The 57,533-nt window shown below is 41.8% G+C and overlaps 2 long non-coding RNA genes across 4 annotated transcripts; both read left to right on the top strand.

The window, feature by feature from the left end:
• Positions 1 to 2,697: 2,697 nt before the first annotated feature.
• LOC124256755 lies at positions 2,698 to 46,466 on the top strand. Of its 3 annotated transcripts, none has more exons than XR_006893080.1 (7): positions 2,698 to 2,833; positions 40,358 to 40,450; positions 42,792 to 42,888; positions 43,510 to 43,587; positions 44,031 to 44,207; positions 45,335 to 45,471; positions 46,305 to 46,466. It is a non-coding gene; the product is annotated as an uncharacterized LOC124256755 (long non-coding RNA). The 3 variants fall into 3 exon arrangements; XR_006893079.1 differs by lacking the exon at positions 2,698 to 2,833 and adding an exon at positions 18,823 to 18,962; XR_006893081.1 differs by lacking the exon at positions 2,698 to 2,833 and adding an exon at positions 40,008 to 40,030.
• A 1,003-nt stretch (positions 46,467 to 47,469) lies between these two features.
• LOC124256756 lies at positions 47,470 to 56,555 on the top strand. Its single transcript, XR_006893082.1, has 3 exons — positions 47,470 to 47,642; positions 50,362 to 50,492; positions 56,333 to 56,555. It is a non-coding gene; the product is annotated as an uncharacterized LOC124256756 (long non-coding RNA).
• The last annotated feature ends 978 nt before the right edge of the window (positions 56,556 to 57,533 follow it).

Here is a 57,533-nt window from a genome sequence, read left to right as displayed (position 1 = left end):
CAAGCTCTCTGAACTGACCATCTATCGACCCGCTGCGCTATGAAGTATTTTGAATGCGTTATGTTGGTATCCAATCAATCATGTTATGGACAAGCGAGATTCTGCACAATTTACATACAGAGCTAGGTTTGGTACGAAAGACGAAACAGCTTCATAAATAAATGACATGTACGATATACTAAGGTTTACATAAAGAAACTGTGAAAATATAAATATAGGCACACAGCGTATTTATACATAAATACATTTGTGAACATAGCAAGTATTGGAGACAATCAAACGCTCATGCACGTGCCAGGCGACGTGACGTCATTGACGGTGGCGTATGGCCTTGCAATGTGTTACTGCACGTGCAGCCCGTACAGCTGCACACAACATGTGAAACTCTGAAATTGCTGTCACTGTCGAAAGCTTGATCTTTGGTCATTTAAACGTTCACAAATCCACATGAGAAGTCACATGCACATCATGCCAAGATTAACATCTGCTCAACGTCATGAAGCCATTGGAATGGTTCGAGCAGGAATGAGCCAACAACAGGTGGCAGCACATTTCCAATGCCATCGTAACACGATATCTGCATGGGTCAGGCGTTATCGAAACAGTAATGACGTCGCCGACCACCCACGTTCTGGGCGTTCCCGACGTAACGACGCCAAGACAGGACAGGTGGATTCGGGTGACTCATCTCAGATACAGGTTCCAGACAGCAGTGACCACGCCCCAGACCATTTCCCAGGCCTCCAATGCTCATTTGGTAGCCTCTATGCGTCGTCGTTGCACTGCTGTGCTTCACGCACATGGTGGTCATACCCGTTATTGATTTTGTGACTTCGTCGTGTGACCCCCTACTCGATTTTGAACTTCTGACGTCATCGTTACGGATATTGTTCATGTTCTTTTGACAATTTCTTGTGGTCCGATACTTCAGCTTATAAAGTGTCTACATCATTTCGTCTTTGCTGTGTTGTATTCCAATTCTGAAGGCATTTTCTGTGTGCACAGTTTCTTTATGTGGCTAGTATATAGGAAAGTGGTTGAAAAGTGTAATACTATCTTCAAGAACCAGTTCTGGTTCCAACTTGCGCGACCGCCAAATATGACTTCTCTAGACCGGACCAAGTGTACGTTGTTTGTCACCGGTCTCACGAAGTGAAGTGACCTACTTACGGACCCTAAACAGGGCAGCTGGAATACCTGCACCCGGAACCAGACAAACGTCTCTTAGCATGTCCCTGCCATCCGACGTCGCACTACCCAGACGGTAACACCATGGCTCGGATATGGCCGACAGAGGCTTGATGTCAGACCAAGCACAGTTGGTCCATTCTTCACTCTGTTACAGATCACATGCACCTTGGTATACCGCCTTACTAACACGTAGTTAATGTAGGTCAAATTCAAGTTCAGTTTATTGTCAAATAACCACGTTTGGTGGTACAAGAGAAAATCAAACATAATTCATTTAAATACATATAAACAAGCATGACAAATGACAGGTAGAACAGTTTAAAATGAAACATAGCAATGCCTTAAATTAGGACCTATTAAGTGATTTGATGTCTATAGAATGAGCAAATTGAGATTTAACCATTTCCGCCTATGAGTTTATCTAATACTTGCAGATATTTGGATAGATTTCTTATTTCTTTTGAATTTCTACTATTAAATATTTTCTTCAATGATGATAAATTGGGGAAGTACATATGTCTAGTTGGTAAATATTTGAATCTAATATCTGTAAGGGCTTCACATTTAAATAAGTAATGAAATGCTGGTGAATTGCAAAGTTTACATGTTCTGTTTTTTCTAGCGATACCATGCCAACAACCAGTTTCTACCGGGAGACTGTGATAACAGGTTCTTTATTTCAAAATAGGAGAGTAAATATACGCTGGGAAGAGAAGATAGTTTTCAAATATGGGAGTGTCTTTAATATGTTTATAGTAAAATCCCTTAGAGCTATTTTCAATATCAGCTTTCCAACTTTGTTGGAATTGGTCTTTTAATACAGTCTCCATTTGTGAAACTAGCCATTGGCATGGCACGCTTACAGGGTTATAAAATACAAAAGATAAGCCACATTTATCTAATAAAGATTTAACATGATGCATCCAGGGGTCAAAATCATTCTCAAAGATGCTCTGTACATATGCATAATTATTGATCAGTTTTGATAATTTCTGCTTCATTCCAGGATTATTAAGTTTATGCCAGTAACGAATAATATGCTTAGCCGCTGTGATATTGAGAGGAAATCTTCCGAGTTCTCCATATACCATAAAAGTAGGGGTAGAATTTCGCAAACCGCTGGCCAATTTTAGAAATTTCAAATGGAGATTTTCAATTATATTTAAATTTTCATATGCCCAAGTTTCACAGCCATACAGAAGAATTAGGGCTAGCATAACATCAAATGCCTTAAGTAAACAATCCAACGGGATATTATGATTATGATGCGCTTGCTGCAGGTCATGCTATCTCTCATCCGTACAAGCAGGACGTCCTGCTGCGTCGACCAGCCTGCTCTCACCCCGGACATCATTTGACAACAGTTTTGTTTGTGAAGTACACGATATATTCCATCAACAACATTCTGCTGGTTTAATGCATGTTCTTCCCATTAAGGGATATAAATCAAGGACGTGAGTATTATATAAACCTGCGGTATATTAAAAGGTTGAGTGAACCTCTGCAGCTATTCTGCTTTGTAGAGCCGAGCTAGGTCGTTATCAGTCGACGGGTACCGGTTCAGCGTACTGTCGTTTGTGGATCTCACATTTCTTGCTAGAAATTGAACGTGTGTGGATAGAAGCCGGACTGTAAAAGATAAGTGAGTACATGATGTTTATGTTATATTGCCATGGCGACAGAAGGGTTGTTGGGACAGCCTATTTTTGGAGGTTTAGTCACATATTGACTGGACTGTATAGTCTCTCACAGTCCCTGAACCGCATTATTTCCCCCGCTGCCTCGCCCTTTCTGCAACGCTGAAGTCCTAATGAAGCAAGTTTAGATTTGCTGAGGTTCCTTTGAATCTCCCTTCTCACTTTAGAGGCATTGTTTCTCTCTGACAAAATTACGTATATAGACTAAGCGTTAGTCTAGGGCAGCCTAATGATTGTAGCTTCAAATCCTCGTGCTGGATGTCCCGGATCGGTTCAGTTCGTAAACACCACTGGTGTACCCCGCTGTGATTGTGATGGAACAGTGAAAAATAAGCGGATTTAAACAATACCCAGTAATGGACAGTGACACCCGCCGATGTGATTTAAACATGCTTTTATTCGTTTGGTGAACACGCTGATATAGTGTATGTAAATATCGCAACATATATTACTGTACAACGTGTTACGTCATGGCAACAGCGTGAGTGAGTGAGTGAGTTTAGTTTTTCGTCGCACTCAGCAATATTCCAGCTATATGGCGGCGGTCTGTAAATAATCGAGTCTGGACCAGACAATCCAGTGATCAACAGCATGAGCATCGAACTACGCAATTGGGATACGATGACATGTGTCAACCAAGTCAGCGAGCCTGACACCCGATCCCGTTAGTCGCCTCTTACGACAAGGGTTACTGAAGATCAATTCTAACCCGGATCTTCACGGGTAGTCATTCGTGTAGACAATTTCGTGTGATGTTCAGTTCTTTTCCTATCAAAATCTATCGAATCTAGTCCTTAATGAGACGAATGTAGGACGTCAAAGTTTGGTTTCCTTGCGACATATTTGTTGCCAAAATGTACACAGAATCTAATGTAAAACCTGTATAATAAAAAGACTTGTTATTGCGGACAAAATGATGAAACAATGAAAGCAACCTTCATATTGTTGACCACAGAGCAGTATGGGTTCTCAGAGACGTATCTTTCAAATATATGGGCGTTTATATCACTACAGTAGAGTATGACTTGATAGAAACGATGTTGATAAAACCAATGGAAGTGTTTGTTTTCATCTTGATTCATTGGGAAGTTTGTGATATAGTTTGATACTGTGAGGTAAACATAAGGGTTTGTCCGGCAGTGTAAAGTTAAAAGTCGTTGTAAAAGAATGTGTAAAACGAAATTATAATAAATGAACGAAATATATTACTTTTCTCTTGTTGTCTGAGCCCTCAACTGCATAATCTGGATTATCGCCTTGTGAAAACACTGGATTATTTTCAATCCCCTGTTAATTGGTTTACGTCGGTTGTATCCCATAACCCCTACATGCCACTACCCCTACAGCCAGTACCCCTCCAATTAGTTAAAACACTACACGGCATTTACCTGTCTGGCATAATGAACTGACCCAAAGAGAGATTAGTGCATAGAGTATACAGATGAGATCAAGGGAGGGATTAAACTGTTCTTTAGTGTTTTGTGTCAAGGAAATTAGGGATTAGCTAAAAGTTGTTTTAGTTTTCACCTCTAGTGAGTAGAACAATTTTACAAATTGGATAATGTGTAGGTTGTTAAATGTTGAAATTAAGTTGTTTTAGTGCCATGATAAAAGATACACAGTATTATTGAGAAGTGGAGGGAAATGAGAATGTGAGACGAGAAAGTAAATTGAGAAAGTTCGGTATAGTATATAGCTGTTGACAACAAACTAACATGGCATCAACATGGCTGGTCTGCGTAATGTTGAGTTTGTTATGTCACGGAGAGGTAGCCCCCAAGTCCTATTTGACGGTTATCTTCACACTAAGAATGTCGAGAGACAGTCTTGTGTACACTGGAAGTGTGTTCAGTCAACAAGCAGAGGAAGAGTCACAACTGTTGGCAGTGTTGTAAGGAATACGACAGAACATAATCAACCACCAGAGGATAGTCAGAAGGTCCGGTTTGTCAGCAACCTGAGGAAGAGAGCCAGGGAGGAGTCAACACAGATGCGCACCATCTACAACGACGAGCTCACCAACCTGACCAGAAAGCGAGTCTTCAGGGAGATTGACAATCGCCTGTGTAGACTCAAGGAGCAGCTTGAGCTTGGACAGAAATCACCTCTTCAGTTCTTGGACGCCGTCGGCTATCTGCTTAAGCTGGGATAGATTGAAACACTGAATGTTCATAGACTGAAACACTTGACACAAATGACTATGTTAACATTGAATGTTAACAATTAATTGTTAATGTCCATCAAAGAATCATGATGACGAATTATTGTTAATTCTTATTAAAATCTTGATGATGACAAATGATGATCACTTTTCATTAAAATCATTCTCTCAACCTTTTAGTTGTGTGTTGTTATGTCGCTTAAGTGGATTAGTCCATTGTGTGGAATAGATAACAGGCAGTGGATTAACAGTGCAACAGACCGTAAACTATGTTGTTATAAGATGTTGGGGTAGTGGCATGTAGGGGTAATGGGGAGTTACCTTTACGACGACCTTTTTTCTTAAGTGAACCGTGACTTTTCACCCAAGGGTCGACTGTGTATGCTCTATTTGCGTGCACTTTAATTGGCTGTAAGCGGATTAGAATTAACGCACATTTAACGCACATTTATGTATTTGTCAAATGATTCATATTCGTGTATTTATTGTATTTGTGGGTGTTATATGCACTAAACAAAATGTGCTAAACTTGACCGGTTCTCCTTATTTGCTGGCATACTTGCATTTCTAATACAGTCCATAGCCTTCATCCCTATTGTTCTAAGGATTAGTGCGGTCCACTTATTTTAATACCTATAACAAAACCTGCAGGCAAAAAGAGAGTACCCCGGGTCGACGTCCTGTGCAGACACCGGTAAATAAGATAGCAGTAATGGATTTATAAACAATTAAAATGAATAAACAATACAAATTTTGTGGCTCACAGCTTTACTGATTGAAATGAACACGTCAACCTGAAACTCCAAGCAGTGTGTGATGTACGTGCTTCAATCACGTGCGTTTGTTGTCTGGTAACAGTCGGGATATAAGCAACACATTGGTCTGCTTGTGTTAACATTCCTTAATGGACTTGATCAAGTTTGAAGTTGGAACGAACTTGGTAAGTAGTTACAGTATATTTTGGCAGATGAGATGTCAGCATATTTTTGATGAGAGTGCATATTGAATAAGATGTCATGAGACCATCCCAAGAATATTGCTACATAGAATATACCCTTTGTGAAATTTGGAGGTCTTTAGACATTTTTAAAGCGAGACAACAAACGACTGCAAAAGGCCCGCTTGGTTGGCAGTGTGTAGTTGACCCCATAATGTATTCATTGTTTTCAGCTAATACCACACACACAATACTCATCCACTGACAACTGTAAATAGCAAAGAATGGTAAACATGGAATACATATGAAAAGTGTATCCACAGCTTCAAGAATGCAGTGATAGCACATCCTTGTTTCCATCGGAGGAGGTAGCCTAGTGGTTAGAGCGTTCGCTCGTCACGCCGAAGATCCTGGTTCGATAACCCACATAGGTACAGTGTGTGAAGCCCATTTCGGGTGTCCCCTGCCGTGATATTGCTGGAATATTTCTAACAGGGTTCCCACAAGACCTGAAAACCTGGAAAAGTCACACTACATTTTCCAGTCTTGGAAAAATGGAATTTGAAAAATGGATGAAATCATGGACAAATAATAGAGTAGGTTTTTTTATTTAACAAAAACTGTACTTAACAGTACTCCACGGACTATAACAGCCATCAACACACTGGCTACGTGTCAATGAAGATAGTTAAAGAGTGGAAGAAAAATTGCTACGCTTGATGTCTCATTTTTATTATGTCATCTTATCATAAAGAGGTGTGAATGGACAGATGAAGGTGGGAGGCCGTATTTAAGGTATTGTTTTATTTCAGACACAGTACTATATGTTTAAAGGTATCAAAATACCCTAGGACATATATTGTTGTGTCTGGAACAAGCAATATTTGTCTGGAAAAATCATGGATTTTCTGTTCACAGAAATGTTGGAACCCTGGCTAAAAGCGGCGTAAAACTAAACTCACTCACTCACTCCATCGGAGGAAAGCAAAGCTATCACACGGACAATCCCGTGTCAGAAACCCGTTCACTTCAGTCTAAATATATCTTTGTATGAGATCCCGCCTAGTTTTAAGTCAGTTCATGTAAACTATGTGTGTAACCTAGAAGAGTTCATGCATGTCGTAGAACTTTACATTCATTCAAGTTTGTGACCTCGACAAGAAAGGTAAAAATGCAAACTGCTTTATGATTCTGTTTTCTGGGTTAGACTAATTATTGTTCATTCAGATAGTACAGTGAATCTTGTTCAGCGAGCAAGTCAGGTGACTTCTGTTCAGTGAGCAAGTCCAGTGAATTTTGTTCAGTCCCAGTCCTGCTTCACCTCGGATTTTCTTCACACATTACGCTGAAACGTAATGATTAAACTGGACTACCGACTGCATGAGTTGGCGTTAAACCCCACTCACCCGCTCGGTGACTCACTCACTCACTCATGATTACTCACTCTGTTGCATTAAACACGCACATGTTATCCCATTTGAGATTCTTGTAATGGCGGTATGCACGTCGGTGACAGCGATGACTCCGGTCGGTAACTAAGTTGTGTTTGTTTGCTTGTTGTTTAACGCCGCACTCAGAAATATTCCAGCTGCATAACGGCGGGCTGTAAATATTCGAGTCTGGACCAGACAACCCAGGGATCAACATCATGAACTTCGATCTATGCAATTGGATACAGTGACAGTGTCAACCAAGTCAGCGACCCTGACCACCCGATGGTTTGCTGAAGACCAATTCACGACTGGTCGTAGCGAAGCCGGAGAGGAGCTTGCTACTGATCATAAAGGGTAGAACCGGTCGTGGACGTGGGTTCAGGTTACGGCAACATTGACTCATACACGTAAGGAAAACAACTTAGACATTACTGTCTATCATGGAACATAATAACTATGCGCAAACAAAGAACGAAGTTATAAGAGGACAATAAACTGCTGTCCACAGCACTGTGCATACGTGTGCTCTGAGGAAAGGCATCTCACACGTAAAGTGGCATGGAGTCAATTGTCGGTATATCACCACCATTAGCAGTGATACAAACTAAATAACAGCCTCAACGACCATCCAGGATTGCCGATGAAAGTTTTGATGTCATTCCATATCCGGTCTCACCTGGACCAATGTCCCCGTTAGTGTGGAAGTCGTGTTATAATATAGAATTTGTAGCTATTTTACTCATTGGAATATGCTTTGACCTTTTGTCGAAGTTTTAGCTCGTCACTGAAGCTTAGTTTCGCCCCAGATAATCGCAAGGCTTTTTTCACCTCCCGTATAAATAGAATTTGTTATGGCAATAATACTCAAATGAACACACCCATGAGATGTAAACACCTTTCATGGTAACCGGATGTAGGGCATATTTAGCACAAGCTGCAAGAGCAAGAACTGGGGGATAGGGTCTGTGTGATCTAAGGAAGCAGGAACCATAGACCCCAGAGTTGTAGGATCCATCCTTGCATGGGGATGACGTAAAGGGGTTCACAGAAGCCATGGTGTGAGAGGCAGGAGAGGCGTGCGTAAACCGAGTCCTTATAGTCAGGGATCCAGTCTCATAAAAGGTCTTATTTATGCAAAGTCGTTAAAAATGTATTTTAGAATTATTGTTTCCTGGACATTTATCCATAGACCACATAATGCTGTTGTCATAGATACATATTAGCATTTTGACCTTCAAGCAACACTAACTACAAGGCTAGCTACTACATACTATGAAAGCCTAATTCCAAATTTATGATGATAACTGTAAAACAAAAACAACACTGAAATTGAAATTGGTTGCTTGCAATCTAAGAGGAATACACACAAAAAATAAAAATGAACAATGCTTGAAAATGTAATCACCATGACTGCGCCACCAGTCTGATTGTCACATCTGTCAAACCGTGACTGTTGTGATTGTATGAACCACCAGTGACGACCGCGTGAGGACCTGGTTTAGCCACCCCTCTCACGGGTAACATATGCCGGTCTCCTCTTACTGGTATTCAAGAGTCGAATTCTCATCATTGGGATCCTGTTATTCCTCATGGAATGTCTGCAGATATTGAACAGCTCGAACTTGGCGTCCAGCATAGCCCCAAAGACGTTCATGTGGTTCATATCGGGCCTCCAGACTGAACAGAAGTCAGAACTGGGAAACAAATAGAACAGGAAAGTATTATGAACAAACCATTACACTGTCTAGAGCTGAATTAGAAACACGTAGAGAGAGAGAGAAAAAAAGAAATGTAAAACAAATGGTCAGGTTAACCATAAGGTGTTGGTTTCATTAATTAGTTAAAAACCCTTCTGCATAAATTCCATTTAAGGGTTGCACTTTTTGTCATTTGGTGTTGTAAATTTGTATACAAATTAATGAAACATTGTAATTTACGTCACTCACAAAAAGAATGAGTTGTTACACAGATGACTGTTGATAACGGTGGGACTAGCGTGTGTGATTATTGCCTGACGATACAGTATCACAGTGACAGGTGATAATCAAGTCATGCTCTAGAATAAAAGAAGTTGTCATCCATACATACTTGTTCTATCCGGCTGTAAGATTGTTTCATATCGTCATTGAATTCTTTCCTGACACTTTTTGTATACTTTCAGTAATTTGTATTAACGTATTAAACCTAGGACACTTTGGTATACAACTGTTAATTGTGTCAGATTTGATTTTTGGTATCAACCTTAATTCTTATGCGTACAGATTTCTAAGTTAACTTTGGACACTTGGAAATCGATAGAAGCTATAAGGTCTGCCTTAGGCAAGGTTTCGGAATTGATTAACATAGGATGTGCCAACCTCAACCAGATGCACTGCCCATTGAATATTGTAGCTTTACTAAAACCAAGAGACACGATTACAAAGGCTATTAAACCAAATTTAGCTGAAACTATTCCTTAATATTCTCGAGTTTCAGGCAACTTTTTTCTTTAATAGGATATTAAACACGTTATTACCAACGATGATGTGTTGTCTGTTATCAACAGACGTAGCATCGCTGTCTTTTATATACTAGGCGTTATTAATAAGGGTAAATGATATATAGCACATGTAAAGAAAGGTTTCTCAGAAATAATAGAAGAGCTTCATCATAATGTTCAATGTGTTGACAAACGTGACGCAATGTGACATACAGACAAAACGTTCAAACAGAACTAGCAAACATCAGTTGTAGAGACCAACCCCAAAATAAAAGTGACAAACATGAAGCACTCGGTCATATCTTGTGTACCCTCCTCGAGCGTCCAAGACACAGGTGCACCTTGTTCTCAAGTTCATAAAGAAAGCTTGCGGAATCGCATTCCATTCCTCTACTAAAGCTCTGCGGAGTCATGGGAGATTCACTGGTGCTGGGTGACGCGTCTACACACATCGACCGAGTTCATTCCAGGTATGCTCAATTGGGTTGAGGTCTGGCGAGCATGCTGGCCACTCCATACGCTCTACACCCTGCTGCCTAAGGAATTCCTTGATAATCCTGGCCCATTGAGGCCTAACGTTGTCTTGCAGTAAAGAGGGTCGACAATAAAAGATATACATAGCCTGCAGGAATGGTACTGCTACAGGAGCGAGAATCTCGTCATGATAACGCTGTCCGGTAAGATTACCATCGATCACCTGCAGTCGAGTACGTCCAGTAGGAGTTATCCCTGCCCAAACCATGATCGACCCCCGCCAAATCGGTTATGCGTGGCCACAGTTGCATCTGTGATTCACCCTCCATTGCGACGATAAATCACCTGCTGACCACCATAGAAGGACAAATTAAATCTGCTTTCATCTGCGAAGAGCTCACGAGACCATTGACGTTGATTCCAGCGGCCATGATGTCTACTCCATCTCACACGCGCCTGCCTGTGACGTGGTGTTAGTGGTGGACGAAATGCAGGTCGCCTAGAGTTGAGTCCGACTGCCCTTAAACGTCGACGAAAGGTGCTCTTGGATATCCTTACATTGTTAACATTGAAGTGTGTAGTTTGAAGATCTGCTGCGTTCAGGAATATGTTACTTAACGCAATGTTAATCATGTGCCTATCATCTCGGACTGTTGTGACTCTGGGACGACCTGGTCGACGTGCATATTCCACGGACCCATTGGTTTGAAATCTCTGCCACAGTCTACCAATAGTACTCTGACTCACATTAAAGCGGACAGCAACCTGCCGCTGAGTTTAACCAGATTCCAAAAGGCCTGTAGCCTGACCCTTTTCAGCAAGTGTCAAAAAGCGTCTCATTTTAAGCTGCGATTTCAAACAGGTACCTGAACAGTGAACTACAGTGAAAAAACATCAATGCATTGTCCTCCACTTTCCCTGGATAGAGTGAGTTGCACGTGCAAATCATTGACATTAAGTGGCAGGTGGATTTCCATATTGGCAATTTGAATAAAAAATGGGCCATTTGTAACAGAATGTATCGGACGTTAAAGAATGTAATAATGACATTTTAACGACCTGCTGTGTTTTTCCATACTGTTAAGAAAGTTTGTAAAACATTCAATTGTATATATTTCAAACAAAAACGAAGATATTACAACTTTTAAGAAATAATGTTACCAATAGCTTGACCCTTCAATAATGACGCCGAGTATATATTGAAGTACGCATGAATACAACATGTGCACTATATTAGCAGAACCGTATCACCTTTAACATCCTATAACCTATGCTGTAACACATTGTAATTATGAGGAAATACGAGGGAATAAGAGACCTTTTCCCATCTTTTATTATCCATATGTTTGAGTTTTCACACATAACAGCTTATGCCAAACAACATACATGTATACAACAAACCATGGATTATTATTCAGGACATATCAGTTTCGGACGACCTAATACATTGGTATTCAGTTCATGGGATAGGAGATTGTAAATGGATATCACACTGACGTAGCTGCATTTCAAACACTGACGAGAAGGGTTTGCTTTGAAATCAGTGGGTAATCTGGATCTGATGGAACTACAGTTTGTTGGATTGTCAGAATTATTGAGGTACGCGCGATTTCTAACAAAATGTTTCCTTTTTCACAGTCTTGTCAAGTAGGTTCACTGTAGTGTCTGTGAAATAACAAAGGACGAGACACACACATAACACGAACATACCGGTATGTACGATGGGCGATGGGTATAGACAGAATGTGACCACACACACACACGAACGCACGCATGCACGCACGGACACACACATATATATGGGACTTGATATACGTACAGCTTGTAATTAATATATAGGTTTCAGTGATGATGCAACTTTGAAAATATGTTGTTGTTGTAGGCACCGTCTGTAAATTTACACCTTCCGCAGGGAAAGCTTTCGAATATATATTTGTTTTTGCATATACATTTGTTGTTAAACACAAGTTAGTTTATTTCATTTAGTAGACGTTCCATGGTGTGTTCATATTATCTTGTTTCAGCACAGGTAATATGATCATATGCAATATATTCAGACATGCTCGAAATACAAACTGATGAATTACTTATTGAAACATTTAGATTTACCAGCGTTTCTTTGCCGAAGTCGAATGTTCCTGAAGAATACACTAGAATACCAGGACCATAGGAATCGGTGAGTTTGGTTTACCGTCGTTTTAAACAGTATGCCGGATATACCAGGGCGTGTTATACAGTAATCAAATCTGATCTCATTTGATCTTCGCACAAATAAATAGGAACTTTTTCCAGTGGTACAGAAACGTAACGGTTGTTTTAAACCGTATGCCGGATATATCAGGGCGTGCTAATACAGTAATCTAATTTGATCTCATTTGATCTTCGCACAAATAAATAGGAACTATTTTCCAGTGGTACAGAAACGTAACGGTCGTTTTAAACAGTATGCCGGATATATCAGGGCGTGTTAATACAGTAATCTAACTTGATCTCATTTGATCTTCGCACTAATCAATAGGAAATATTTCCAATGGTACAAAAATGTAATGGTCGTTTTAAACAGTATGCCGGATATATCAGAGCGTGCTAATACAGTTATCTAATTTGATCTCATTTGATCTTCGCACAAATAAATAGGAACTATTTTCCAGTGGTACAAAAACGTAACGGTTGTTTTAAACAGTATGTCGGATATACCAGGGCGTGTTAATACGGTAATCTAATTTGATCTCATTTGATCTTTGCACTAATCAATAGGAGCTAATGCCAATGGTACAAAAACGTAGCGGTTGTTTTAAACAGTATGTCGGACATATCAGGCCGCGTTAGCTTATCGTGGGAGCACAGCCCAAATTGATGCAGGTCTCAGACACTTGCTACTTCGATGGAATCCATGAGTTTGGTGACAAACCCACCAACGGGCATTTCCTTTAAAATGACGTCACTATATTTAACATGTTGTATAACATCGCTTAATTATGTAAAGAGTTTTGTCGCTGTTATTCTGCTCTGGGTAATCCCAGTGGGAAATGTACAGTTTCCGAGGCACACACACCTATTGACTTTAAAGTCTGGATCAAGTTTACGCTTCTGAAAATGTTTGCGTGTTTGTATAAATAGTGCTTGCAATAGTGATGTTTTATCATGGATCGATCTCAGGGGAGCCTTATGTTGCTCGTTCACATTAACAAGTAACACATTTATATACCACCCACCCACCCACCCAGCCACCCAACCAACTAACAACAGCTGTGTGGGTGGATAAATGCTACACAGCAACAACGCACTCTGTTGATCCACATCTGTTATCACACAACCCCATCGCGTAAAAATGTTTATTCATGCAAATGTTGCATAATATGGGTTGCATGATATGAAATTATGTAAGCCTGAGGTATTTGTTAACTGAACTGGTTTAGACAATATGTATACCATGTATAAGCCCTTCTAATTATACACTTCTGAACTATATAGCGCTATTAAATTCATTGGCCATTATACGAAAGAATTCATATTCCAAATATGGTTCATATGGGGTGACAACCAGTTGAATGATGGGATCATGCTGTAACCCGGGTCCATATGGGGTGACAACCAGTTGAATGATGGGATCATGCTGTAACCCGGGTCCATATGGGGTGACAACCAGTTGAATGATGGAAGCATGCTCTAACCCGGGTCCATATGGGGTGACAACCAGTTGAATGATGAGATCATGCTGTAACCCGGGACCATATGGGGTGACAACCAGTTGAATGATGGGAGCATGCTGTAACCCGGGTCCATATGGGGTGACAACCAGTTGAATGATGAGATCATGCTGTAACCCGGGTCCATATGGGGTGACAACCAGTTGAATGATGGGAGCATGCTCTAACCCGGGTCCATATTGGGTGACAACCAGTTGAATGATGGGATCATGCTGTAACCCGGGTCCATATGGGGTGACAAACAGTTAAATGAAGGGATCATGCTGTAACCCGGGTTCATATGGGGTGACAACCAGTTGAATGATGGGATCATGCTCTAACCCGGGTCCATATGGGGTGACAACCAGTTGAATGATGGGATCATGCTGTAACCCAGGAATCCATATATGGGGTGACAACCAGTTGAATGATGGGATCATGCTCTAACCCGGGTCCATATGGGGTGACAACCAGTTGAATGATGGGAAGCTGCTCTAACCCGGGTCCATATGAGGTGACAACCAGTTGGTGATGGGATCAAACCAGTTGAATGATGGATGAGCATGCTCTAACCCGGTCCATATGGGGTGACAACCAGTTGAATGATGGGAGCATGCTCTAACCCGGGTCCATATGGGGTGACAACCAGTTGAATGATGGGAGCATGCTCTAACCCGGGTCCATGACAACCAGTTGAATGATGGGAGATGCTGTAACAACCAGTTGAATGATGGGATCATGCTCTAACCCTGGGTCCATATGGGGTGACAACCAGTCCATATATGGGGTGACAACCAGTTGAATGATGGGATCATGCTCTAACCCGGGTCCATATGGGGTGACAACCAGTTGAATGATGGAAGCATGCTCTAACCCGGGTCCATATGGGGTGACAACCAGTTGAATGATGGGAGCATGCTCTAACCCGGGTCCATATGGGGTGACAACCAGTTGAATGATGGGATTGATGCTCTCTAACCCGGGTCCATATGGGGTGACAACCAGTTGAATGATGGAAGCATGCTCTAACCCGGGTCCATATGGGGTGACAACCAGTTGAATGATGGGAACATGCTCTAACCCGGGTCCATATGGGTGACAACCAGTTGAATGATGGGAGAGCATGCTCTAACCCGGGTCCATATGGGGTGACAACCAGTTGAATGATGGGGGCAGTTGAATGCTCTAACCCGGGTCCATATGGGGTGACAACCAGTTGAATGATGGGAGCATGCTTGTAACCCGGGTCCATATGGGGTGACAAACCAGTTGAATGATGGGAAGCATCATGCTCTAAACCCGGGTCCATATGGGGTGACAACCAGTTGAATGATGGAAGCATGCTCTAACCCGGGTCCATATGGGGTGACAACCAGTTGAATGATGGGAGCATGCTGTAACCCGGGTCCATATGGGGTGACAACCAGTTGAATGATGGGAGCATGCTCTAACCCGGTCCATATGGGGTGACAACCAGTTGAACCCGGGTCCATATGGGGTGACAACCATGATGGGAAGCATGCTGTAACCCGGGTCCATATGGGGTGACAACCAGTTGAATGATGGGAGCATGCTCTAACCCGGTCCATATGGGGTGACAACCAGTTGAATGATGGAAGCATGCTCTAACCCGGTCCATATGGGTGACAACCAGTTGAATGATGGGAGCATGCTGTAACCCGGGTCCATATGGGGTGACAACCAGTTGAATGATGGGAGCATGCTCTAACCCGGGTCCATATGGGGTGACAACCAGTTGAATGATGGGAAGCATGCTCTAACCCGGGTCCATATGGGGTGACAACCAGTTGAATGATGGGAGCATGCTCTAACCCGGGTCCATATGGGGTGACAACCAGTTGAATGATGGGAGCATGCTCTAACCCGGGTCCATATGGGGTGACAACCAGTTGAATGATGGGAGCATGCTCTAACCCGCATGCTCTAACCCGGGTCCATATGGGGTGACAACCAGTTGAATGATGGGATGCAACCCGCTATGGGGTGACAACCAGTTGAATGATGTCCATATGGGGTGACAACCAGTTGAATGATGGAAGCATGCTGTAACCCGGGTCCATATGGGGTGACAACCAGTTGAATGATGGAAGCATGCTCTAACCCGGGTCCATATGGGGTGACAACCAGTTGAATGATGGGAGCATGCTCTAACCCGGGTCCATATGGGGTGACAACCAGTTGAATGATGGAAGCATGCTCTAACCCGGGTCCATATGGGGTGACAACCAGTTGAATGATGGAAGCATGCTCTAACCCGGGTCCATATGGGGTGACAACCAGTTGAATGATGGAAACCCGCATGCTCCAGCCGAATGATGGAAGCATGCTGTAACCCGGGTCCATATGGGTGAAACCAGTTGAATGATGGAAGCATGCTCTAACCCGGTCCATATGGGGTGACAAATCAGTTGAATGAATATTAGGAAGCATGCTCCATATGGGGTGACAACCAGTTGAATGATGGGCATGCTGTAACCCGGTCATGCTGACAACCAGTTGAACCATGCTGTAACCATCCATGGGGTGACAACCAGTTGAATGATGGAAGCATGCTCTAACCCGGGTCCATATGGGGTGACAACCAGTTGAATGATGGAAGCATGCTCTAACCCGGGTCCATATGGGGTGACAACCAGTTGAATGATGGGAGCATGCTGTAACCCGGGTCCATATGGGGTGACAACCAGTTGAATGATGGGAGCATGCTGTAACCCGGGTCAACCAGTTGATGGGGAAGCATGCCTCTAACCTGACAACCCAGTTGAATGATGGGAGCATGCTGTAACCCAACCCGGTCCATATGGGGTGACAACCAGTTGAATGATGGGCAGCTGTAGCATGCTCTAACCCGGGTCCATATGGGGTGACAACCAGTTGAATGATGGGACAACCAGTTGATGCTGTAACCCGGGTCCATATGGGGTGACAACCAGTGATGGGAAGCAATATGGGGTGACAACCAGTTGAATGATGGAAGCATGCTCTAACCCGGGTCCATATGGGGTGACAACCAGTTGAATGATGGGAGCATGCTGTAACCCGGGTCCATATGGGGTGACAACCAGTTGAATGATGGGAGCATGCTCTAACCCGGGTCCATATGGGGTGACAACCAGTTGAATGATGGGAGCATGCTGTAACCCGGGTCCATATGGGGTGACAACCAGTTGAATGATGGGATCATGCTGTAACCCGGGTCCATATGGGGTGACAACCAGTTGAATGATGAAAGCACGCTCTAACCCGGGTCCATATTGGGTGACGACCAGTTGAATGATGGGAATATGCTCTAACCCGTGTCCTTATTGTGTGACAACCAGTTGAATGATGGGAACATGCTCTAACCCGTGTCCTTATTGGGTGACAACCAGTTGAATGATGGAAGCATGCTCTAACCCGGGTCCACATCTTCGGTACATAATCCTTTAGGTACTTCAGCTGTAAGTATTGTACAGCGATTTGTATTAATGTGTAATTTGTAAACATGTGTGTAGTGGGTATAACGCTGCCCTGAAAGTGAGGAAAATTCGGATGTCTTAACCTAAATATTCACTCAAGGCAAGGCATAGCCACAGCCTTACTCATGTCTCATCACACTTAGCAGAAATGTGAACTTTTAATATTAGAACTTCTATATTTTCAACCTGTGTGTTCGAGATTCATGACAGATTAGCACACGATGTCGACAACCCGTTTTCAGCCTGCAAGGGGGTCTGAGACTCTCTGCTGAAATAGAAAACGTACGTCAGAGGATATGCGTGGACATGGTGGGGGTAAAGAACATGATGTAAACAACCCTGTCCTCGTGTCTTCGCGAAGCTGAAAATTGTCTGGATTAAAGAATAAGCTATCCAGAAAACACTGAAAAAATAGAGAAGTTGTACATGAAACATTTGCAGAAATCCAGGGATGAGTTCGAGGATAAAATACGACACATCCTAGATAAACTTCAACACGTAAGGCGGAAACAGATATCAGACGAGGCACAGCTGAGGGACAAAATCAAGGTACCAGTAGAAAATCTATGCTACAGCTACTGACACTAACTGCTATAATGTGTTTGTTATAAAGGATCTACCATCTTAAGATAATGAAGAATAAACCACAGGCATCACCACAAATAAAGTTTCAGTAGCAGTAGTACTACACAGAAGCGCCAGTAAAAGACCTGGCATAGTGATCGAGCGGGTCAGCGATGCTGAGAAAAATTAAGAATAATGAAAAACAGGGCAAAGGATACGAAATTATCTATATTGCAATATCCCGTTGATCCGAAGAACCTTAGTGAACCTTCTAAAATAACTGAAAAAAACGAGACAAAACGTTAAAGGCAATAGTATATTCAAAAGGAAAGGTCAGAATGTCGAATCTTCGACTGAGCCCTTGGGAGTGTGTTGGATGGCCCACAAAAAGTAACGGAAACTTTAGTTTTAGAGAACATCGTATTAAGACAAGTGGAAATGATATCTTATCCCTCTTTAAAACATTTTTACGTGACAATGTACATGTTCAGGGTTATAAATGGTTCGGTCATAGTAGAAAACAAGGTGACAAGAAAGGTCAATGGGGTTCAGAAGGCGCGTGGTTCCTGATCAAGAACAATTTAACCAATATTTTCAAAATCTCAGTTTTGGGTGATACAGCTGAAAATATTTTATGGCTAAACTTAGAAGCCCGTTACGTCTCCCCCCGTTCATGGTCGTGCAATGTACCACGTGCAGGATCATCACGTGCAAGAGGACCGAGATCGGGTTTTCCGTGACTCCCTATGCCACGTGTACGCATACCGAAATGACAGTATCTTGTGTATGTGGCGATTTCAGCGCTTGACGTGGAACTCAAATGGATCACATCGATCGAGTGGCCAAAATACATCCCAGGTCAGTCAATTATTGCAATGACAATATCTATAGAACGATGTTACTCGACTTACTTTGTGATGTCATCTTCTGCATGTTGGACAGTTTCGTGACAGTAATGACGTATTGGAGATCGGTCGTTGACTGTGTTATAGTACCGCACGAGCAGATTTGTAACTTTACAATTTCAAACTATGTCAAGTATCATCTCATCGTTTTGTGTTACTGTGCCGGAGCAATATAAACGTCATTATATTGTGTGATACTAACTCCGTCCTTGAGAGGTTGGTTGGTTGTTTAACGCCGCATGCAGCAATATTCCAGCTATATGGCGGCGGTCTGTAAATAATCGAGTCTGGACCAGACAATCCACTGATCAATATCATAAGCATCGTTCTACACAACTGGAATACGATGACATGTGTGTCAACCAAGTCAGCGAGCCTGACCACCCGATCCCGTCATTTGCCTCTTGCGACAAGCATGGGTTACTGAGGATCAATTCTAACCCGAATCTTCACGGGTTGCCTTGAAAGGTAGAAGGATGACATTGAACGTTTATACGGTTATTTCCCACACCCTGAAAATAACTTTGACTATGAAAAACTGGAGAATATGGTGCAAGAATTATCAAATTATGTAAACAGAAGACAAACTGTGATGCCTAGAACGTCCTTAACTCGCTTGTAGAAGAACAGAAAGCAACAGAGCGTGCTCTAAAAAGACGATGGGTATTCTTGATAACCTTTCAACAGAGTTTCTGAAAAAATGCACTGGGCATATGTTCCTAGTGATGACTCATTGCTTTGATGACCCGTGAAGATCGGGTTAGAATTGATCTTCAGTAACCCATGCTTGTCGTAAGACAAACGGCGACTAACGAGATCGGGTGGTCATACTCGTTGACTTGGTTGACACATGAAATCGTACACCAATTGCGTAGATCGATGTTCATGCTGTTCATCAAAGGATTGCCTGGTGCCGGTGAGGGTGGTCTTTCCCGGAGGAGCATTTCCTCCTAACCTTTGGACTTCATGATTTATGTGCAGACAGTATGAAGCAGCAAAATGAAGACTTAGTACACTGTGACAGTAAATGGTTTGCCGTTTAATGCCAATTCACATTCACGACCAGGCGGCAAATATAAAGTGTATGAACTGTGGGTAGATTTGAATATGACTATCGGTATTATCCTATATGATGCTGATATTGTATAATTGTCTTTCTCCCAGGTTAAACTGTACAATGATTAACGCTGTTAATGATTGGTGTCAAAAGTGGCGACTTCCGGTTACTCCCACACAAACCAAGATTGTCCATTTAGGCCCTCAAACGAAACATTGCTCCTCAACCAATGTTTCCATTGGCGAAACCCATCCTAAGTATGGCAACAACTACATATATACTTATGGAAACGAATAAGAGAACACAGGGAAGTTAGGGGTGAAACGGTATACCGTGGTATTAGTAGAACCGCGGTATTTTGCCTTCGGTTCGGTATATCGTAATGCAGTAAAAAAAATCAGTATTTTCAGTTTTCGTACCGTCATTTATTATCCTTTTAAAACCTTTTCTAAAATATCTAGAAATTGAATCATTTTGTCAAAACCTATGCATATCTTGGCCAGACGGCCGCTTATTTGTCGGAAGTGAATTCTCATATACCGAACCGAAACGGACCGAACCGAAGGCCTTGTACCGCAATACGTACCGTACCATGATAAGAGCGTACCGTTTCACCCCTAATGAAGTACACGTGTTCCTACATATATTTCCAGAATTTCACCAATAGTGCAATGTGTTCCCTTTTTCGTTTCCATGAGTATATATTGGTGTATGGCTTAGTGAACAATAAGACGTTAATTTCACAACTAACGATCAATCTAAATCGGCAAGTCCCGATTTTGTTGTTTTATGTACTAAAGACTTTAACACAGGTGGTCTTAAATGTGCAAGTTATACTTAATTGTATGAATCCTTGGACCAGCCTATCATAATGGATGGTGCTGCCATGTGGATGGGTGGGTGAGTGGGTGGCTGTATGAACCCATAAAGTTAAACTCAACAAAAACAAGAAGACTGGCCTTAGATGTAACACATCTAATGTTCCACACGGTGAGACATATATAGGCTGGAAATCATGTGTTACAAAGCAACATGTATAAGTATTTCGGTTAAGTTTCCACCTTAACAATACAGAAATTGCAAGACTGCCCCGTATTATTTCTGCCGGATCAAGTGAAAATGGACGCTTTTGAGAAACGGAAGATATCAGGCAAGCTGCCAGAAATGTGATGGATGTCCAGTCGGTGACACGTTGTGAGTTGTCTCAAACTGGATGAAACTGTCTTGTTTTCAGAGCTTTGAAATGGTGTTAATAATCTGAATGGAAATGAGTTAAGGACATATAGATTGCTTAAAAAGGATGTAGCGCCAGAGCCTGTGAAAGAGGGGTATGCTGGGGGTTCACGAGTGAGAGGTATACATTAGGTGAGGGAGGCGTGTGCTGGGGGTGAGTGAGAGGTGTGCTGGGGGGTGAGGGAGGGGTGTGCTGGGGGTGAGTGCTGTGCTGGGGGGGTGAGGGAAGGTGTGCTGGGGGCGAGGGAAGGGTGTGCTGTGGGTGAGGGAGGGGTGTGCTGTGGGTGAGGGAGGGGTGTGCTGGGTGGTGAGGGAGGGAGGGGTGTGCTGGTGGTGAGGGAGGGGTGTACTGGTGGTGAGGGAGGCGGGGTGCTGGTGGTGAGGGGTGAGGGGTGTGCTGGATGTGAGGGAGGGGTGTGCTGGTGGTGAGGGAGGGGTGTGAGGGGGAGAGGTGTGCTGGATGTGAGGGAGGGATGTGTGAGGGAGAGGTGTGCTGGGAGTGAGGGAGGGGTGTGCTGGATGTGAGGGAGGGATGTGCTGATGGTGAGGGAGGGGTGTGTGAAGGAAGGGGGATGTGCTGGATGTGAGGGAGGGGTGTGCTGGTGGTGAGGGAGGGGTGCACTGGTGGTGAGGGAGGCGTGTGCCGGGGCTGAGAGGGGGTGTGAGGTGAGGTGTGAGGGAGAGGTGTGCTGGTGTGAGGGAGAGGTGTGCTGGGAGTGAGGGAGAGGTGTGCTGGGGTGAGGGAGGGGCGTCCTGTGGGTGAGGGAGAGGTGTGCTGGGGATGAGGGAGGCGTGTGGAGGGAGGGGTGTGCTGGTGGTGAGGGAGAGGTGTGCTGGGAGTGAGGGAGGGGTGTGCTGGGGCTGAGGGAGGGGTGTGTGCTGGGGCTGAGGGAGGGGTGTGCTGGGGCTGAGGGAGGGTGTGCTGGTGGTGAGGGAGGCATGTGCTGGGGCTGAGGGAGAGGTGTGAGGTGAGGTGAGAGGTGTGCTGGGGTGAGGGAGGGGCGTGCTGTGGGTGAGGAGGGAGGCGTGTGCTGGTGGTGGAGGCTGGGGGGTGAGGAGGGGCGTGCTGCTGGTGGGGAGGAGTGTGCTGGTGGTGTGCTGGGGGTGAGGGAGGCGCGTGCTGGGATTGAAGGAGGCAATTGCTTGGGGTGAAGGAGGCGTATGCTGGGGTGTGCTGGGGGTGAAGGGGGGGAGTAAGTTTGTAAATACTCAATTTCCACATAGCGATGGTCCACTGAAACAACTTGGCAGACATTCCTAAACAATTGCTAAGTAACAGCGCGTGCATATGACCAAAGATCTTATCGACATGTCCTGACTATTCTTGGGTTTCAGACGACATTTTTCATTAAAAGGATATTTCACATGATTTGCAGTCTGTTATCAAATCTACACGCGCGTCGCTATGTCCTGTGCGCATGAATACAAAGTGTGCAATGTCACTTTTGGTATGCACAAATGAGAAAATACAAACATTTTTCCAGCCTGAGTTGCCCATCACCCAGGCTCATAAACAGACGACATATGTTCTGGTTATGTTAGCTACAGTTAGCAGTTTATGCCACACAGCTTACCTAAACTACCGAGCAATGGGCTATTGTTCAGAACAGGCCATATCGATTTCCGACGATTTGGTACGAATAGTGTAGTGCAGAAGGGTATATATATAATTCGGTGGTTAATTTGGACCTTCCAACCGTTGAGACTACATTATGCGTTTGATAGTGAGAAGTGCACAGGTAAGTAGGGTTTGTTTGTTTTAAAAAAACAAACCACAACAATATTTGTGTGTATGCCGCCGCTCACCCTGTCAGGACTACAACTGTGTGGCATCGGGTAACAAGCAATCTATTTTTGCAAATTGTGTGAGTGGTGGATGATTATTCTCTCTGCTATTATGCCTTTATTCCAAATTATATTTGTTGATATGATTATCAGTCAGAGAGTCGGTGAGTTTAGTTTTACGCCACTTTTCGCTCCAGCAATATCGGTACAGGGGACACCAGAAATGGCACTCTCCAACCAAGAGTTCTATGCGGCAAGCCAGCATAGTATCTCTGCCACAGGCCAGAATAACGTGACGATTCGTCACATCTTGCAATGTCCATTCAATATAATGTACAGATTTCTTTCATTCTTTTATTTTTTTATTTTTGACGAGTCTACAGATCTAACTAAACATCCTTAATAGAATGGTTTAGTTTCACTGAGATAATATCCAAAAACATGTAAGACTATTTCGATTTGCGCAGCGATCCTTTGATTACATAGGTTGTACGGCTCCACATGCTGTCATCGAAGCCGATGGAGAGCAAACGATGCAGCCAGTTTGATATCTAAATATGTACTGTCATAGACCTAACTGTCGCAGTTGTGGAAGAATATATATGTAACACATTATGAAGAGAGCGCCGAAAAGCTTTCGTGACTCCAGTCTCTTCTTATTATGAATATGCGCGTTTGAGTACAAACAAGAGAAAAGTCCGGTCACGTGATATGCAAAATAGCCTGTGGCAGTGATGTTATGTTAGTCATCGCTGTGCCGGAGTGTGCAGAAATGGGCTTCACACATCTTACCACGTGGGGAATCGAACCCGGCTCTTCAGCGTGTCAAGCGAAGGTTTTAACCACTAGGCTACCCCACCGCCCCTATCAGATGGTCAAACCGTGTATTTCTCTGCGTTGACCTTACATCAGAGTAGCAGCTTAAGTTTAATCTCCAGGGCCCGGTTGTTCAAAAGCCTGTTAAATTTTAACAGACCGTTAACTAGTCCTTAACGGTCCGTTAACGTTCAGAGAGCAAAAGCCTGTTGCTCAAAGTGCCGTTAACCTTTAACAGCCCGTTAAGACCACGTTAACTTAACGGAAGGGGAGGGGGTACATTAGCTCACTAACATTACCATTAGCATCAGTTCTAGGTCTAGCTCCATGGTGACAACATGGCGTTTATTGTTCAGCCTAATGCAGCATTCATGAACATTAGACCACAAAGAAAACCTAAGGACTTAAGAAATTGTTAGGAGTTGTTTGCGAGTTGTTTCTTTTTTTTTTTTTTTATTTGCTGTTGAATACATGAACTCAAAAACTGTACAACAGTATGAGATATCTTGGTACACAGGCAGTGATGGGTTCGAGTTACCCATGATCACCTCAATGAACACACACTGTGCAAAGAAGGACCTTCAAGGATAGTCAAATGTCCTGTACCATGGTAAAATTGATAATGTTTACCAGGTATCATATTTGCAAAATGTCACCATTACTGAGGAGGCCTTGTTTAGGCAATCTTCCTATGTCCTGTTGAATGTGATAGGGGCATCTGCCCTTTGTACACAATGTGGTATAAGGTCTTATTGCAAGATCATCCTGCAACACAAACATCTACCAAGCAACACATAGTAAATAACACTTGGTATGCTCATCTAGCATTCAGTGGGAGAAATAACATGGTGCTTAATGAACAAAAATCAGTACATGACAACCTGTATCCACTTCGTCAATTACATACAATTTATCCCAACTCAGCATTGTGTAATCTAAGAACAGATGCATTAATACCTATAGAAACTGAGATTCCTTACAACTATATTAAACACGACTTTTAAAAGAAACTAATGCTCAAATAGAAGGTTCCATTTAAGTACAACAATATGAGTTAGTATACACTGGACAGTCTTAATTTGTGTCTTCATTGAGTTGTTTCTTATTAGTTTTATGACAGTTGTAAGCATACATCTTACACAATTTAGATCGATGTAAGCTATGTTAAACTTAGATTAAGTTTGACCACATGATGGTACTAAACATCGAATTTGCACAGTTCATGCCAGGAAAATCAAACTTTATTTTGTTAAAAATATTGTCAATTGACTGAATTTATCATTGCATCAACATGTAATTATGTTTAGGCCTCTTATTTCTTACCACATGGGCTTATTTCAGTTTCCACCCCTCCAGGAACGCCGCTGAAAGAGGCTGTATCCTTCATAGAATCTATGATCGTTGCCCCGTCTTCCTCTGCTGCATCCTGTAATCGCTGAATGTCTATTTTGCTTTTTGGGCCATGTTTCCCCATTTGTCCTTGATCCTTGATCCACAGTACGGAAGCAAACGCCTTTGTTGTTTACACAATCTGTTATTTTCTGCCAGATTGCTGCCTTGGCCTTATTAGTAACCTTATTGCTGAATTTTTGGTTAAGAATCTCAGCATTTTCCTGAAACATTGCCTGAATAACATTCTCTTCTTCAGCATTGAATTTTCTTCTTCTTTTCCTTTTTTTACAGTCAGATTTCACTGGGGTCATTTCAGTTGCTTCTGGTAGCGATGCCATTTTGACAGGGAATCATGGGATAGTGTGCAAGGAATTGTGGGTAATGGTTAGGTCCTTAACAGGCTGTTAACCTCTAATCATACCATTAGTTAAAATAACGGTGCTTTGAACAACCGGGCCCTGGTAAATAAAAGCGACAGAACCTTTACCATTTATATAAAGAATCATTTCCACCTCTCAACTCTGCCAAGGTCGATTGTGTCTGTGCATGTGTTTACGAATAAGAGATAGTGTCGCCACCAGGGTGTTCACAAAAAGGTAAGCGTACTCTGCCCTACCGGTAGCACCAGTCATAAACACACGCAAGGACTAGTCAACTGTTCACCTGGGAAAAACACGGGAAAAGTATGGTACAAGTCAAATAATCAACTGCATCGAACATAATTTTGGTCTCAACTGCGAAAATTCGGAGTGTCCCCAATATGTCTAGTTCAATGTATATAACTTTCAGAAAGCTGTACGTAGGCTTTGAATGCTGTACCCTTGTTAAAACAACTCTGTACCAAGGACTGAAGTTGTATTCACAATTTATAAAACTATTGAACTTCTGTGTTACAGAATTCCCAGTCTTGGCTATAACCTGAAACAAATTTGGTGTGAAGGCAAAAATAGCTGTGAAACCTATATGAAATGTGAAATGATCATTGAAAATCAGTGATAACACCGGGTGTTCGCGAAATAGGTAAGCAAGTCCCGCTCTACCGGAAGCACTCGCCATTAGAAATATCCGCCCAAAAATTATGAAATATCTTTTTTCTAAAGGTAGAATCGCATCATCACGCTTCTGAACGATATATGTATATTTATCGGGAACACAGAATATGTAAACTGTGGAAGTATAATCTAGTTGAGGTTAAATATTGTTTCCTTCTTGTTTGTCTCTTGTATACATGTACTTCATTTAGAGAAAAAAATATCGACCAACCTTTTATTATCTATATCTGAATGTGTTACTAAATATAGATTGCTGTTAACAAGAACCAGATCTATCTGTTTGTCTGTCTACCTATGAATCTATCTATGAAAAACTTATTTAGCGCTATATCTAGAATAAACTGCTCTGCAGCGCTTGAGACTCTGGCGGAAAGTTAGGTAAATGCTTCACAGAAGTAGTGGGTCTTTAGCTGTGATTTGAATGAGTCCAGATCGTGGTTAGATCTCAGGTGTTGTGGGAGTTCATTCCACAAGTTTGGTCCGGCAATTTGGAAACAAAGGCTGGTGATGTGACTGGGTTTTAGTGCAGGTGGCTGAAGGAGAAACTGGTGAGAGGATCGAAGAGATCTGACAGGTTGATATCTGGTTATCATGCTGGAGAGATACTGAGGGGGTTGATTGTGGAGACACTTGAAGACAAGCAGGACAACTTTGTATTTGATCCGCTGTGGCACTGGCAGCCAATGTAGATGTTGGAGAATTGGTATGATGTGATCATGTATCGCTGTTCTTGGTGCGACTCGGGCTGCTGAGTTTAGTACCACGTGTAACTTACTGATCAGATACGATGGCAAACCTTGCACGAGTGAGTTACAGTAGTCGATGCGTGACAACATACAGCCATGGACCAACATGTACTTTTGTACCAAGGCAACAACTGCTCTGCTCAACCTCACTGCTTCCAGGATAACACTTTGAGAAGGGCACTTTCAGTACTGTGATATTCAGACATACACACAGTTTTATTTGTAATGAGGGCCTAGTGGCCTATAATACAGTTTACAATAAATTTGAATAAATTAACAGTTATCAATATCGGTTTACAAAGGTTGCCCTAAGTTTGAAGATATGGTGAAGGAACAGAACATTTATATGTATTACGTGACGGTTTTTTAGACTTGAAAATAGTTGAAACAGTCCGTTGTCCATTATTAACATTTTGTCGCAGTGAGAAGTATTCATCTCGTATATGCTGACATTTCTGACATATAAAAAAAATGGTTTTCATTTTCAATTTCCCGAGCACCACAGAGTGAACAGTAAAATTCTGTTGTTGGCGTTTCCTTGTTATTCCTATATTTGTTGACTTGCGGGATATTCGAAATTTACAGAATGCCTGGATCAAATGATGATACATGTATTTCAATTCTGTTACGTAGAATTCTGGGTTTCCGTCGTGTTTAAGTTGTGCGCAATGATGGAGGAACTTGGAATTACTGATTTCTGTGTGCCATGTTTGAAAGGCATATCCTTAACTCTCTGCTTGAAGATGTACATAAATAATCTCACATCTCCGACACCTTGGTTTATCCACACTTTCGAGAACCCGCTCAGGAATAATATGGATCTAACTTTGTAGTCCAATTGGTTTTACCAGTATCATCGAATGTTTTAAGCATTTTGTAACACTGTCGGGGGTAACCATGTTCGTTCATTGACAGCAACTTGAACCAAATTTAGTCACTTTTATTTGGGTGAGTACAAACACGGAATGCCGTCCTAGTTCACCGAGGATGGCTTTCTTTGATGCAAACTTCCCAATTTTTAGAAATCTTTTGAATAAAATCGTTTGGATCCTCTCTATTTCCTTTGAATAAGTATATCCCCCAGCTTCGGCCCGGCTCCATAAAGTTATATAGGAGCTATTTGTTTGTCGAAAATCGTGTGAGCGGTTGTATAGGTAATTTCCATATTTTTATGGAAAAGTCTACATACAGGCAAACAGGCTTTATATGCTTGTTGAGCGAGGGTTTCACGCGCCTTTGTCCAAACCAGTCTCGACGAAAATATTATATCAGGTATTTATAATATGTCACTACCTTTAGCGGTTGATTGCGGAAAACCCATCTCTCACTCTTTTTAATGATGCCGCCTTTACGGAACACAACAATATTCGATTTGTTGAGATTCAGTTCCAGACCCCATTTGAAGCAAAAGTTAAATTGTTTTTGGAGACCCTTTACGCAGTTAGAGAAAAGAATAATATCATCTGCAAACATTAGTAAAAGTAGATCGTGGATGTCTTGAGTGACGACCACTCCAGTATTACACAACTTGCGAAGCTCATCTGCAAACTCCTTAATGAGAAGGAGGAAAAGTATAGGACTGAGGATGCATCCCTGTCCCACTCCCCGGGAAACGTCAAACACCTCTGTACGATGATAGTTTACTTAAACACATGCTTTTACAGATGCATGCACATTTTTGAGTAAAATGATAAACTTTCCATGGCATCCATTTTTAATCAATATGTAAAGCAATTTGTCTCTGTCTATGAATCACATCCACAATAAAATCGACCCTTTGTCTTGCACAAGTACTTGGAACATAAGGCTTGTAATGTGAATATGTGGTCGATAGTAGAGTAGTGTGGGCGGAAACCTGCTTGACTTTCAAACAGTATCTCGTTTACATCAACCCATTTTCTCAATCGTATTTCTATATGCGTAGTGAAGACTTTACCATAACGTTTAACAGAAAAGTTCCGCGGTAATTGCCTGGGTCCATTTTGTCACTTGTTTTATATAGAGGTAGAATTAATCCAATATGTCCATTATTAACATTTTGTGGCAGTGAGAAGTATTCATCTCGTATATGCTGACACTTCTGACATATAAAAAAATGGTTTTCATTTTCAATTTCCCGAGCACCACAGTGTGGACAGTAAAAATTCCTGTTGTTGGCGTTTCCTTGTTATTCTATATCTTTGACTTTGAAGTTGTCGTGGGATATTCGAAATTTACAGAATGCCTGGATCAAATGATGATATTTCAATTCTGTTACGTAGAATTCTGGGTTTCCGTCGTGTTTAAGTTGTGCGCAATGATGGAGGAACTTGGAATTACTGATTTCTGTGTGCCATGTTTGAAAGGCATATCCTTAACTCTCTGCTTGAAGATGTACATAAATAATCTCACATCTCCGACACCTTGGTTTATCCACACTTTCGAGAACCCGCTCAGGAATAATATGGATCTAACTTTTGTAGTCCAATTGGTTTTACCAGTATCATCGAATGTTTTAAGCATTTTGTAACACTGTCGGGGGTAACCATGTTCGTTCATTGACAGCAACTTGAACCAAATTTAGTCACTTTTATTTGGGTGAGTACAAACACGGAATGCCGTCCTAGTTCACCGAGGATGGCTTTCTTTGCAAAACTTCCCAATTTTTAGAAATCTTTTGAATAAAATCGTTTGGATCCTCTCTATTTCCTTTGAATAAGTATATCCCCAAGCTTCGGCCCGGCTCCATAAAGTTATATAGGAGCTATTTGTTTGTGTCGAAAATCGTGTGAGCGGTTGTATAGGTAATTTCCATATTTTTATGGAAAAGTCTACATACAGGCAAACAGGCTTTATATGCTTGTTGAGCGAGGGTTTCACGCGCCTTTGTCCAAACCAGTCTCGACGAAAATATTATACCGAGGTATTTATAATATGTCACTACCTTTAGCGGTTGATTGCGGAAAACCCATCTCTCACTCGTTTTAATGATGCCGCCTTTACGGAACACAACAATATTCGATTTGTTGAGATTCAGTTCAAGACCCCATTTGAAGCAAAAAGTTAAATTGTTTTGGAGACCCTTTACGCAGTTAGAGAAAAGAATAATATCATCTGCAAACATTAGTAAAGTAGATCGTGGATGTCTTGAGTGACGACCACTCCAGTATTACACAACTTGCGAAGCTCATCTGCAAACTCCTTAATGAGAAGGAGGAAAGAGTATAGGACTGAGGATGCATCCCTGTCCCACTCCCCGGGAAACGTCAAACACCTCTGTACGATGATAGTTTAGTTAAACACATGCTTTTACAGATGCATGCACATTTTTTAGTAAAATGATAAACTTTCCATGGCATCCATTTTTTAATCAATATGTAAAGCAATTTGTCTCTGTCTATGAATCACATCCACAATAAAATCGACCCTTTGTCTTGCACAAGTACTTGGAACATAAGGCTTGTAATGTGAATATGTGGTCGATAGTAGAGTAGTGTGGGCGGAAACCTGCTTGACTTTCAAACAGTATCTCGTTTACATCAACCCATTTTCTCAATCGTATTTCTATATGCGTAGTGAAGACTTTACCATAACGTTTAACAGAAAAGTTCCGCGGTAATTGCCTGGGTCCATTTTGTCACTTGTTTTATATAGAGGTAGAATTAATCCAATATCCCATTGAATAGGAAGTACGCCTTCATCTAGGATTTTATTAAAAAACATTTTAAGATATGGGGTTAAATAGTTCGTTAAATGTTTGAAAAGTTCTGGAGGAAGATCTTCTATACCTGGGGCCTCTCCACCTTTAAGATCCGCAATTGCTTGCTTTATTTCTTCCTCGGAGATTTCACAATTTAAATAAACACTTTGGTTTGAAAGCCCATTACACTGGCTGCAGGAATGACATGCTAGAAAGTGTTTGACATGTTCCTTAAATTCAGAATCTGTCTCAAGTACAGTTTGGTTTCATAGTCTATGGAAGTAGATTTTCCAGTCGTTGGCGGCAATCTGTGAAATGCTAACGTTGTTACTTTTCAATGACTGTTTGATATTTCTCAAAAATTCTTTACAATTTCTATTGGATGTTGCATTATCAATCTTCAATCAAATTTCTTTCATATTGAATTTACTTGTTTTTGCAACACTGTTTTTTTTCTATCTTTAATTGTTGTCGGTAACTTTCAAACCCAATGGGTTGTTCAAGCAGTCGTTGAGACGGATTACACGATCTAACAAGTCTCCCAGTAGTTGCTACAATATCTTCCAGTTTGGTAGCAGCACGGTTGATATCAGTGTCTAGATACAGAATAAGTTCCGCAATCATGCCATAATAAGTTCCGTAGTTTATCACTCGCATCTTCTTTGAAGAGATTAAGCTTGTCGTCGCTGTTACAGGCATGTCAAGCTACTTTTAGGAGGAAAACAGTGTTCACAGATTTTGTTTTTGTGTTCTTGATCACAATATAGACATATGATCGGATTCAGTTATTGGGAGTACTTTCATATCATTTATATTAGAGAAGACGTCACTGGATACACTGTGATCTTCACGGTATGCTGACTGCAGTGGTTCAAGATTGCTGTGTGGTTCTTTCAGTCTTGCAGCAACTACACGTTCAAGGACTTTGGACATAAAAGACGAATTAAAGACTGGGCGATAGTTTGATAAAGTTTCCTGTTTCTTGGGGAGAGGTGTAATGATGGCTTCTGTGAGTGGCACAGGAACACACCCCTCACTGAGCGATGCGTGAACTGTGTGTGCCATTATATGCCTGTGTCAAGATTTCCCGAGAATTGTTATAACATGATGTGTTTGTTTGACATTAACGGAAAATCAAATTGGGTGACGAATGTTAGAAATTTATTTAATCATTGTCGTTTCAGTTATGTATTTCTGTCACAAAAGATTACCTGCCCAAAGTCATTTTATAATGCATTATCGCAAAGAATAAAATTTGTACATCAAGACTTGGAATTCATCTTTAATACAGTCACCCAAATCCACGTTTGCACAGTTTTTAAATCTGTTTTAAATACAGAGCAATACATTCACAATATTAATCTCTCTCAGAAAATTCCTCGTTTGATTATCCAGATTTAGATGCTCTTCACATGATCTTATGATCGAGAAGGGCAGATATTATATACTCCTCACAAAAACTTAAGCAACAAGTATTTTCAGTGTTATATCTTTATCAATCTCGATAGCGATTTTTGCCGACAAGTTACTGGAAGGTAAATATTCAAAGAATACATAACCTTTAGTGACTGTCAAATTGATTTATCTGATAATATTGATTACATCCCCCGAACACAACCACCCTCAGAAACAACATGCAAAATGTGTGGCATGAATGTGCTCCACTGTTCACACATGCACCCTGATCGGTGTAAACCTACCTGTAATCATTCCTCTGGTACAACAAGCGGGTCCTAACTTCATTTTTATGGATGATAATGCCCGAGAAAGAGTTGTTAATGATGTTGTTTAGATCAACAACATCACACATATGGACTGGCTTGCAAGTTTACTTGATCTTAATCCCCTTGAACATGTCTATGACATGATTGGAAGTCGTGTTTACGGTCTCCATGTTCACCCCCAGACCTTGAGCAGGCGTTACAGAGAGAATGGCAGAACATTCCACAACAGCAACTTTCAAGGCTCATTTGGTCAATGCAAAGACGTGTAGAATCTTGCATTTGTGCTCATGGTGGTCATACGCGTCCCTGAACACTTTTCACTGTCCAAAACTGACTTGAACCTTAATGTTAACATTTTGCTCCGTCAATGCAGCAGATGTTGCACGACTGTTTCACGGGTACATGCTTTTGATGATTTGTAAGTCTATATCATTTCATTTCATTTCATTTCATTTTGTTAATCGTGTGTACATATGTTTCATGTTTCTAGTGCATCATTCCATGATTTGCTATTTCAATAAATGAAAATGTAATGAGACTAAACATTTGTGTTGCTTAACTTTTTGTGAGGAGTATAATATTCCAAGAGAAAACAGATTGTGCAAATTTTGTACATAAAATGTAATTGAAGATGAGTTCCACTTTTTGCTGATATGTCCTCACTACACTTGTTTCAGGACAAAATATCTACCACAATATCACCATTCATATCCTACCACGTTTAAATTGAATTGTTAATGAACTCCAATAATACAACTTATATTTTCAAACTTGGTATGTGGTTTAAACATATTTATTTCATGAAAAAGCAAAGACAGAATTTTCATGAACTGGATTGGTCAACAAGCTCAAAAGAACTTATATGAAGACCGCTCCAATATACATAGATATATGAAACAGTATCATGACAAGAAAAGATGATATCTAACATGAAAGTAGATGGTATGACATGTAGTCGGAAAATTAAAATCATGATGGTTGTATACATTCATGGCATCTGCTAGTCCCACTAGTTTACCATTGCGTAATCAAATGTCAACAGACCATGAAATGTTGTTTTAAGACTGTAGGCGAATTGGGATGTAGGCGAAATGAGAACATGCCAAAACTTCTACAAAAAGTCAAGGCAGAATTATGCACGTACCTATGGGTATAATGGAACAGCCCGGGGTGGGGTTATAGAGGGATAAGTTGGGAGTAGAGGATTATGAAAGGTTCGGTAACAACTTATTTCTTAAAACATCGGAGCGGATTTGGTATATACACATCAATTCCGATGCTAAAATATCCTGCTTTGATGGAATTAAGAAGCTTTGAAAGAGCAAATGTGAACAGATATGTATTCGTTTTAACAACTCTGTCGTGCTCTTTTGTAGTGAATCGTTTAACAGATGTCACTCCTTGAGATTTAGTTCCTGCGTAATTTCCTCCTCTGACATGTCAGACAGACATTTAGCTCTGTCCAGGACAATACCCTGCATGAATTCAACGATTTGTGCACAGAGACAGTAATTGGAGTATTTGCAAAATGTTGTGCTTTCAGTAAATTTATGGATTGTTGTCGTCGGCACATTCTGTTAAAAGAGAACCTGACCGAGAGGCAGACCATCAATGTCGTCTACAACTAAAAAACATGGCCATGAGTTAACATTAGTAGAAGATTCATCATCAGAAGATGAAACAGTATCTGTCTCCAAATGTCTTCTTATTTTTACTGCGAGAACCAGAGAGTATTTGTGTGTAGCCATAATGAGAGAAGTAGATTCGACATCCCCGCTCCCCGCTCCAACATCCCCTAAAAAGACACATTCCATGTATTGTTGAAAATTCTTATAAAATATTGATATATTACATGTTATGATATTTATATGTCAATAAACGGTTCATCATGACCTCTTGTACTTTTATTCAACTTGATCTTGAGCCTAATTAAGCCCTAACTAGTCGGACTAGTCCATCCAGTGCACTTGAGGTAAGGAACAGGGAATTAGCTGTGCACTGGACCATGTATTTTGTTGTTTTAGTCTGTAGAAGTTTTGGCATGTAGAATTTAGGAGGACACCTCGGTGAGAGATGCGAGCCAGGTAATACCATTAGCCACTGAAGCGTGAGCCTTTGTTCAAGGGCTATAGTCAGTACCTATTTATTAACATGTTAACATTTTAAGCCACCATTTTTCATGATTTTGTTAACGCAATAAATCTTCAAGCATGTATTTATTTACATTATTTGAATCTCTTTCTTTGTTGCATAATCCCACTCTGGCTATGTGGAGAGACCTGTTTTGACAGAATCTGGCTAAGTGAGAGGACACCAACATGCCACTTGATTGTTGAATCCGTTAATCCTCACCTTTGATCTTTGGTAGCACGTTTATGAGCATGACTTTGATTGCGCTGAATAAAGTTTTCAGTTGCAAGAACCAACTTTGACAGTTCGAGACAAAAGGGTAAACTTTACTTGTTAGGGTTTTGAGGGGACCCTAAAATGAGTTCGACTCAACCGGGAATTCAACACATCTTTTCGAGACATCAGGGTAAAATAATGATGAATATAAGGACATCGGCAGGGACCGAGAGATGAGTTCGACACACAACAGAGAATTCGTTTCAACCGAGTTCGAGACATTGGGGTTTGACTGCAGGTAACATTTTAATAGCCGATCACCGTGACATTAAAAATAGGTTCCTGCTAAGTCACGGAGAAACATGAAGGTACATGTAAACACTTTTACATTAAAACGAATAAGGAAAAAGAGATCTGCAAAAATGCAGTCCCAAAAGTTCACAGACTATAGTTGATAACATCATTAATATACAATGCTTCCACATATATACATAATATCCTCCAATTTAAATAGATTAACGCTCTGTTACTCAGCTATACATCAGTGAATGCATCTTGTATGACTTGTATATAATGTGTCTGTAATGCACTATAAGCCTGTTGCCTTCTCAATACCGAGTAGAGGTTGATCGAATCATCATCACCAGGGTTTCGAGAAAAGGTAAGCCTAGCTTGTTCCACCGGTAGCACCCGTCATAAACCAATGCAAGGGTTATTCGACTGTTTTCCTGAAAAAGAACCCTCAAGAACAACACTCCATCTGGAGCGCAATAGTGCAGTGGTAAGGCATCTGCCTATCACGCTGAAGGCTCGGGTTCGATCCCCGATGGAGGCACCTAGGTTCGCGTCCCGAGGTAGGCACATTTGCGTAGTATCTTTGCGCAAGATAGATAGATCCACATTGTCTCAGTTCACTCAGCTGTAAAATGGGTACCCGTGAGGATGTTCTGGCAATGTGAGTGAGTTCATTGCGCCTAACAGGCAGCATGGCTGTTGCTCCCCAGGGAAAAAGTATCGGATAGTATAATGGTGTCTTATGACCGGAGATAGTATTGTACGTAGCGCCGTGAGCAGGCAATGTGCCTGATATGAGCGCCATATAAGCTGACTATTATTATATTACTGTTATTATATGGTACAAGTCAAAATTTTAGGATTTTCATCGACATACTTTTGGCACTTTTTAGAAATATTTATAACATGTCAAGTATATGTATATAACTTTACAGTACTGTACTGAGGCCTGGGTTGTTATTTCCTCGATCAAACAATGCATGGTGCTTTTAAAATATAGGTGGTAAGAGATGGCTCGATTGTACCACAGGAGTTTAAGGAGTATCGTTTTAAACATATTTTATTTCAAGAGAAAGAAAAGGATTGGCAAACAAGCTCAGTGAGCTTATATAAATGCCTTCCCAAACATGTACATATTTACGGAAGCTATTTACAGAAAATCAATTGCCAATAAATTAATAGAATGTATTGGTACCACACGCTTGCTCGTTGAGTAAAATATGGTATTTAATTGTGAACTTTATTAGTAATTTCTTAAGTCATGTTAAATCTTTTGAAAACTGGATGAAATGGTGAACAGAGGAGATCAACTTTTTGTTAGTTTCAGAGTCTACATTAACATTACCATATAATACCGAATGTATGTCGTATCCATGTTGAGAAAAGTACATTGAAATGCGTAAGTCATTATACAACGGACAGGTGAAGAAGTAGTGAATATTATCTTCTCTTCGGGGACCGCAAGAGCAGGCCCGGTTTGAAGTGATGTGTCTAACGAACGTATGAGAATTTAAATCACTACACCCGAGCCTGAGGCGTGCATTGATTACTTGACATTGTCTATTACCAATATTGATATCAAAGAAGAACGAGGCACCTTTACGAGTAGATATTAAACGTTTGAAATCAGAGTGATTATTAACAGAGCTTGTTGATTGTGGCAGATCGTCCCATTGTCTGGTGTATTACATCTGGTGTAATGGATCTAGCATAGAGGGTACAGTTTAAGGAGTATTGCTTTCTGTGTCAAATTTGAAAACGTCATCTTCATGTCCACCATAACAGCTTTTGGTAGCTTGGCGGTGTTCTTGAGTGTTGCCTTCTACGAACTGACAGCAATGATTTAACAGGCGGTACCTGATATCAACCGGATGTCGTACCTCAGTCCGATCCTCTTGCTCTTGCAGCAGTACTGTTTAAAATACAGAGACTGGCACAAAAAATTAAAGTCATGGTGACTGTCCCGAATTTGTGTGTTTACTACAAACATGGATCTATATCATATTGCTGATCCTTGTCAACAGATGTTGACTGACAAGTTCGCTCGTATACATTCAGCATCATCGCTCATCTAGGTGATGCAATTATTACGACTGTTTGCCCTAATACATACTAACAATAATTGTATTGGGATACAATGACCCAAAATGTAACCCCAAAAGCGTTCATGAACATAAATATAGGAAAGTCTAAAGCCACATGTATACACCTTTTTGATATCCATTGTTGAAAAAACTAATGAGAAATACAAAAATAGTTTTACATAGTTCTTCTTATGTCAACTGATGGTTAGAAAACAGTACTACGGTACAGAAGCTCACCTTTATTCAGCAATGTTACATTTAAGGGACAAAGCTCACATAAATAGTGTGTACATAATGCCTAATAATTGATTCGAATAGTTTTAATGCTTATTTACCTGTTTACATATTTTGTTGTTTGTCATGACGATAAATATCTTTACAGGGCATATTCCATTGTCACATTTCCATGACATGATTACTGCAATTCCAAAAAATACCCAGGCACTAAGAACTGTTGCTTTTCTTGTTGATGGCGATACTGTTAGCCATCAGATCTCAATGAGGGTTACAAATGGACAACCCAATACCTACCCTGGTCGAAAGGTTAGTGAAATGGTCTAGATACATCACTGGATTATCTCAGGGTCCAGACTTGATTATTGCCGTCGCATTGATGGAAAATTGCGGATTTATTTTCATACGACAAACACCTACAACAACAGAAGAACAAATGTTAGCCTAGTGGTTAAACCGTTCTGTTATCACGCTGAGATCTAGTATTCTGTTATCTGAGGTGTCATAATCTGTTTTCAAAAATTGCAAAATATTCGCAGACCTTATCCTGATCACTATCCTCGGCAACCTGACTGGAGGAGGATACGGGAAGACAGGAATCCTGCCGTAGTGTCGACTCAAATGGATACGCGTTGACCTGACATGAAGGTGAACCCGTCTGGTAATACCCCCGTTCACTCTTGAGGCGGAATTTGCCGGAATGCCGTCGGAATGACAATTCCTGGAAATTGAACTGCATTCTAAAACTTCTTACTCCATTCCGAATGCTCTCCAACTATTCGTGTCAATTTGTAACATGCCCGAATGTTTTGAACATGTTCAAAACTTTCGAGGTACATTCGAAGTGGAAAATATCGAACAGCACTTGAAGTGCATTCTAACTGTATTCTAAGCATTCTGAACGGATTCGAGGGAGAATCGAAAAGGCAAGCACTTCAAATCCTTCAAGAATGTCCCGAATGCGCCTCGAATGTACTTCGATTGCTGGTTGAATTTAGGTGGAATATTCTTCAAACGTATCGGAATATTTCGATTGCACTTGGAATACAGCCCGAATGTACTTCGAATACACCTCGAATACAGTCAGAACGTCCCGAATGCTCTTCAAATGAGCCCTGACGTCATCAGAACACCGCCGAATCACATGAAAACGTAGCCGCCTGTCACTGAAACTTTAGAGATCATTCACATCTTCAAGCTGCGCAAGTTGTCTCCAGCCTCCTGGCGCCACGTTGCTCATCTTTCTCATCCACCATACCATTGTGGAGATTAGGATAACATGTCCTCATCAAGATGTGCAGGCAGACACAGCATTCAATGATGTCCTTCACAACGGAAGGCCTTGACAGCGTGGTGGTGAGGAGGATTTGCCAACTCTGGGCCATAATTCAAAAATGCATTTTCACTACCCGTCGGCCCTTATTGACCCTGTAAGTTGTAGATCTCTCTGAGAGTCCTATGACCATACGGATTCATCAAGAAGGCCTCTTATTCCAAACGCATCATCTCCCAGAATAAAGCACGGCATACGCTCGCCATCTTGGGTAAGGGGAACGGATCAGGAAATCATATGCTCCCGTCTTCAAGGCAATCCTTGAGCTCGCACTCGTTGAAGATCTGAGCATCAGACATACTTCCGTAAGCACCAACGTCCACCCACAGGAACTTGTTTCCTTCCACAAGAGCAATGAGGCCCACAGAGAAGAAGCCCCTTTGTAGCTGTGGTACAAATGAGCTGCTCTTGGCAGGTTTTACTAATGGCTACATGTTTTCCAAAGGAATATTTCACCTGTTTCTGAATACCTCTTCAATGGGTGCCCATTCTTCCGGAGTGGTAGGGCAGATGATAACCTTTATCCTTGTATTCCTCCACAATGACCTTACATACTTCTGGGATGATGAGGCTGATCACCTGAAGCCAGGAACCCCAGTGTCATGGCCAGCTTCAAGCCTGGAGGTAGCGCCTTTCTCATATATGTATCCTGCTTGTTTATTCTTGGTCCCACTTTCTGCAACAACTCATCAAACATGGCAGGCTCCACCCTAAGGTAGTTGAAGAATGACTGCGTGTCCTCAACTCTGAGCTCCTCCATCAGTCTTGTGTAATGTCCATACAGCCGCCTCCTTAATTTCCTCTGTCAGCCAGAATATTTTGACAATGCACAGTTTCTTTATGTGGCTAGTATAGATTGTTACTGAGCCCCAAAACAAATAGAGGCTGTTTTTCTTGGCGTATATTGCTTTAAATATTGTAGAGAACAAATCAGGGAACACGGGAAAACTTCAAGCTGTTCCTTTATTATTTTCCAGTTTTCGTCACCACAGCGCCATTCAAATCTGGTGATGAAAACTAAAATATTAAAGGAACACTTGAATTTTCCTGTGTTCCTTTATTTGTTTCTGTACGTATATTTTCAAGATGTATGAAACGTCATGGAGTGTATTGTTTCAAAGATCAAATACGCTTCAAATGAGCCTAAATATACCCAGAGGTGTGACTTAAAGTTTCAACTTGTCTGTTGTCCCTACATTATCCAAACAGCTCAGGAATTGGGTGTTCATATTTCACAAGTTTTGAGGTACTATCAAATATGTTCTTTCAAAGAAAATTTTCCATATCGTCATACGACGTGCTCAAAGGTTATCGATGGCGGGGAACACCATAAATGGGCTTTACACATTATACCCATGTGGGGAATCGAGCCCAGGTCTTCAGCCCGACGAGCGAACGCTTTAACCGCTAGGCTACCCCACCGCCCCTGTTCCATTAAGAAATGAAAATGTAGACGCTCATATATTTCATTGACACAAGTACAGAATTCCTGGTTTACTGTGTCTCACCATCACCATGGAATAGAAAACACGGGTGAGACAAAACCAGACTTCTATTTCTACCCATTTCACAGCGGATGATGAACAGACAACATGTCCATGTGGTGCCAGCTAAACAGACAACGGCAGACAAGGTTGCCGCAGCAGTGAAGGCGAGAGAACTCAAGGTACTGTCGAATATTATTATAGAACTACATGTAGCAGGATTCTACGGATTATATACCCCGAGTTTACAGTGTCCGTCTTTGGTGAGGGGTATAAAGCTCTATATTATATAGGTAGTATTTTCCTGTACCACGATTGGTCAAAATACCGTCACATGATTAACTACAAAACACGATATTGACTTGAGTTTTCTGATAAATTACGATATTGACTTGTTACTTAAAAATAGACGAGGAATCCCGTAAGAAGGGGCTTCCCGCGCTTCTTGCAGCCAATCAGATCACTTGGATAGATGGCAATATGTGTAGATTAGTTTATAAGTAAACCCGTTTTCTTTCATTATATAATAAAACAATTATAGACTCTTGTAGAGGTCGATATCGGTTTTATTGACCTGAGAAAAATTAATATCGACCTCGCAGCTCGCAAGCTCGGTCGATATTGTTTTACCTAGGTCAATAAAAACCGATATCGACCTCTACAAGAGTCTATAATTGTTTTATTATATAAATGAAAGAGAAACGGGTTTTAACATAAACTTTCTAATTATTCTGAGACCGCCTCCGTGGTGTAGTGAAGGTTGAGCGTCCGCCCGGAGAGCGGAAGGTCGCGGGTTCGATCCCCAACCGCGTCATACCAAAAGACGTTAAAATATGGTACTTTGTTGGTCCCTGCCTGGCGCTCGGCATTAGTGGGTACAATAAGGACTGGTCGGCTCGGGGTCAGTATAATGTGTCTGAGTGGGTATTCATGCTTCACTGCGGCATGGTATCTCAGTGGGCTAGCACTATAAAACCAGCTTCAGTCTGGGCTAGTACAAGCAGCCGCCCATACACATACACACGCATGCACGACGTCATATGAGCGAAATATTCTCAAGCACGACGTAAAACCCACTTTCACCTCACCTCACCTGTTATTCTGAGGATCTTGCTATTTTCCATTATCACCAAAGTACATTCCATCGTACAAATCTTGTCAGTTTTAATTAAAGGCACAATGCAATAAAAGACTTATTATCCCTTACGACATTCCTGAAATCGATAATTGAAACTGCGAGGCAAACAGCTTCCAAACAGAGAACACTCCTATAATGTAAATTGCTCCGCACCTCCGAACTGGTTTCAATCACAAGTTGTGCGTAGATATTCGTAAAGAGCGCCACAAGGACATAACTTCTATGGGGTTCGCTTGAAATAGTGTTCGGCCGGTAGAGGGCGCGAGAGTCGACTTAATGCAATGTTGCATTAATTCATTCGAACTTCTTTTCCCCGATTTAATATTGAAATCAAATACATAATCCATTTTGGAGACCGCCTCCGTGGTGTAGTGGTTAGAGCTGTCCGCCCAAGGTGCGGAAGGTCGTGGGTTCGATCCCTCGACCGCGTCATACCAAAAGACGTTAAAATATGGTACTTGTTGGTCCCTGCCTGGCGCTCGGCGGTAATGGTTAGCAGCCGCACATACACATACACACGCATGCACGACGTCATATGAGCGAAATATTCTCAAGCACGACGTTAAACCCAATTCCACCACCACCACCATAATCCTTTTGGAATAAATTATATGGTAGCTTCCCTGAAGGAAGAGAGAAAATGTATTATTTACGTTTAGAGAAGTGTGGTATGACATAAATGGCTGTAAGTGTTAGAGTGTTGGTGAGACACCCATTTGCCCACAAATGCAATATCAGCGCAAGTACAAAGGAACGGTATTTCTATGCACAGAATACCTTCTCAATGACTTGTTTGAGACCAGCTAGTTAATCCTTTAAATAATGTATACGTAAATAGGATAAGACCAAAAGACGAATACAAAAAACAATATTTGTGACCTAAATCAAATTTAGGTGGTCAAGAATAAGCACACGATCCATCAAAACGTATGTGTATTATTGTCGCGGGCACTAAAACCCGTGGACCCACTTCCTATCGTATCTCAGATTCAACATTCAGAGCAAAGTCAGGAAATAATTCAATGTCTGCTTGTTCTGTAACCTTTATGGCTGGCAGCTCATTTTTTGTTTTGTGGTACTCAAGCAAGACGCACGCCCATTAAAGTGAAATACATGCAAATATCCGACCGAACTGGCATACAAGAAAGTTATACCATACCTGCCTAGGTGTATCGGCCAATGCAGGAACAGTTGAAACAGTGAGGTGTTGGCCTACACACCTGAGGTATCGGCAAGACTCCACGTGTATTTATTTTACTGTACAGGATCGAGCATGGCCAAAGTTTTATATGAAACAAGAATCCTCCTCTGAGACGCCTGAAAACTACGTGCACATGCCCTTTGGTTGATCTACATGAACTGATATGTCGATATCTACGTTCCAGGGTGTTGACGATGCTTTCTATGTTATGGATGTCGGTGACGTCGCCAGCAACTACCAACGTTGGCAGAGATTATTACCACGGGTGGAACCTTTCTATGGTAAATTAAACGTTTTGTACGTTAACTACTTTTGGAGTGAGGAGTGAGTTTAGTTTTACGCCGCTTTTAGCAATATTCCAGCAATATCACGGCAGGGGACACCCAGAGACGGGCTGCATAAATTGTAAATCCATGTGGGGAATCGAAACCAGGTCTTCGGCGTGACGAGCGAAACGCTTTGACCACTAAGTTACCACACCGCCCCGACTACTTTGGAGGAAAGGACCCGGCTTCAGGATAGGTCAGTGTTGTGAGGCTGAGCATGGCAAACCATTATTCGCTAAGCGGTAATTATGTCATTACGTCTTTCTGGTTTCGCCAGCACTCCACGTCCGTGGATTTCACCGATGTGGTAAACGACTGAGACATGACTTCTTCAACTTTACCTGACATCATTTCTGACGTCAACTCTAGTACCTGACATCATTTGACGTTTAAAAACGGCGCCAGTCCAGTTGTTGGTCCCATTTTTAATTAAATTTGAATAAAAAGTACAAGAGGATTTGTGCCATACCTACAGCATATATAAGGTGGAGTATTTCTAAGAGAACTTTCAGTACATTTTGTGTTTTATTTAATAATATTTCTACAATTTGAAATGTGAATTTTTGTCCCGTTCAGCTGTCAAGTGCAACTCTGACCCATTACTGCTACGTGTTCTGTGAACTGGGGACAGGATTCGACTTATCAGCAAGCAAGGTACTCTCCTATAAACTCTATATGAACGAGTTGGATGTATAACAGTGAATATAACCCAAGAAAATAGGTAAATAAGCGTTTGCCATAAAAACCCTCCCTATATTCCACAAGAAAGAGTCCATTGTACGATTCCAACTGTCATGACCACGTGAATCACGGTGAAATAACTAGATACATTGTACACTGATCCATGGATGTCGGTGGATGATGTTACCGCTTTGAGCAGTTCGGCTCGCCAAATACAGGTACAAACGTTATCTCTATTAATGATATGATGGGTGGTGATACGAATGCCTGGTGTATTCTCCCATGTAGCCGGTAATAATAATGTAGTGCGTTTTAGAACATTTCGTCTCCAGCTAATTGGAACTACAGAAATTATATGGTGTTATCGTTTGATATCTCCCGATAAGCGTAATCTTAACAATACCATTTTTTGACAGTGTGAGATGGACATGGTAATACAAATGGGCGCCTCGCAGACAAGATTGTGTATGCCAACCCATGCAGGCAGATTCGATCCCATCTTGAGTATGCAGCCAAGAAGTCAATAGATCTCCTAACTTTTGATTGAATGAAGCTGAACTGTACAAAGTCAAGTCAGCGTATCCTGGTGCAAGGTACATTTACAAACAATTACATTATCGTGAGTGAGTGTTGGCGTTTGATTTAAGCCGCTTTTGACAGCATTCCAGTGATACCTCATTGTGTCAGCCTGATGTTGGAAAAAAGACTGATGCATTTCTATAGGTTTACTGCACTTTGCTGAGGAACACGAACATAGAATGGTGCAGACAAACCTTGAAACTTAACCAGCGCTACCTGTGCCCCTTTCTAAAGTACCGTGGGTGGTGGGCAGCCTAGTGGTTAAAGCATTCGCTCGTCACGCAGAAGGCCTGGGTTCGAGTCCCCACATGGGTACAATATGTGAGATTCCATTTCTGGTATCCTCCGCTGTGATATTGCTGAATATTGCTACAAGCGGCGTCAAACTCGCCTCACTTAAGGTACCCACATAGGCTGTACATGAGGCGAGAGGTTGTCTGGTTCCTATTTAACGCCGCACTCAGCAGTATTCCAGCTTTATGGTCGCTGTCTGTAAATAATCGAGTCTGACCAGACAATCCAGTGATCAACAGTACGAGCTTCGATCTTCGCAGCTGGGATACTGTGACATGTGTCAACCAATGAAACGAGAGGAATACGAAACCTAGAAAACATATCCAGGGCGACAAGTGCCCCCGTCTAAAGTACTTGATGGAAGCTATATGATGGTGCTAAACGTTCTAACAAACGTCATGCTTTTCAGAGTTTTAAATAAATTGAATAGATACCAAATGATCAACTAACAACATAATGTCACTTTAGATAAAGTAAACCCAATATGACTTGTACACACAAATACACGCGTGCGTGCTTCCATTCAATTACCCACAGTAGGCCTGAATGATCGAATACTGAGAAAACTATTACACATCGAGTACTGATAGATTAGTGATATGTTTGAAATCTAACATCTTTCTCAATGAAGCTCACATTTTGACAGCTTCACGTTCTTTTACTCACAATCTAAATGATAGGATTCAATCAGACAATCATAGGATATTTTAACCAGCAGTAACAGTGCCATAGTTTCCCCACAGTAATATATTCTTGTAGACAGTTTCCTGTATTCTGACTGAGGATGGTAAGCGCCATTGGCAAATGATGACGTTGTTTTGATTTGGCGTAGTCCATCCACTTCCAGACTCCTCCTCCGATTGTCCCCCAGGCAACTACGACGTCATAAAAATGACCTGTCCGAGAAGTTTGGCTGTCACCCTGGTGATGTGAGTGGGTTCCCTGAGAACAGCCAGGACTCTCGGTCTCATGGTCGAGCTTCAGGTGAGGACGTATTTGACAAGGCACTTTTGTCAACCAGCCTTTTCACATTGAAAATCCTTTAATGGTTCAGTTTATAGTTTTGTCAAGGGAGGTCAGTTTCGTTCAACTTGTGTCAATGATAAGACCGCAAACAGAAAAGACATGGACTTGCAACACCATAACATGATATTAACCATTTACATCTTGGTTCATTGTGCTAATGATATATACCTTTTTATGCTTATTATTTATTAACTGTTCACAGTTCTTTTGCTAGGTTTATCCTATATTTCATGCATGTTAACCTAGTATGTGAAATAAAACAAATATCATCACGTTGATCTGTGTGACTTGATACTTAGTCAACAAACAATTCATAAGAACATGCATAATGAACGACGGTGGGGATGTAATGTACTATACGGTTCTTTCCCTTAATGAGTGGAAGATGGAATAAAAGACGGTACAGACTCCTCATTCAGATACTTATATATCAAATTAGAATAAACATTATCTCACAGAATCTTGACTGCTTCAGACCCGTGAAGATCCGGGATAGAATAGCAACCCATGCTTGCCACAAAAGGCGACTGTGAAGCCATTTACTCGTAAGAGGCGACTAACGGGATTGGTGGTCAGGCTCGCTGACTTGGTTGACATTACGTCATCGGTTCCCAAATGCGCAGATCGATGCTCATGCTGTTGATCACTGGATTGTCTGGTCCAGACTCGATTATTTACAGACCGCCGCCATGTAGCTGGGAATATTGCTGAGTGCGGCGTAAAACTAAACTCACTCACACACTCACTGGATTGCTTGGACATGTTTTTGACTATCTCCCGTTATACCGCAGTTTCCACGTGGGCAGCGGAGCAAAGGACCCGGAAGCAGTTTGTGGCCTCGGCTACAGAGATCACACAATGTGTTTGCTATTGCAGAGAAATTAGGATTCACGGCAATATTATTGACATTGGCGGAGGTTTCTATGGTCACAAAGGAGCACCCCTATCGTTTGAAAAGGGCATAACATCCGTAATTTTAGGCACGGTGGCCAGTCGGATCAGGCAATAGAGTTGCGTCCCTCTTGTCTTAACCGAGTCGTGGGCAAAGGCTGCATTCCTGATATTGCAGGGGACGTAGCTACCATTACACGCGATTGTTGCTAAAAAGGTTGGGCAAGTCCTCAACACTATGTAAATAAAAGCTTTGCAACCTATCGTGGGCGTACACGAAAATTGGCTTGCTACGCGCCCGTATTGAAACAATTCACGTCGTTGCTGGTTGGTTTGAAAGCGGTAAAATGTCAAGGACCTGCATCATCAAAGCGGACTTTTGGCTGACACCAGTTTAATTCATGAAAACTGAAAATATTATGATGTCAAAGTCGGTCATGATCAGTCGCCGCCATCATGTAGTCGTGATACAGGGGAGATAACAGCTTAAGGCAAAATCAAATTCCCCTTTATAACCGTTTCCTTTGTAAATCAGTTTAACAGTGAAATTTAGGATTAATTAATTTCTGCAAATTGATGTTTGGCGAAACAAAACAAATAAAAGCGTATGTAAGTATCCACCCAACATAGCGGAACACTGTGAAGATAATCGTTTGAAAAAGCGTATTGCAGTATATCGATAATACCGGAAAGTCCAGAAATTAACTGGTATCTGTATCTTGGCATTATGGGCACTACCCCTGAAACCTTGACAACAGTTTCTGAACGTAGCGCATAGTGAGTGAGTGAGTTTGGTTTCCTTTTACGCCGCTTTTTTAGCAATATTCCAGCAATATCACGGCGGGGACAATTCAGAAATACCGCACACATTGTACCCATGTGGGGATCTGGAACCTGGGTCTTCGGCGTACGAGCCAACGCTTTAACCACTAGATTACACTCCCCACCGCCCTGAACGTAGCATAACCTTAGCATACTGGTCTGGTCGTTAATGTTGATGCTACCAGTTGCTGTTTATATGCTCCGAGTGAGCTACAGGGTCAGCGGCGCGTTTGTTTCTCAGGCTGCTGCCACCTTGAACAAGTCTCTTGACAAGTACTTCCCATTAGCTCCAATGTCAAGGTCATAGCAGAACCAGGGCGGTACTTTGCATCGTCGGCGTTCACCTTAGCGACCAGTGTGATCGGAAAAGGAAATGCCTTGGTAAAACAAAAAAGATCGCAAGAACTCAGGTACAGGTATGTGTTTTCAAATGATTGTCTGTTTTTGGGGCAAGTAAATCTAGAAACACATCGTCATACGTACATTTCATTCTTTTTCATGATTCAGTACTTTTCGAGTTTCAATAGGAACGACTTTGACTTGAGTGAATTCATATTGACCATAGTTATCGATGACTGCCTGAGACTGAATGCTTTTTGATTGAACATCACTTGATCACTTGTAGTTATCGATGACTCCTCTTGCCTGAGACTGAATGTTTCGTGATTGAACATCACTTGGATCACTTGTAGTTATCCCGAGTAACAAGATATGTGGGCTTGAACCGCTTTTCTGGTGATAACATCCAGTTTTATCATCTTCCAGGACTGACCTGTTACACAAGTGCAAACCGGACCTTGAAACGTATTTGTAACACTCTATGTGAATCTCAAGACTTTAAGGTTGTGATAAAATATTGTACGGACGCTTGTATCAATGGCAAAATAAATACAATAATACCATTTTATCTGCTCTCGTGAAATGGGGTATAACAAAAGTCGGTGTATCGATCAACAGCCTGTCAGTTTTAGTGGTGCAAGCTTCCTCGACCGGGCCTCCATTACCAAAACCTGTAAGCATGTTGACCGAGGCATCTCCAAACTGTGGGTATAACTCCAGACAAACACGAACTTGGATGTGTCGATCTGACGGTTGTCTAGAAGCACAGCTGAGTCACTGCCCCTTCCTTATTATAGCTAAAACACATGGCATTATCATGAAACGGCCCTCCTAATATCGTAGACATTTGCGGGCCGCTGCAAAATGATATTGGACCGCTCAACCTTAAATGACGGGCCACTATCAGTTCTTGTTTGTCAAGGATCATAGTGGGTGGGTGCGTCGGTTCATTCTAGACTTTGCTTTGACTGGCAGATACCTTTGGGTAAACCATCACAAGCAACCTGAATTTCCGTGGTTCCGAATAGCGGTAATATTACTTCTTTGCTGGTACTAACCTAACAATTGCACTATTAACGTTGTTGTTGGACCAAAACCGAACGTTAACAACTAACGCCAGCAGCGTACCTGCCATTAGGCATTTTAGGCACGTGCCCACTTACACTTAATATTTCAGCAGCAATTCGCCATTATGCCCGTGTCATCAGCATCAAGCGGGAGATCCTTCAGTGCAATGAGGATGATCAAGACGTACCTTCGGTCCGAAATGGGTGATGTCCGTATGCCATCACTTGCACTTCTCCGTGTCCATAGCGACATGCCAGTAAACACACCGTGTCACTGAGCATTTTGCTGCTCGGAAGACGAGGCGCATGGATTCCATCTAAGACTGTACATAACGTGCTGGACAGAAATATTAATAATTCAGAATACAGATTTTCTTTCTTATTGATTCACGTAATTGTCATTTGTCCAGACTCATGTTTATATATAAAGTGCACCAGGAGCTAGCATTCTAGCATTCAATATGCATTTACAACACTGCATGCAAACAATTGGCTTCAGCCGATAAAGTCTAGCACTAGTCTGCTACAGATTTTCATATGCATATCAATTGTATGTACTTGACTTCTGTAACCCACAACACACACACACACACACACACACACACTCACAGACAGACACACAGACACACACACAGACAGACAGACAGACACACACAGACACACACACACACACACACACAGACACACACACAGACAGACAGACACTGAAGCTCAAATTGGAAAACCTTGATTGTTTCCTTTTTTTCAACACAAATTCCACGTATTTTAGTGTTATTATCGGTATCAAAGATGGAGGGTATTGATCATTTGCAGAAGCCCTTGGTTTTATCAACTGCCCTCCCTTCGTTGGGCAGTTAGGCACGGAAGACCTCGGCTTCTGCAAATGATAATGCCCTCAAAAATAGCATTACCTCTTTATAACAGGCCATGGTCTCTGTCAAGAGCCAAGGTCGAATTTCGTCACGTTCTGTTGTGACGTCACTTGAATTGTCTGATGACGTCATTGCATCTGGTCAGTCAACCCCTGTCAGAAGTTGGTTTTTAGTAAACTTAGTCAAATTCCTTCATTGTTTCTTTTTCTTTCATCACAAATTCCATGTATTTTAGCAATAATAACGGTTATGCCTATTTTTAGGGCATTATCATTTGCAGAAGCCCTCGGTCTTTTTCAACTGCCCTCCTTCGTCGGGGAGTTCATGGAACATCTCGGCTTCTGCAACTTATAGTGCCCTAAAAAAGTAGCATTATTACCCTTATATTAATGACCCTGAAGGTCCGGGTTAGAATGAGCCTTCACTCCTCTTCCTTATTAGTGACCTCGTGAAGGTCCGAGTTAGAATACCGAGCTTCAGTAACCCATGCTTGTCGTAAGAGGCGACTCAACGGGATCGGGGGTCAGGTTTCGCTGCTGGTCATTTTGCTGGCTTGCTGGCTTGATTGACACATGTCGTTGGTTCCCAACTGCGCAGATCGATGCCTGGCGCTGTCGATCACTGGATTGTCTGGTCCAGGCTCACTATTTACAGACCGCTACCATAGAGCTGGAATACGCTGAGTGCGGCGTAAAACTTAAACTCACCTACTCACTTCTTATCAAGTAGTAATTTTCAGTTGTGTCGAACAATTAAATATAGTCCGTTCAACTTCTACACAACGGTTTTGTAGAGAACTATATACGTTTGAAATATTGTTCTCTTATTCATGGTTGTTTTACATTGTATTATTATAGAGAACAAATGTAGAGTCGGAGATGTCCAGCGACAACAAACCAGCGTTCATGTACTACATCACAGACGGTGTTTCTTTGATCATTCAACGTCATCATCTTCGAAGGCATGCATTATACCTAAACTAGTAAAGGTAGATATCATACCTATATTCCACTCCCATTCATCTTGTTTATTTGTTTGTTTAGTTATTTGTTGTTAAACAGCTCATTTAGCAAAATTCCAGCGCTTTGTGAATAACTGAGTCTGGGGTTATTGCATCGATCTACCAAACTTCTAATACGAGTCAGGTGAGCATGACACACCCAATCGCGTAAGCCGTCTCATACGACAAGAGTGGAGGTTGCTATGATCAATTCTAACCAGAAATTTTAATTTATCCATTCCGAAGATCTTGTATGCACAGTGAAACCCGATCTATAAATATATAGTGATTCCAAGTGTGACGTTACTGATAAGCAATTAATTCTCCCTCAATGACAAGCGGGACGCAACTCGCGATGTAACTCGCTGAAAGATGAGATCCATGCCTGCGACTTCGCTCCTTATTCAACAAAGGAAGTAACGAAACATGGTGTCAGAAGCGTTAACCATTCTGATAATGAAATCACTGTATTTTGATACTCGCCAGACACTGATTGTTTAATCTAATGTATGCACGAGTGCACAAGTTCCATGCATGGCGTGTTCGAACTGAAATCAAATCGGAGCACGTGGTATAACTACCCCTCCGTGATCAGCGCAAGCATAGTAACGAGCAGGAAAAATGCGACAAAAACTTTATTCTGTAGACTCGATCCTACTATCAAAAAAGCCGAAATACATTGTTTCTAGCCGCCAGTAGCTCTGCCTCGTTGGTATGGAATTATCTCCTTGGGTTCAGGGATGGCTTGATCACGCGGATCTCGTTGCTGGCAGACGATACCGAAGCTTCTGCCTATGACGTTATAAAACAACCGGAAATCGACTCTTGGCATGTGCTATGAAGCAGGTATTACATCCGGTAGCTAGACTTGTGAAACTGACGGACTGCATCGGGCCTCTGTTTACCGAAATTTGAAGAAATTTTGACGCAGGGTTAGGGGACAGAGTGACAGGCTGGATCGATATACCGCTACTCTTGGGGTAAACGATAGATGACGTATCGCGCGTCTCGCGGCGGCGTACTTAAACTGGTCTGCAAACAGCTTTGCTTTGAAGGCGCCGGGCAGTCAAGGAACCCTAAGGTATCAGGAATGGACAATCTGTGAATATCTTTAAAGCAATCTGGATATGTCGAAGCGAGTGCCGAAGAAAAGTTCCATTGATGAATGTTCAGCACATATGGAGAAAAGGCTCGAGTGGTGCAGGGAAATGCAGGGTACAGCGACTTTGAAATGTGGTTTTAAACACGCATCAAAGCTTCAGCCTTCGAGCAGGATCACAAGAAAGAGGTAATCAAGAGGGGTGGACGTATCTGCAAAATGGTTCCGAAGTTCCTCACCTGAGTGTCATGCCTTGGGGTGGTATGGGCAAACTCTGGGTAACAATCTACTGCTAACTATTACAAGAAGGATGGATTCACGCAAGCACCGTAAACTTATAAGGCAAGAAGGCATAGTGAATCTTCATATAGGGCAGAGGGAATACCTTTCAAACTTTACAGAACAATGCACCTGTACACAAGTCAAGACACCTGTAACAAGCTCTTGAAACGAGTCACGTGACCTTACATAAATTCCCCAGCGGCATCACCAGACCTGAAACCGAACCTGAAAATATGTGGCAGATTATGAAGGACAAATTAGAAAAAGTTGGAACCGAAGGAGTGTCGTTGAGTGGTCTAATCCTCATCAGTCAAATATGGGTGGACCTACCCCAGGACTAATACATATAGACAATCGGATTTACGCGCATGGGACGCCGTATTCAGCAGCATCGAGAGGAAACGGCAGTGACCTACCGCATTCATTGATCGGTGCATAAATGTAAACTTCGTAGTATCCAGAGTGGATGTATGAACAATATAGCTGAATTCTATCAGTAAATAAATTTTGAAACTATTGCCCGTGAAAAGTCGCCTTTTTTCTGCTCGTTACTGTATCTTACCGCTGCATACGTTCAACTCTGTCAAATGACGTGATATCGACACTGAATCACTAATGTCAGACCAATGAAGATCAACAAGCACCTGTTACCCCACAGATTCTGCATACATGCCTGTAAATATTCCCTTGCCCCAAAACTAGATTTGAAAGGAACTTGTGCCACTAACTTTTAAAGAAGTTCAAAGAAGCTGGCACAATTATCTTATATAGCAGCTAGACTGTCAAATAATCCAAAGAATTCAAGTGTGCCACTTTGAAGACATGTATTGGGTCACATGTTCTTGATTTTCATAGAAGGGTTTGTGGGTTTGCCAAATGAAAAAGATACAAGGAAGATGATGAAAAGGTGTTGAATGAGTCCAGAAAAATTCTGTGCATAGGCGAAACAAATGACATTTCGAAAGGTATTAAGAGCTTCAATAAAAGTGGATCAGGAATCCTTAGGAGAACATTGATTACACATACCACTGTGCAATTCTACACTGGTCATTGTAGAACTTTACAATTATGGGCATAAAGAAGACAGCTTAATCTGTGATAGAATAGTTATGGGGATTCAGAGATCAGAATTAATTAGAAAGAGATTCTTGGTACAGGTGAATCTAAGCTCACTTTGCAAAACGTGTCTCCATATGAAGGGCAATGAGCACATGCAACCACAACAACTGAAATCTATCAGTATACTGCAGAATCAGAAGAAGGAAAGCTTCATTAGGAAGTAGAAGGAATCATCTACGAAAACAGAATCGAAACAGCCTTTCTATGATAGGAAAGGGTCCAATAGCAGGAATAAAAAGAGACAGATATCAGGATAGAAATTTGTGGGAATGCAAGTTCTGGCGACAGAAACATATATTTGAGGGATAGGTGCTCAGCATTTGGTCATGCGCGCAAGAACTGCAAAGGAAAGAACCACTTTGAAAGAAAGTGTTCGATGACAGAAAGTACAAAGAAGAAACACAGTACAGGGATAAGGTCCATGCTGTTCAGGGCTATGGAGATACTTGGACGACTCTGGAGGTCGAGGAGCTATATTCTGGATCTATGGACAGCAGAGAACAGATTACAAGTGTTGGAAGAAGAGAAATACAAGAAAAAGTTGTTTGCTTGAATTGAAAGTTAATGATGAAGATGTGATGTTTCAGCTGGACTGTGGAGCAACAGTTAATCTCTCTACCTAAAGGCAGTATACACTGAGGTCTTGTATTGATCCACAGCTGAAAAATGTTGGATGAAACTGCAACAACTTTGCTCATACAATGACACAGCAGAGACTGTGCCCATAGGTAAGAGATTTGGTCAAAATTACAAACCCCAAACATGGGGAGGCAGGATAGTGTTGAAATGTTGATTGCAAAAGGTGACCGAAGACCACTTCTTGGATCAAGAGTTGTTCAACACATGCAGCTGATCACCCGGAACTAGGACGTAACATCATGGTCCATCAATCCAGCCTTGTGAAACAAACACCCTCACTGGTCTAGGAATCGTCCAGAATTGCATAGCCACAGGATATAACTACGGAATACAAAGATTTGTTGGAGGGCGACGAAGAAAATTGATGGGGAACTTCATTGGAACTTGATGAATTTCAGTAACCCCAGTTCAATCTATCACCTTTGCAGAAAAAAGTTTCTGTAGCCATGAAACCCAAAACTTCAAAAGATGAACTAGAAAGTTTTGAAAATGGAAATGATTACGGACAAAACTTTCAGCAAGATTCCAACATGAGTCAGTCTGACAAATGAAATGAGAACCCTGAAGCATTTATCACCAAAGCTGCCCCATAAGACGATGACTTCTGCCACATGCTGCTAGAGATTATTTCACTTTCCGTGAAGAACTATTCTGTTCAGAACGATGTAGATCTTCTTCAAAGGTAAAGGGTGGTCATTCCCAGAAGTATGCGGGCTGAAATCACAGAACGAATACACTCCAGCCACATTGGAATTCAAGGATCTATCTCAAGAGCATGTGAACTTGTGTATTGGCCAAACATGACAGGAGATTTAACTGATCATATAACAAAAAACGTGAAATCTGTTCAACAAGATCAGGGAGAGAACCACTTAAGCTATGATTTTACCGGGTCCCGAGGATGGGATATGATTGCAAGTGATCTTCGAGTTCAATGAGCATGATTATCTTATTGTACCGTGGACAATCCTCCGACTATTTCTGAGGTAGACCGCTTGAGGGTAAGAACGCAACAGAGGCTATTGAGAAACCCAAGGTTAATTGTTATGGCATACCAAGCCAAATAATTACAGATAATGGCCCCTTTTAACTCGGATGCGTTCGACAGATTTGCCTCCAGTTGCTGGATTTCGCGCATGAAACCCTTCCTCCTGTGATACCCTCAATCAAATGGCAGCGTTGAGGAGTGCGGTAAAGACTGTTAAAAAGACTCATGACAAAAAATCAAAACTTGCCTCAATCAGACTATACCTTGCATTGCTGGATTCAGAGATGATGTACCAACAGTGAAGGCATCGGTACATCACCAGTACAAAGCGATATTCAACAGGAGGAACGAAAACTCGCCTACCAACAGCCAGGAGAGTTTGCTCCAGACCGAGTACAGTTGATAACATCACTGACAAGCTTCGCTGCCAGTCAGACAAAACAGGCCAAGTACTACAATAGGTCAGCTCATTCATTGCCCTTTGCTGAGAGAAGGCGATGTCGTACGGATCAAACCAACAGAAACCTACGTTGGCAAAGTTAGTAGGAATGAACAGGTTGGTGAAAGATCTTAGCAAGTGAAAACGCCTGATGGAAGTTTGAGGAGAAACAGACAAACACTTGGGAGAGTCGAGAGAACCTGCAAACCTGGAGCCAGCCGAAGATGAGTCCCCAGTTGACCTTTTTACTATGAGACACACTGAACCACAGGTGGCAGGATCATCTCAAGCAAAAGGAGAACAGGAGAGACGAGGCGTAGCTCAGGTACGACGCTGTCGAGTGGAGGTGAAGACCGACCAGTAGTAGAGAGTGTAGAGGACAGAGTGCTGCAAGAACCTCAAGTGGAAGACAAGTTACAGTTCCATCAAGATTCAAAGACTTTGTTCAGTTTTACTTGAAGTTGAAACTTAAGTTGTGTATTCTTCATATTTCCCGAAAGATCTCTAAGTGGGTCATATTTCAGTTACCCAAAGCTGTTTAACAAAGAAAGTAACGAACATCATCAAGGTACTGTAATGGCTCCCCAAGCCAGTTATCTAGGCATGGCGGACATTGTACATGAATAAAGGCAGGTTATTATTTAGAGAGGAAAGAGGGAAGTTGTAGAATACGACCACTGAACGTGTGTTTATCATCGCATATGTTCATGTTGGTACTTTCTTTACAGTCGTTAACTCATTTTGATAGTAATGCCGACTTGCTGCTTCTGCCACGGAGGCGAAGTCTGAAACAAAAATAGGGTCAATCACCACCCAGACAACTACCCCACCCAGACAACTACCCCCACCCAGACGACCTCACCCCACCCCAGACGACCACTCCCCACCCAGACAACCACCCCACCCAGACAAATACTTCCACCCAGACAACCACTCCCCACCCAGACAACCACCCCACCCTAGACAACTACCTTCACCCGTGACAACCACCCCACCCAGACAACCACCCCACTCCAGACACCACCCCACCCAGACAACTACCCCACCAGACAATTCACCCTGGCACCCAGACAACCACCCCACCCAGACAGCTACCCGTAGCTGCGTTCAGAGAAATACTCCAGTTGCTGACTGAGATACATATGAAAATGAATATAAACACCAACTGCGTCCCAGAGTTATTCCCCACCCCCTAAACGTGGACTCCCCTAAGCATCAAATGATCGGTCCCTTTATAACAAATCGAAATGATTCGGTTGCAGGTGCCCTTCTAAAGTGACGTGACCTTCAATTCCTACGCTGTGGGTCCGACATGTGACAGCCTTGACTGTGTTAGGGAAGGAGTTGTCTCTCCCTGAACTGCATATCGGGGACTGGCTGGTACATGGAGGAACATGGCGCCTACACCAGTATATAATAGCATCACGTTTTAACGGAATGCCAATACCTAGATGTCATTATATATATCCGAGGAGGAGAAGGCCTGGTAAGACTTCATTGGTTCAATGTTTAAACCATATTTACGACTTACTGCAGTTGTCGCTGTAACGGCTCCTCACCGTCGTGATAGAAGGATATTACTGTTACATGATAGCTTTATGTTAGGATGTGAGCGGTTACATAGAACCATCTGAAAAGTTGCTGTAAACGGTTATATAGAAGCCATGTTGGGGATGTGACGGTTACATAGGAACTATCTGTAAAGGTTGTAACGGTTATATAGAAGCTTTACGCTAGGGGATGTGACGCAGTTAAGATATAACTATTTGTAAAGGTTGTAACGGTTATTACAGTTTTATGTTATGACGGTTACGATAGGAACTATCTGTAAAGGTTGTAACGGTTATATAGAAGCTTTATGTTAGGGATGTGACGGTTACATAGGAACTATTTGTAAAGGTTGTAACGGTTATATAGAAGCTTTATGTTAGTGATGTGACGGTTACATAGGAACTATTTGTAAAGGTTATATGCTATATAGAAGCTTTACGTTAGGGATTTGACGGTTACATAGGAACTATTTGTACAGTTAGGTGTAACGGTTATATAGAAGCTTTATGTTAGTGATGTGTGACGGTTACATAGGAACTATCTGTAAAGTTGCTATATGGGCTATATAGAAGCTTTACGTTAGGGATTTGACGGTTACATAGGAACTATCTGCAAAAGGTTGTAACGGTTATGCTTTTATGTTAGGATGACGGTTACATAGAACCATCTGTAAAGGTTGTAACGGTTATAGAAGCTTTACGTTAGGATGTGACGGTTACATAGGAACTATTTGTAGCTAAGTTATAGCGGTTATATAGAAGCTTTACGTTAGGAATGTAATAGAAATGTTTCCTACTAAGCCTGTCCTTGTTGTTTTAGCCCGTCGGAACAACTGTAATTCAATCAACAATTAAAGTTGTTGAATTCATAAATTCTGTAACCGACATCTTCCTATTATCTAATGTGTGTTTC

The sequence above is a fragment of the Haliotis rubra genome, unplaced genomic scaffold, assembly GCF_003918875.1.
Source record: "Haliotis rubra isolate DU_JTF1 unplaced genomic scaffold, ASM391887v1 Scf638, whole genome shotgun sequence".
NCBI lineage: Eukaryota > Metazoa > Mollusca > Gastropoda > Lepetellida > Haliotidae > Haliotis > Haliotis rubra.
Note: the sequence above shows the minus strand (reverse complement) of the source record. Positions and strands in the feature narration are given on the sequence as shown.